Below are 72,089 nucleotides of genomic sequence, written 5' to 3' on the forward strand. Positions count from 1 at the left end.
TTTTTCCATAGACGGAGAAATCGTCCATGAATACCTCCATGATTTCTTCAATCATGTCTGAGAAAATGGACATCATGCACTGTTGGAAAGATGCGGGTGCATTACACAACCCAAAAGACATCCTTCTATAAGCATATGTTTCATACGGGCATGTGAACGTGGTCTTACTTTGGTCGTCGGGATGGATTGGAATTTGGTGATAACTCGAATACCCATCCAAGAAACAAAAGAAAGAGTGCTTCGCTAACCGTTCCAACATTTCATCAATGAAAGGGAGCGGAAAGTGATCTATGCTGAATTAAGTTTTTGGTAATCTATGCACATCCTCCATCCCGTGACGGTACGCTGAGGGATTAGCTCATTTTTTGCGTTTTCAACAACCGTCATTGTTGGCGATGCTTAACTCATCTTTTATACCACCAACATTCCAACAAAATATAACAAATAAGACTACCAAACTCTAGAATAGGGATTACAACTAATAAGTTCCACGAGTTTTGGTAGATTACATGTTTTGCAGGACAATATCCGAAAATATACTAAAAGGCGCTTCCCATGACACATATTCAAGCAAAGCATGTATAAGGCTCAGTGACCAAGGAATATGGGCCCCAACCATGACACAAAGTGCCCTTAGATGAGCCCAAGAAATAGAGGTCCAAACCGAGTTCGGGTCCAGTTTGGGCTGCAGGAGTAGTGTTTAGTAATTTGGACGCCCAGGACACATCCGAACTCCGTTTTCAGTGATCCACCCACCGTTGGAAAGCTAACGACGAGGCCTACGAGCCTGCAAAATTTCAGGCCCAACGGAGGAGATTGGGGGCCGGCCAGACCCAGGGTCCGGGCGGCCCTGTGTTGAGGCGGTTTTGGCTCAATTTTGGCAGGTAGCCTCCCACCGCCTTTGCAATGACGGTGCTCACGGTATTTCGGCGAATATTCTAATCAAACCACCTCTAGGAGGTCGGTTTGGCCTTCCATGTGGAGATGAGGCACTTTGCAAATGACCCCCTCCTCTCTCCTATATAAAGAGGCCATCTCACACCATGGAAGACACACGCTACATTCTAGACAAGAGTGCTTCAATTCCACATCATATACTTTATAGTAGTGTGCCTCTAGGTGTTCTCCACCTAGTTATAATATTTAGAAAAGAGGAAGAGAGGAGAGGGAAGAGCAGAGTAGGAGTCGGGCTTGTCGACTTCCTCTGGCTACAACGGTTTTTGGACGACCTTGATCTTTTCTAGTTCACTTCTCGTTCCCCGTGGAAATCGATACCTGGAATACTCCCGAGTGAAAGCTACAACGGTACTTTCCGTGCGCTTGCGGAATTATCTGCTTACGCTAAGAAATACCAACAAGCTTTCTGGCGCCGTTGCCGGGGAACGGTAGCTGGTCTAGAATCGAACCAAGTCATCCGTGTATCCTTTTACCTTTTTCTTTTTACCACCATCTTATGCACCATACCACCACAACCACCACAACCACATGGACTCAACGCCTATCTTTAAATACTCGGTTCCAAAGGGAGATTCGTTGGAACCTCCACCATCCTCCCATCCCATCCTTTCAAGTGGCTATGAAATTCTCCCCGCTTTCATAGCCATGGTTCGGGAGCTACCCTTCTATGGGCGGGACGACGAAAATCCATATAGCCACCTTCGGGAATTTGAGCTCTTGTGTTCTTGCCTAGTTTTTTCTGGCATGACACAAGAGACCATCAAATGGAAATTGTTTCCGTTCTCCCTTTTGGGTAGAGCGAAACAATGGTATGCTCATACCGTAGGAGGTGTTCACGGAAATTGGGTTGAACTTCGAGACAAATTTTGTCTTACTTTCTTCCCTAATTCCCGAGTCGCCGCCCTTCGAATAGAAATTCTTAAATTCCAACAAAAAGAGAAGGAAACTCTAGGAGCAGCCTGGGCTAGGTTCTTAAGTCTTATCAATACTGGTCCAGACCTTTGCTTGCCTGACCATGTTCTTCTCTGCCACTTTCGTTTGGGTCTTAGCAAGGAAGATGCTCTCCAACTTGACCTATCTTCAGGAGGCTCGTTTGTGCATAAATCTGTTAGTGAGGGGAAAGCTATTCAAAAGTGTTGGCTAGGTGACTCACCCTTTTAGGACTGATGTTAATTGGGACCAGGCTCGACTTTGAGAAGTTCACATGGAGACCAGTGGAGTCTGTAAAAGATCTTAGGAGCCCTTTGAGGTTGAAAAGAACTCTATTGTCGCCAGGTAGGATCAGGAGAGTGTCATCAGCATATTGTATAATTGGGAAGTCATCTTGGAAATTGTCACATAGTGGGTGATGCAGGACTCCAGCTCGCCAGGCTTTGTTTACAATTGACTGTAAGAGATCAGCAGAGTCGGGAGGATGCACGCGAGGGATCTCCTAGGACCATCAAGGATCCAGAAAGATTTTGGTTGCAAATCGGTTCGGAATCAGGACTGTCGATTCCGAGTGGTACCAGTGATCCCGGTGGTATCGACAAAAATCCAGTGGCATTGACTTGCGCAAATCAGTTCAGAATCGCACGAGATTCGGTGGCACCAACAAAATCCCAGTGGTACCAACTTCCACAGCAAATCTTCCAGAGGGCATAACTCCTTCACCCGAACTCCGAATCAGACGTTCCATATATGTTTCTTGATCATCTCAACGAGAGGAACACAATGGTTCAGCCCGTTTCTTATTTTGACAACTTTATAAAATGGACAATTTTGAGTGTCAACATATGCCCCCTGTTTTCAAGTGAATGATGCATGAACCTGAAAACATTCAACAAGATAAACCAAATAGCAACGATACCTATCTCATCGGCCGTTCAGCAACTAAGGGCGATGTTTAAACATCGGCCATTTTTGTTCTAAGGGCAATACATGTATCGGCCATTGTTTGGAGAGCACTCAGGCCTCTTGCCAAACACTTGGGAAATATTTTTTAAGATATCTCCTATTGAATGCCTTTGTGAGACGTTCACCTTTCAATGTCTCTAGCACATATGAATTTTCGAATATAACTTTGATCACTCTATAAGGACCCTCCCAATTAGGTGACCACTTGCCAAACTGGTTGCTCTTCGATCCAATTGGTAATATGGTTTTCCACACTAAATCTCCAACTTAAAACTGGCTTTCTTATTGTAAGCTCTTGCAACACGGGCTTTGTCCTTCTCAGTCTCCTTCAAAGCTTTTAATCTTTTGACAGTCACCTCATCGATGTTATCCATCATCATATCATGATACACAACAACTTAAATCATTTTGCTTAGCAAACCTGTATGCATCTAAATTTACTTCGACGGGCAACATAGCTTCTTGACCATTAACTAACTCAAAAGGAGTAACTTTAGTAGCACCATGCCTCGATATGCGATGAGCCCACAAAGCTTCAGACAAGACTTTATGCCACCTTCTTGGATTATCCTCAATTTTCTTTTTGATGAGCTTGATCAAAACCTTGCTAGTAGACTCAGCTTGGCCATTAGCTTGAGCATAATATGGAGATGAATTGAGCATCTTAATTTTATATGATTCGACAGAATCATTTACTTCTTTGGACATAAAAGACATCCCTTGATCCATAGTTAACATTTGAGGAATGTCGAATCTATGAATTATATGCTCAGTAATAAACTCAATTACCTCATTGTGTGTCATATTCTTCAAAGGAACTGCTTCCGACCATTTGGTGAAGTAGCCGGTACCAACTAAAACAAGTGATGTCCCTTTGAAGACGGGGGATGAATTTGGCCAATGAAGTCGAGCCCCCAACCACGAAAAGGCCACGACTCCATAATAGGATGAAGCATAGCAGCAGGTACCAGCTATATATTCCCAAACCATTGACACTTTTTGCATCCTTTGTAGTAGTGAAAACAATCGGTCATCATAGTAGGCCAATAAAAACTAGCTCTTCTTAGCAACCACTTCATTTTTTGAGTCGATTGATGCGTACCACAAATACCTTCATGGACTTCTCCCATAGCCATTCTTGCTTGGTCAGGCCCCAAACACTTCAGCAACAAGTCTTCGTCGGTTCTTCGATAGAGCTCACCGTTATGCAACACGTACTTGAAAGCACTCCAAATGCTTTTATCAACTTTAGTATTAGGATCTTGCAAAAATTTCAGTAGAGGAGATCTCCAATCTTCCAAATCGGCCCTCTCTCTCTCTCATCTCTGGCGATCACAACACATTCTTTGAAATTTGCTTTGTTCTTCAGATGAGGACAATGGTTATTCCACAAGCTAATAGGACTATTTGAGAGACCACTGGTCCATATGACATGAAATCTTGATGTGGATGTCAATATGGTGCATTGGAGAAGCCCTTAGAGGAGAGTGCTTCGCTTAAGAGGCAGTGGCAAATGTGAGTTACAAGTAGGGTTGAAAACGGATGGAAATATTCCCGTTCCGACCTGTTCCGTTTTCTATTTTTGTCCGTCCGTTTCCGTATTTGTGGGATCCCGTTTCCGTATTTACGGAAGTAAAAATGAGGTTTCTCCGTCCGTTTCCGAGGAATCCTGTTTTTACATGGAATTGACCCGTATTTATTCCGTTTTTCATCCCATTTTTAATCTACATAAGATATGTCTAAAAATTGATATGTTCAAAAACATACCAATCACTAAGTATGCATGTTAACATGTTAACACATGGCATACTAGTGAATATTAGACTAATAACTTCGTACGTGTATATTATTTTGTGACTTTGTTAATGTATACTCGAGAATATTTGATCGCATTATTCTTTCCGGCTCAACATTCGTATTGGTTCGTTTCCGTACTTCCGCGTAACCCGATTCTGTTTCTGTACCCGTATTTTCCTAACCCGATCCCGTTTCCACCAAAAAATATAGAAACGAAAGTAGAAATGAGGTTTTTCCGTCCGTTTCCGTCCGTTTTCATCGCTAGTTACAAGTGCGGAGCTATAGAAGCACTTGAGTTTAGGGAGCAAATTTATGAAACTAAGGAAGATCTACATAGGTTGGCCCCTGGTATATTTCTCACAAAAAAACTCCCCCATTGCTACATAATCTTTTCCTTTTCGTTATCTTCACTTCTTAACTTTTGTTAGTTTGCATCTATCTTTATACTATATATATAAATAAATCCATACAATTTAGTTAAACACAGTTTGCCCCGAGTTGTCTAAGGCGCCAGATTTAGGCTCTGGTCCGAAAGGGCGTGGGTTCAAATCCCACAGCTGTCATTGATTTCTTATATTTTATCCTTTTTGGCACATTCCTATACTTATTTTTCCTTCTTTTTTATTTCCACATTTCCATCCGCCTTCTCAATGCTACTTTCATGTCATCCGGTACGAAAGGGCGTGGGTTGAAATCCCACAGCTGTCATTGATTTCTTGTATTTTATCCTTTTTTGGTACATTCCTATACTTATTTTTCCTTCTTTCTTATTTCGACATTTCCATCCGCCTTCTCAATGCTACTTTCATGTCATCCTATCATTTTTATTCTTTGTTTTTGTACATTTTCAGCATTACTTTTCCTTTTTTTGGCACATTTTTTATCCTTATTTTTCCTTCTTTTATTTGCACATTTCAATCCGCCTTTTCAACGCTACTTTCGTGTCATCATCATATCATATCCTTACAATTAAATTTATGTTACTAGATTCATCATTGAATGTTTTGTTTGAATGGCAATTTTTTTTCATTTGCAATAGCTATAGGAGTTCCTTACTGAACATAATGGAAAATCTCTGTAGTGAAGGTTGTGGATAGTTAGCAAGAACTTTGACTTATACAGACCTGATTGTGACATCAAATTTAATGGACCTGATTCCGACAGATCAAATTTAGTTGCCCTGATTCATACAAATCAAATCTAATTGTATTTAGTTATCTCTCAGGTAAACTCATACTAAATTGCAAAAAATTTATCTTTATGTATATCCTACCTTGGCCTGTGTTTCTGGTTATTAGTTCTTGCTTCTTGGACAGTTGTAGCATGTGTATGCCTGCCAGTCCAACCACAAGTTTGTTTCAATCAATTGAAAGGACTAGAAATCTATTCTAGAATCATGATGGCATTGCAAGAGCAACAAGGTGGCTGAAAATGAACTTGTCCGTCTTATATTTTGATATAAAATAAAAAGTTGTTATGTACTTTGCTGCGAGTTTTCTTTTTTTTTATGAGAGTTTGAATCTTTTCACTTTGGTGATGGATGAGGTCACAAGGGACATACAAGGAGATATCTCATGGTGTATGCTTTTTGTCGATGATGTGGTACTTATTGAGGAGAGTACGAGTGGTGTCTCGCAAAAGTTGGAATTGTGGAGACAAACCCTGGAAGCAAAATGTTTTAGGCTTAGTAGGTCTAAAACAAAGTATATGAAGTGTGATTTTAGTGCCATGGGGTATGAGGATGGCGATGTTAACCTTGATGGTCAAGTGGTACCTAAGAAAGACACTTTTTGTTACTTATGATCAATGCTTCAAAAGGAGGGAGACATCGATGAGGATGTCAGTCATAGAATTGAAGCTGGATGTTTGAAGTGGCGGCAAGCTACGGGTGTCTTATGTTGTGACACCTCAGGTGTTAGCACATTTAAATACAATCAATGTACCTTAGTTAAAGTTAAAAGAAAAATTTGAGAAATTAATTCAAAGAGAAAGGATCAAATAAAAGACAAATCATACAAAAGAAATTAAAGGAAAAAGAAAAAGGAGTGAAAAGCTACTCAAAATTTAATTCAAAAATGTGCACAAAATTTTTTGTTGGCTCATGAGAGGTGTTTCAATTGACATGTGCTCAATTGAACTTCAGCCAAATTCAAGTCAAAAACTGAATAAAACTAAAGTCCTTTTGTGCAAATATGCAAATGTACCAATAGTTCAAAATGTGGGGTCCAAATGAAAATTTGCGTAACACGAAAGTTGTAGATCTTGAAAAGTTATGCAAAAGTGGTATTCAACACTTTTCCATTTGAGCCCTCCAAATAGGAGAAAATTTTTGTTTACCGAAAGGTCCCTGGAATTTCAGAAATCCCAAATAGGCCCTCACCTTCACCTCTCTCTCTCCCGGTGCTCTGTTTTCCCGCCGCCCGCCGTACGCCGCCGGTGGACTTCGTCCACCGCGCGCCCGCGGCCAAATGGACCCAGGGGAGTCTCTCAGCGCCACCTGGCCGCCCCTTGGCACCTCCTCGCGCGCACACGCGTCTCAGACCCCTTCCCGAGCCGCCACGACACCCCCGGCCGGCGCAGCGCCGCTGCAGCTCCGCCCGCTCGCCGTCGAGTCGCCCAGGACCAAATCGACCTCCCCCAGTCACTACATTCCTCACCCAGGAGCTCTTTGGCCTATAAAGACCCCCAGAACTCCACAGTCGCGCCCCTTCTTCCCCTTCTTCCTCCTCCCGCCGCTCCGCCATGGCCGCCGAGATCCAGCTCTTGCGGACCGGCTAGCCCAGCCCCACATTGCCCCCTCCGACCCCCGCAACAGCTTCGCCACCTCCTAGTTAAGCTCCATGCGTGCGGAATCGACCCCAAACCTCCTCCCGACGTCGTTCCCCTTTTGCGCCGCCGCCGGCGAGCTCAGGCCCACCGCGGACCGGCCAGCTCCGAGGGAGATCGAGCACAACAGCTACCCCAGAAGCATCCACGAGCTCACGCCGTGCTCGTGCGCTCCCTGTTCCCCTACCCCGAGCCCTCCTTCACCTCCAGCGCCAGCGAACCGAACAACCACCCCGCCATTGACGCCGACGAGCTCGAACCCGTGCACCAGACGCTCGAACGTCGACCAGGGTAGGTGTTCCTCGATCCTTTCTCTCCCACGCGCCTCCCCGTGGCAGCCCCGGTAAGCCCTGCACCGCAGAACACCACCGGCAAGATGCCACGGCGGAGAAGGCCGGCGAAGGACCCGGTTGTAAATACTTTTCTTCGTTCAAGGGTGTTTCTGCAAGTTTTCAGTGTATACCAGTGAACTCCTAAAATGCGAAACAAATCACAGAAAAATAAGAAAAATGCAAACTCAACTGATATGAATTCCTTGTAACAAGATCTACAAATTCTGTAACATTCACATTTGCAGAAACTCAACCGAATTTAATCTAGGGAAAAGAATAAGAAAACCACCTTATGCATGTTCATGAAGTTCTGCCCATCAAATGACCTTGATTTTTGGATATGTTATCACTAATGGAATTTTAAGATCACATTAAAAAGATGGCACCCAACCAAAGCAGTATCATATTGGAACAATCAAGATTCTCTAATCTGTTGTTAGCTTTCTCGATTTAATTCTGGAAAATATGCACATGAACTTGCTCTGAAATTTTTACTGCGTGCATGTAAAACTAAAACACTGTTAATACCTAAATTTCAGATTTATTAGAGTTCATTTGCTATATACCATGATTTATGCTTGTGTAATCAACTTAATTCCTCTTATATAGTTCTTATGCTCAGAAAAACCTATATTTATTTCTGGAGTCTCTTTTTAGCTCTGTGTTCCTGTCTAAAAATTTTGAGCTGCAGATACTGAGTTTTGCTTTGTCGAATAATCATGCTTAACATCTTAGGGCTAGGTTTACTATTTTTGTTCTGAGTAATCTACAATGTTTATGATCGTTATTTTTGGGCATGATCTTGTTTAGAGTATGCTCTACCCGTAATAAAAAGTTCATATGCAATACTGGTTAAATGCACCTTGAGAAATTTATGCAAACTCATGCTAAGTTAACTGAATAACTAATTTACCATAGTGAGTTAAATCTTGAAAAATTTTCTGGAGTATGTCTAACTCATGACTAGTCTCTGGTAAAAATTTGAGAGCCATATCTCTAGTAAAACTCTCTGTAGATTTACTCTTAGTTAAAAGCTTGCTGTTTTTGTTCTTTTTATCACCTCAGTTATATAAGTGAATAAAATCTGGAAAAATTTCAGTGCTGAGTCTATGCTTTGAAGTTGCTCCCATAAAATTTGTAGCACCAGAACCCATGTTGAACGTTCTGTACAAAAAGATAAAGTAACTAGAGTAATTCATTTGCATGAATAGTTATAGTTTTTGCTCTATGGTAGATGCTGAATTTATGCCATGAAGGTTCAAGTTTGGATCTGAGTTACTTTAGTGTTTCATCACTAGCTCTTTAGTAGTTGTGTTGATAAGAAATAAGGGAAGCATGCTATGTGTTGAAATTGAAAAATGAAAACTAAAACCCCCACTCATTCATGAATAAACATAGTTATGTTTACTACTCTATAAACGATTGCCCATGCAATGAAATGTGAAATCGTCACTAAATTAACTTTCGTTGGACTACAACTTTATCGTGAAGGAAAGAAATTGTTATCCATGAATAACTCATAATCTTGCATTGCATATAGAAACGGTTAATCTCGCGGACGGTGACTACGAGTTGGTGCCCGCGGACTCTCGTGTGGATCAGGAGGTCTCCTTGAACTGTACTAACTTGTCTCAAGACCTGGGCCAAGCCCCAGAAGCTTTTCTGCCTGACAGTGCCCAAGAAGGCAAGCCCCGGAGCATAATCCCACTATCTTCCGAATTATCTTTCAGCTATCTATCTATTAATGTATTGTAATGTTTTGTTTTCTGCATTTAAGTTTTCTAGGCGTTGATCGAAAACCGTAGATGCATGATCTCTAGGAACCTATGTTTGATACCGGGTCTTTATCGACTAGCTGCCATGCTAAATAGGTACGGTAGAAGTCGAGTGGTTTCCTGCCTCTCGCGAGCAAATAGGATTTGTACTGACTTTAATTCCTGGTGAAATGTAAGGACAACGGGCGGGGTTGTGTAGTTGTGATACCCCGCTGGTGTAGTCAAAAATGGCTAAGGTCGCGGTGTGTGGCTCATTTCGTTAAGCGTTTGAAAGTACTAGCCACATACCGAGAAATATGGTAATCGGGAAGCTGAAGTACCTGATTGGACCGGCGAGTGGAACGATCTCGCACCCTCCTGGTAGAAGTAGGGTTTATTTTTATGTCGCGACGTACGGGTACAGAGTGGTCGGACTCTGTAGTCGGGGAGGGTGTGCCGGATCCACGGACTGGAAAGAAAGGGGAAATGTTGTGTGGGTGACTTGGTTCCCATACGTGTGGTCTAGGTTCCCCTGGCCAGGTTGAAATCCCATTTAGAATCGTCCGCCTCTCACGACATGAGATTGCTTAATGCTTTCGGTCACACAGAGTAACAAGTGGAACATGATGATGATAATACTGCTGGTTGATTAAATGATTGCTCTACCATGTTTGTGTAGAGTTGGATGCAAACTTAGAATGGCTAATCCAACTAGAAGATGGCTAGATAAAATCTGAAAATAAGGACCAACTCTTAGTGGCATTTTTGGCAAAACAAACCCCACCAACCAAAAAGCCTTGCATGTCTAGTTATCGGACTATGTTATATCCGGTGACGGGTCAGTCTTGCTGAGTATTAGTATACTCAGCCTTGCTTGTGGCACTGTTTTTCAGGACTAACTTTGAGGATCTGTTTGCAAGTCTTACTTGGCCGTGTACTCTGCCTCCGGGTTGGTCTGTCGAGTGGGATGGTCCTTCAGCTAGTGCTAATCACCCTCCCGCTGAGTGATGCATTCGTACGGGCTTTATCGATGCGTCACGTCATCTCGCTAGTTATCTTTTACTGCTTCCGCTGAACCATGAAACTTGAATAATTGAGTAGATGGAACTCTGTAGTACCTTACTATTCTGAACATGTTTTGTAATAAATTTACTTTCCGCTGCAATCACTCTGAGATGTATGAAATGTTCTGTGTTGTAATCTCTGGGCTCACCTTCGTGTGAGTGTTGTCTGCTGATCCTAGAATAGCGTGGCTTTTATCGAGGCTTCACTCGAGGAACTACCGGTGAGTGCCAATTTGGGTCAGAGTTGCTTAGCAACAAAGATCAGTGCACCCGGGCCCAGTTAGTTTGGGTGGTTCCGCCACAGCTGGCATCAGAGCTCGCAGACAGCCTACCAGAGATGGCAACCTCGGTTTTCAAAACAACAATTTAAAACTTGACTTCAAAACTACTAAAGTTTTTGAAAGAGTTTAGGATCTCCAAGGACAAGTCTAGGATGTAAAGCCCTAGGGAATCTTATGGGTATTATCAGGTGGCTTATTTTGTATGGCTAACTTCCAGCACGTTATTTTTCAGTATTTAAATTCTGTAATTTAAATTCTGCAACTACATCATCGCCACGAAGGTATGCTTACTCAGTCAGCTGAGGGAGTCTGACCTTCCCGTCGGTGATGCGAGCCGAACGCTGGAGCTCAAGCAGTGGCCTACTTGAGCTGCTGCCCATATACCAACTTCGGTTGAATATATGGGGAGTAATGGTTCGAAATTGGAATTCAATTCCCCGTCAAAGACGGTACTCAGTCAATACATTGTTTCGATAATGTATGCTTAACGTTGTCCATACGGCGGTAATTGTATGGATGCCGGTTCTATAGTGACCGGTTATATATGGGAACGCTTTCGTGAGTGCTGGCACGGAAGGTTCAATTTATATTTGTCAAATTTTCTGCAGGTACGCTAACTCGAAACCGAATTCTAGGCTATCTAGTTATATCGAGTAACTATATAGTGAGAGACGTAATATGTATGCCACCAAAGTCGTTGCGTAAGACCAAGATTACTTGGCAATTCTTTTCCTTGGTGAGGACGAATAGGTTCTGCATTCATTATCAAAAAGGTTAACAAATAAATCTCTGAAGAAATCGCAAGCAAATCAGCTAAAACCCTATCCTAAGGAGTCTCCTGAAAGTCTGCAACTTGGTTTCCACGAATTTTAACCTTCTGTTAAGTTACTCAAATCAACTCGGGGTAGTAAGACGAAATGATGTTTCCTAAGTTATCAAGCTTCTGTAAAAATTTGAAATTTTTTGAAGCCATCTAGCTTGGTAATTGTGATTTTAGATCAACATTATGTAAAACTGATAACTCGGAACAGTATAGACAACTGAAATTTTTCGACCCTTAAAAGTTGTTCAAACGAAAAATCGTTCAACATGAAAGTTGTAGACAACTAAGTAATGATCTTACCATAAACATTTTAATAATTTTTGACAACTGGTTTGAGAGTTGTGGTCAAAATACACCCTCTCTGGACACTCAGTTTTCCTGGTTGACATCACTCTGAATACCTGAGCATATCACCCCCATGGAATCCGAATTGAGCTTAGTGATGACTAGATGAATCGTTCCTTAATATCAGAGGGATCTTGTGTAATTTTTTGAGAATTTTTGAAGCAAGTTATCTACAGTTTTGACCATTTCTTTCACTGTCCAGAGTTAGTAGTTCTTGTCACCATCAGCTGATCCATCGGTCTTTTATTGGGACAGATGGAAGAGCTGCTGGTCGTTGACGCGTAGGGACACGTGCACTCCGCTTGCCTGCACTGGGATGGGTTTCCCCGCCGTCTCTGGGAGCTGTTGAGTGCAGCCGGTTACCTCCAGCCACTGGTTTACGATGGCCACGAGTTTGTGGAGGACGGAGTTCGTCGCTGCAGTGTGACGATGGTGATCCCACAGCACCCGCTCAACGGGTGGGAGCCGATCGTGACTCAAATGGTCGGTCACTACCTGCTGGACACTTGGGAGCTTACCGCCATGAGGGCGATGACCACCTTTTGCTCTTTGCGCCCTCTGGAGGTGGTTCTGACCGCGTTCGGGTTGTTCCCTGCACCTGACTCGGCAGACCCGCTTTGGCTCGACCGGATGGCACACGTGGACGTGGTCGCTACCCTTGACCCGGTCGGGGCACTTCGGACGACAGCGAGGTGCTTGGACGGTCTCTACAGACTTCACACTTACCAGAGTTACGCTGTCGCTCAGTTGGTGGACCACGCTCAGGCCCTGCACCTGGCGGTCCAGCTGAGAGATGGGCAGCTTCAGGAGGCTAGTACCGAGCTCGAGAGTAGGGCTACTCTTATCGCCCAGCTCCACGGCCAGGTTCACGAGCTTCAGGACACTGTGTCGGATCGTGACGCTACGATCAACTTCCTGGAGGACTAGTTTCACGACCTGCAGCTTGAGATGGACGAGGCCCAGGGGCAGCTCCACGCGATACAGCACGCGCAGGATGCCCTTCACGCACCTCCCGACGAGATGCAGGTGGACGAGGAGGACGAGCCCCAGGAGATCGAGGGCGTTTCAGAGATGGACTCCGAGGACCAGGCGCCGCAGCCCGCATCGGTTGAGGTTCACACTCCCGCGGCGAGTGAGGCATCGGTCAACATGTAGACCGAGGCGCGGTTGTCTAGCTTTTGTAGACTCCTCTTAGAGTGGCCTACTTTTGGATCATGGCTACTAGGCTAACTTAGAGTTGAGTAACCCCCTTAGTACTGATGTTAGGAGTAACCAAGTAGAAATGAGAGGATGATGGATGTAATGAATCCCTAATGCTACTAATGTGAATTATCAGTGATCTGTGAAAAGCTGAAGGCAGCAGCAAGTTCGAATTTTTATCCTCTGTTCCTTTCGGATTTAGCTCCTGAGTTGAATACCAAAGTTGTTCCAAATTTCATCGTGGAAATACTCGCAAAATTTCAGCCCGAACGGATTAGTAACACGTGAGATAATCGCCAATTACAGAAGCTCTGTTTTCTGTGAAACAGAAAAAAAAACAGAGGAGGAGTAAATGAATTTTTCGACTAACCTACTCTGGAAATCTGACCTTGTGATGACTACCAAAGTTGTAGATCATGAAATTATCTATCTCCTGTAAAAATTTCAAGTTTATATCATGTACGGAACTCCAGTTATGAGCGTTTTTGTATCACTGGTTTTCTGCACGATGTGATTTAAGCAGTTCTGAATATTTACATGTCATCTTGAGTTGAAATTCCCATTCGAGATGATGATAATGATGAATCTAATGCAAAAGTACTCACATTTCAGATGGTGGGATCGACTCGAGGCACCCCTAGTGGTTTTGGAGCCGGGGGGAATGGCGATCCACCTCCACCTCCTCCACCAGTGGGTATTGCTGAGGTTCTTGCCGCCCAGACGGAGATTTTGCGGCAGTTGGTTCAAGCTCAGCAACAACCGCGGGGTGGGCATCATGCTCATCACGCACAGGAAGCGAGGTACCAAGATTTCTTCAGTACTCAGCCTCCGCTGTTCAATAAAGCGGATGAGCCTCTGGACGCGGACGCTTGGATTCGCACGATCGAGTCCAACTTTTCTCTATTGACTACTCCTTGTTCCGAAGCGAACAAGACTCGCTATGCCGCGCAACAGCTTCGCGGAGCAGCTCGTATGTGGTGGGATCATTACCACGGGATGCTACCGGCTGATCATGTGGTGAATTGGGATGAGTTCAAATTGGCTTTTCGAGATCATCATATTCCAGCTGGACTTCTTGACCGTAAGCTCAACGAGTTCTTGGCTTTAACACAGGGCACTCGTACTGTGGTGCAGTATGCCCAAGTATTTCATCAATTGTGTCAATATGCTAGACATCACGCGAACACCGACGCTAAGAAGCGTGAACGCTTCCGTCGAGGCCTTTGCACCAAGTTACAAGAAAGGCTAAATCTTGTCCGTGCGGACACTTTCAATGAATTGGTGAATATGGCTATATCCCAGGAGGATCTTATTTCTGCTCACCGCGCTGAAAAGAAGCGCAAGGCACCTGCTGGACCCTCGAGTGCCTCTGCACCGAGGTATCGTATTGTGCAGAATAACCCACCCGCACCCTCTCAGAAGGCCCCTCAGCCAGGGCGTTGGATTATTCGGCCTCCTCAACAGCAGCAACAGACTTGATTCGGGTTTCCTCAGCAAGCTCGAATTGCACCTCAGCAGCAGCAGAACGGCCCTAGGCCGAATGCTCAGCCAGCCGCTCGCCCCGATAATAATAACCGCTGTTTCAGATGCGGGAGTCCGGATCACTTTGCCAAGATTTGCCAAGATGCGGGAGTCCGGATCACTTTCCCACTATCTTCCGAATTATCTTTCAGCTATCTATCTATTAATGTATTGTAATGTTTTGTTTTCTGCATTTAAGTTTTCTAGGCGTTGATCGAAAACCGTAGATGCATGATCTCTAGGAACCTATGTTTGATACCGGGTCTTTATCGACTAGCTGCCATGCTAAATAGGTACGGTAGAAGTCGAGTGGTTTCCTGCCTCTCGCGAGCAAATAGGATTTGTACTGACTTTAATTCCTGGTGAAATGTAAGGACAACGGGCGGGGTTGTGTAGTTGTGATACCCCGCTGGTGTAGTCAAAAATGGCTAAGGTCGCGGTGTGTGGCTCATTTCGTTAAGCGTTTGAAAGTACTAGCCACATACCGAGAAATATGGTAATCGGGAAGCTGAAGTACCTGATTGGACCGGCGAGTGGAACGATCTCGCACCCTCCTGGTAGAAGTAGGGTTTATTTTTATGTCGTGACGTACGGGTACAGAGTGGTCGGACTCTGTAGTCGGGGAGGGTGTGCCGGATCCACGGACTGGAAAGAAAGGGGAAATGTTGTGTGGGTGACTTGGTTCCCATACGTGTGGTCTAGGTTCCCCTGGCCAGGTTGAAATCCGATTCAGAATCGTCCGCCTCTCACGGCATGAGATTGCTTAATGCTTTCGGTCACACAGAGTAACAAGTGGAACATGATGATGATAATACTGCTGGTTGATTAAATGATTCCTCTACCATGTTTGTGTAGAGTTGGATGCAAACTTAGAATGGTTAATCCAACTAGAAGATGGCTAGATAAAATCTGAAAATAAGGATCAACTCTAGTGGCATTTTTGGCAAAACAAACCCCACCAACCAAAAAGCCTTGCATGTCTAGTTATCGGACTATGTTATATCCGGTGACGGGTCAGTCTTGCTGAGTATTAGTATACTCAGCCTTGCTTGTGGTACTGTTTTTCAGGTAATAACTTTGAGGATCTGTTTGCAAGTCTTACTTGGCCGTGTACTCTGCCTCCGGGTTGGTCTGTCGAGTGGGATGGTCCTTCAGCTAGTGCTAATCACCCTCCCGCTGAGTGATGCATTCGTACGGGCTTTATCGATGCGTCACATCATCTCGCTAGTTATCTTTTACTGCTTCCGCTGAACCATGAAACTTGAATAATTGAGTAGATGGAACTCTGTAGTACCTTACTATTCTGAACATGTTTTGTAATAAATTTACTTTCCGCTGCAATCACTCTGAGATGTATGAAATGTTCTGTGTTGTAATCTCTGGGCTCACCTTCGTGTGAGTGTTGTCTGCTGATCCTGGAATAGCGTGGCTTTTATCGAGGCTTCACTCGAGGAACTACCGGTGAGTGCCAATTTGGGTCAGAGTTGCTTAGCAACAAAGATCAGTGTACCCGGGCCCAGTTAGTTTGGGTGGTTCCGCCACATATGTGACCCCCGGGTGCCACACAAACTAAAAGACAAATTCTATAGGTCAACAATCCGGCCGACAATGTTGAATGGAGCAGAATGTTGGCCCACTAAAAACAACTTGTCGAACACATAATTGTGGCAGAGATGCGTATGTTGCGTTGGATATGTGGCCACACAAGAAGAGATCAAGTCCGGAATGATGACGTACGAGAGAGAGAGAGAGAGAGTAGGAGTGGCGCCAATTGAGGAGAAGCTTATGCAACATCGTTTGAGATGGTTTGGATATATCTAACCAAGACCTGAAGAGGCACCCGTGCGTATCGGAATAATTAGGCGTCCCGAGAATGTGAAGAGAGGCAGAGCTCGACCAACCTTGATGTGGGCAGAGGCTGTGAAGAGGGGCCTAAAGGAGTGAAATATTGATAAAGAGCTCGCTGTGTGAAGAGGGACCTAAAGGAGTGAAATATTGATAAAGAGCTCGCTGTGGATAGGAAGGGGTGGAAGTGTGCAATTCACGTGCCAAAACCTTGAATCGTAGTTTCGCTTTTCCTATTTAATCATTGACCTTTTCTTGTGCCCTCTTTAGTTCTTGCTGGTTCTTGTGGGTTTTATCTCTTTTTATGTGTTTCCCCGTTTTGTCGTTTTGCGGTTCTCCTTTGCCTTTGTTCTTTTCTTTTCTTTGGTGGTTCTCCTTTGCCTTTTTTCCCTTTTCTTTTCTTTGGTGGTTGAGCTTGGTTTTCATATGCATTTTATCTCTAACCTACCCCAACGTGCTTAGAATAAAACGGCTTTGTTGTTGTTGCTGTTGTATGAGAGTTTGAATCTTGAACTATTAAAAGTTCCTTCAAGAAATGTCATAGCAAGGATTTATCTGAAGCATTGTAGTTAAGTTGGTGAATTTATTTGCAGAACAGCTCTGAGCCTCTGATGTAACTTGTGTTGCCGCAAAGACGTAAGTGGTGCAAACAAAGCATGATTTCATTTGTACCATGGAATTATATCAAATTTGCTTTTTTTTGTGCAGGCTAGCTGGCTAGCTCGGGGGAAAATAAATTCTTGGTCCCAACAAAAAATATTTTGCAAAAGAATTTGGCACAATCTCGTGCATTTTTCATTCAGAAAAGTTGAATATATACCTAGAGGCTCAGCATAAAGCGCAACACATTTTTGATAACTGATTCAGCATAAACAACCCAGCCCACAGCACGGTACAAGTGTGTCCAAATATAAAAAGCAACGCACAATACAGAAAAGTTGTACACACTATTACTTATCAGGTCCGACCCACTATTACTTATCAGGTCCAACTAAGTTAGCATAACTTAGGGTGACGACAGCATTACCGAAACAGACATAGTTATAACAATCGGGTATTATGCAAATCAGTCAGGGGTTCATTACTGACCAAGAAAGCTTCACACGCAACTTGGTTGCACCAACAGAAAATGTGTGTTCATCTCTGGCGTTGATCCTTGGAGTGAATACTATGCGCTCAAATTTACCATCAAAGGTCAGTGCATCAATCACCAGCAAATCCTTGACAGACACAGAAAGAACGGGTCGCATAAGCTCGAGAACTCCACAATCGTCAACAGTCATCGCATCAGCCTCTTTGCTCTCATAAAGCACAAGCCTGTACTTCATGTTGGCAGTGTAGGCAGCGATTTTGCCATGAAAGCCTCCCTGAAGAACTACAACTGCAATAGTTCCCTCCAGTGCACGATCTACGACTGTATAAGTCACATCCACAGTACTGAGCCTGGTAGCAAGAGATTTGGTCTGAAATGTGTATCCCGTCACCGATGGACCAGTTGATGCGCTCCTGATGCATATGACTCCTTTACTAAGTTCTCTGTCCTTTACTAGATCATCCTTCATCTTGAGATCAGTCTCCACATAGATATCTCCACACAATGCGAGGCCACGTTTCGGCCCAGTCAAGATCAATGATTCATCCTACGCCAAGGTTTATTTACAAGATATATACATAGTGACACATTGTCTAAAAATAAATAGTGCTGAAAAAAACTTATATCTAATTATTATTACACTGTTGGGTATGCATATAGCTAGCTAGCTGATGAAAATGTCACTGTCGTGGAATCCAAAGCAAGATGTGTGGATCAATCCTCTAGATGCAACAGTGCTATAGATAACATGTAAATACAGGATCACAATTTGAGAAAGCAGCGTTAAAACACAAACATGTAACAAGAAGCATATGCTTCTTTCTGAAAGTATGGATTTTTACTAGAAAGCTAGCATTATGGTGCCTACAGTCCTGGTTACACTGTCCAGCATGCAAAATAGGAATGGGTTACAGGTCAGGCCAGTAGTATATCATTCTTTTTCTCTTTTCTCCATATGAGTGAAAAACAAGGCACTAATGCAAACTAGAAAAGGGAGATGCTGAATGTTGGTTGTACCTCGGATTTGACGAGTTGGCAATTGTCACTGTCGCGGCAGAAGTGATAAAGAAACCTCATATTGATGCTGTCCCTGACAGTGATAGTGCCGTAGACACCGATTGGGAAGCCAACATCCGAAGAGGCTATCTTGACAGACAGGAAGTTTACAGCCGTACACAGCCAGGGATAGTCGCTCTCGCTTCTGTAGGGGGAATCGATAAACCTCATCGGACCAATGGGTGCTGTCATGCATGGCGGAAAACAAAGGAAATGAGATATATACTAGACCATCATCAGTTGCATCTATATCATCCTGCTTGATTGGAATTGAAGATTGGTACAAACTAATGTGGAGGGAGGGAGGTCAATCCGCACAGCCAGAGCCAGAAGGCATACAGAAGCGAGTGGAAACCATACCCGGGGGGGGGGTGTGAAAATTTAGCTCCGATTAACCCAAAACCCAAACACATATATAAGACAAAAAAAACACTTTCTTAGCATGTGGACAGTGGAAACAAATCAAATCAAATCAGCACATTTACATATATATATTATAATAAAAACTAGTTGCAGAATTAATCAATTTGTCATAGATGGACTACAGGTGGAGGATTGAACTGCAACGGGTGGGTGGCGGAACATGCAAAAGGATGGAATTGAAACAAAGGGAAGGGCGGCGGGCAAGCGACTTACACTCTTCATCGAGGTCGAATTTGGTGAGGTCGACGAGGGTGAACCGGTTGTAGTAGCGGCCGTCCTGCTTGGGATCGAAGTCCACGATGCGATTGCGAGCAAAGGCTTCCTTGCTCCGACCCCTTATTGGCTCGCCCTCTTGCGTAAGGCTGCGCGCATAGTCCAGCTCGTCACTTCTCAGCCTCTCCGCCGTCGCCGCTCGCTCGGCCTCGGTCATGCCTGAGAAATCCGGCCTCGGGGACATCTCAAGGTGGAGCCTGTTAGCCCTCTTCTGCAAGTCACTGCGCTCTTCCTTGAGCTTGGCCACCTCCGCCTCCGACAAATCCTTGGCCATCGTCAACCTCCTGGAGATCGACCCTACCTCCTTATGCATCGACTTCTCGAGGCGCTCGACCTCTTGCAACTCTCGGTACCACGCCACCACCGCCTCCACCGCCATAGCCGCCGCCGCAGAGCTAGAACAATCCGATCTAGGGTTTGCAAGTGCGGCCCCCGTGCGTGCGACGGCCTAGACGACGGGAGCGCACCTGATGCGCCGGGTACGAGCTGTAGCCACCAGGAGGGCCACGCCTCTGTGCTGCGACAACAGGAGGGAGGCGGATGGTGCGGATCGGACCGGCGGCGAGGACGGAGGCGGAGCGCATCTGAGTACGGGGATGACGGGAGGACCGGGATGCACAAGGCAAAGGAGACGGACGTTCTTGTTTATGGGCGGTGTGGGCTGGAATAGGCCGCCCAAACTGGCCTGCTATACGATTTTGGCAAGGCTGTCGTTGGATCCGGATCGCTTGGCGGGAAATTAAAATGAGCCGCCCGCGGCCATTCCGCCGGGTATCTGAACGGACAGACACCCATCCTGTTCGACCGCTCGTTCTTGGGATACGGAACCGTCATTGAATTTTCTTTCCTTCTCTATTATATATACCTAAATTATTAAAAGAAGAATACATCAGTATACGGGCCCACGTGATGGGCAAAAAAAATCTTGATCTCGATGTTTCTTCTCCGACCGGCCATCTTGCATCTTCCTGGCCTCGAGGTAGAGATCCAAGGACAGTGGAGCCGCCGCCACGCCGGCGAGGTGCAGGAACTGGGGAGGTCTCGGAGGCGGCGTGACCGGGGTGCCGGTGCGAGCGCAGTGGTGGCGCCGGCGGCCAGCGGATAAGGAGGCGGCCGCATACGACTTCGACGCGGACCGCAGACCAGCGCTAATCTCGTCGGGGTCTCCGACCAGTTCTAGTGTCGCCGGGGGCCGCCGCGATGAAGCCTCTCGACCGCGGCGGGGAAGCGGTTGGTGGAATCTTCCTCGGCGTTGACTTCACGAAGCCGGCCGGCCGGCGGGGAAGCGGTTGGTGGAATCTTAGGGTGGAACATTTCAGTGAGGTCCGTCAGGGCTAGGAGGACCAGCAGCGGCTCCTGGTGTGCCCCGCCGCCATCTTCGTCTCGGTCGTACGCGCCTGTGCGCGGTGGCGCGGCGGTCCGGGGCCAGTGCTAGTGACCACCGTGGGCGATGCGGCGACGAGGGAGCTCACCATCATCAACCCGCTCACGGGTTCGTCATGCGCGCTCCCGCCGCCGCCATCAAGCGCGGCGAGCGCACTGCAGACTGCCGCCATGTACGACGCCTCCTCCGGCCCTGGCGCCCACCCGCTCCCATCGGCGATGGCCCCCTCCGGACGCCGCCGCCCTCCTCCCCGGGAGCGGCCAGGCACCATAGGGCGACGCAGGACGAGGAAGCTGAGGACTGGGAGCAGCGCGCCGCCGCCCACGCGGACTGAAGTCCTCGATGCCGAAGGGCCCGCCCAAGACGTCATAGAAGATGAGTGCGATGAGGGGGAGCACCGTTACCCGCGGCTGCGATCGCACCGGCGGATCCACAGAGGAGCCGGCCCTCCTCGCCACGGCTCGGGCACCTGTGGTGTGGCCGGCAACCGCCGCTCCCAGCCTGCAGGTGGCCCCGCGCGGCGGCTCCTTGCTCGTGGGCTCGTGGCCGGCAAGGCAGCGCGTGGCCTGGCGGGCGAGCCCATGCTCCCGCGGTCCCGCCCGGGGCTGGCCGCGGGCCGCCACTCCCCGCCTCCGTGACCGCGGGATGCCCGCCGCTCGGAGCTGCCCTCGAGAGCAGACCATCTCGTCGTCATGGTAGCAGTGCTTGACTGCTTGTTGTGAATTTTGACTTCATGTCCGTTTGGAAGCCCCTAGATTTCAAGAATACATGGGAGGTTCAAACATAGAAATGTGAAGTCACATTAAATTTTACAGGTGCATGTCAGTGTAATTCTAAAAGCAACTGCTAAGTAAATAAAGCACTAATTAGAATAGGATAGAGCTGCTTAGAAGCACAACTGGCTAGTGTCTTGTATCTTTGTTGTCGAAATATGAAAGCCATCATGTTTTGGAACCATTTTTGTCACTATGAAAGGTACATTGTATGTTTTCTCTGCTTCCAAGTCAATCAAACAATTAGATTTTTACTGTATTGAAAAATATTTGAATCAGTTTCAGTGTGATTCCGTCCCATGCACAAAATATGTGCATTTTAGTTTTAGATATTGATTTTTTTTATTGTGAGCAAGAACAAGTTAATTTCTAGATGTACAGGCACAGTTTCAGAATCAGTACCTGAACAAATTCTGAGATGTTTTATTTACATAAAATAGGTGCAGCCATTTATTCAACTTCTAGTTAATTTCTTTTGTGGTTTGTAAAGAATGCGCATCTACAGATTTGAGGAAATAGTCTATTTGCATAAGAATAAATAGAGCCTTGTACCTTTGGTTAATTAATTTATATTAGTTTTTCATGAAGAATGTGCATCAACTCACATTATTGTGATTTCCCGTGTGCACAAAAGGTATAGGCAATCTAGTATATTACTCTAATGCTTGATTTATTCATGGTTTACAAAAAGTTCTATTTTTGTGTGCACACAATCTTATGCATCTCACATGTTCAATAATTTTGACATTTTCTATCTGCACTAAAATATGTGTATATTATCTAAGTATCGAGATATTTAAACATTTTTTTAGCATCCTAAAATATATGTGCATCTTGAACAATAAACAACTTAAGATACTCTTGTGAGATTTCTTGTGCATCTCGGCCATTGAATAACTTGAAGATTTTTTATAGTGTATAGAAATATATGTATAGTGGTTTGATTTTAAATTTTTCTATACATAATAACCAGTGCATCGTGAATGATGAAAATATTTGAGTCTTGTAGGAATTCGAGCCTTCTATTGTGCATCCTAATTTATTGTACAATTGATTATTTTCTTGAAGGATCACAATTGATACGTGCAACATTATTGTGCATCTTGATTTTATCATCACCTCCAGCTGGCCTTTTTTTGCATCCTAATGTATTGAACATTTTCAGGAGTTTCTACTACTGTGTATCTATTTTCAGGAGTTTCTAGAATATTTTCAGGAGTTTCTCTCTAGATTGTTTGCAAGGTAAGGAGCTATAAATTTTGTGAATAAAGTATAGGCATTACCATTTTGTGTGCATTTGTCCTTGCACAAAAAAAAGTGTACAACGCATTTTTCTGGAGATAGGATCGAGCTTCGTCTGAAAGGAAAAATAAAATGCACATGGACATTGTGTGCATCTATCTCTGGGCTTCTTGCATGTCCTGGACCATTCGATGAATGAACAAAACATGCACCTTGGGGGAGCAATCAAATTGTTACATAAAGGCCTATTTACCTGCATGCGATCATTATTTACGAAGAAGCAATTAAACTGTTGCATGAAGGAATTTTTATTTGCATGCGCTCATTGTTTGATGCTTGGGATGTTAGCAATTCTGGGTGAAATGTTAAATTCTACAATGCATTGCATCTCCCCAGCTCGAGGTATTATAGAAGCACAAGCATCTATTACATTTACATGTATTGTTCCTCGCAGATGAGAAAGTTGACAATTTTGGAATGCTTACATGTAGAGCTGAATTAGGCTACTATTTAATATACTATGCTATGATGTTTAATGGACTCAAGCTCAGCCGAAAAATATTCAAGGTACAATTGTCTAGATGTACTTTGCATGGATTATTTGGAATCTATATTGGACTAACTATATTTTGTCTTATTGTACTTGGAGCATAGGTCAACAAAGAGTTGATGTATCGTCTCATCACAGCCCCTGAAAATGAAGCACTCCTACTGTCATGTATGGTACAAGTCATTGATGATTGATGCTGATCTGGCTACCATCTTCATATAACAGTCACATTTTGCCTACAAAGGAAGATCTAACTGTCATGCACATTTCATTATACGTAAATCTATGTGCAACTAACCTGCACCGTGATGCTTTCATATTTTGAACAACATATAAGCCGCACTTTGATGCAACTAACCATCCTGTGCTCGATGCTTGTGCCACCGCCATTAAAATAAAAAAGGCACCTGATATTTGCAGCTGCTAAAAAGGTATTATTCTTTATTCCCTCTCTCGAAGCCTCCGACTGGACCGAGCAGGAGACCCCTGGGACACGCGTCCACCTGTTGCATCGGGACATGTGTTCTAAAATAAGTGTCATGCACCTGAATACGCCGCACACTATTCCCAAATACATCTTCGATGCGCGGTACCCTCCTATGAATCGCTAATCTCAACGTCATCCTTCCCGTACAGATATCCGGCGGAACGGCGCCCAGCGGTACAAAATCCACTCTCATCGCTTGGCTGAGATTGGCTGACTGCACCGCGCCGTCGTTGTCGCCGACTGCAGAGGATTTCGTTCCCAAATCAATCAATCGGAACGAGATCCTCTGTTGCCGCCACATGGCAAGGAAAGCATCTGCCTTCCTTTGTTTCTCTGAAATTCCAATCCAATCCATTTGCGGCCCAATCTCGTTCTTGTTCTTCTGCTTCCCTTACCTTGTCATTGCCGCACTATGCTTGGACGTGTGCTTACATGGCATGGAGTCTAAGAGCACTAGCTGGAGAACTAATCCTAACACCAGCACGCCCTTTCATACGCAACGATGCCGCAGCCCGCAGCGAAGGGATGGCGACGGCGAGACGCTCGGCATGGGTGCAGCGACGATGCAGCTCGCAGCGAAGGGAAGCGACGGCGCGGCTCCGGGCGAGCGGATGGCGACGGCGTGGCTCCGGGCAAAGAATGGCAATGGCGCTCGAGCAGAAGATGGCGACGACGCTTGAGCAGTAGACGGCGGCAACGCTTAGCATGCCGTGTTGTTGGGCCGAACAAGGTGGGAACGAGGTAGAGTGCCTGGGCTTAGCTGCTCCGTTGGATGGCAGTGAACGGCTCCGATGCAGCGACTGCCGGGAGCAGTCATGGAGACCGACTGCAGAGGATCTCGTTCCCTCACGAGACTGTCTCTATCACCAACGGGTCATCTTCTACATCCTCTCTTATTTGGCGATGACGGGCTGTTGGCATTCTTTTTCTCTACAGCCTTCAGCCTGGCCCACCTCTTTAGATTACAATAGGATAGGAAGGAATGTCTCCAGCCCAGCCCATAACCCCATCCAGTCTTTAAAGGTTTCCTTTAGGAAAAAAGTCCACTTTTCCTCCGTCAACTAATGCAAAAGTCAGTTTTTCCTTCTCTAAATTACAAAACCGAACAAATCTCCTTTCTCAGCTTTTCAAATCATACGTTTTAGTACCTCCTTAGAGCGGTTTTGAAGGTGGTTTTGTATTTTTCTTTTTTATTTATTTCGTCTAATTTTTGAAAAATCATAGAAAATCACAGAAAAATCATAAAATGCAAAATTTAATTTTGTTAGACTACACATGAGTAGATCTATACACTTAATATATAATATATTATATTTTAGTACAAATTTTTATTATAGATTTAGATATACGCTAATTTATAATTAATTAGAATAACTCATAATTGTAGTTTCTTTGTTCCAATTGTGATGAAATTTCTATGGTGGCCTAATTATTGTATGCTTAAACTATAGTAAAAATTTTATGCTCATTGGATCATGTACAGCTTAGTTATAGATTTATTTAGGGCTTATGCTTGTTAAATCTAAATAAATCTGAATATCTAAGTTATACATGATCTAATGAGTATGAATTTTTTACTATAATTCAAGAATATAATATATGCCCACATAAAAATTTCACCACAATTAGACCATAGAAATTGCAGTTATGTGTTATTTTAATTAATTATAAAAAAAATTGATCTAAATCTACAACAAAAATTTTACTAAGTATACAATATTATATATCCACTGTGCAGCTCATGTGAGGTCCAACAAAAATAGATTTTCCATTTTATGATTTTTTAAAGATTTAGCCAAAATAAATAAAAAGAAGAGATAAAACCACCTTTAAAATCACTCCAGGGAGGTATAAAGCACAGTTTGAAAAGTTAAGAGAGGTGATTTGCCCAGTTTTACAGTTAAGGGAGGAAAAATAGATTTTCGCAAAAAAATGAAGAAGGAAAAGTATACTTTTTTCCTTTTTTAATATGGCTTTCTTTATTTCTTTTTTTTTTCTGGTATTGCACATATATTTGTTTACTGGTATACAAATTGTCGATTGATCCAGCACTTATGGGTTAGGCCTCGTTCGGATAGCTGCTTTAGCTTTAGTTTCTTGCGCAGCTTTTCTCAAGCTGAACTGTTTAGAAAAATTGCTTGTCATTCACCAATGGTTCACTCATGATTGAGAGAGGGAAATGAGAGAGACATGTGAAAAGCTATATTTTCATGTGACAATTTTCATATGAACACTTTTCATATACAGACAAACATAATTTCACAAATATAATTCCCAAAGTTTTAGACCACAGCTACAACAGTGTGGTATGGTAAAATAAAAAAATGTTTGAACATGAGTTATCATATTGTTGAGCTCATAGCAAATATATAATCAAAATTTTCATAGGGTATAGTCTTTGCTTGCCGCGCCACCCTGCTTCCTCCACTTTACATCGCTCGTCCCAGCCTCGACTCTCTCTCCACCGCGATGGCTCTGCAATATAACAAAATATAGCCCTTACATCTCCTGAACAGAGAATGCATGCTTTGACAGTTTAAGATGATTAATGAATCATAAGATTATCTCTACTCCTGCTTCTACTACAATTCACTGTTATTGTTGCTCTCCCTCCCATATAATTGTGCACGACACTCTTGTACTCCTAGCATAGATTGGCAGTGAAATATGGTTGTGCATGATTTTGTAACTTTGAAAAAATAAACTAAAAAGGTGTTAATTGAGAAGACCTATATCAGTACTCAGTAGAACCATTTGACACCTATCTTGTGACAACAAAACACAAAGCAAAACTGGCTATTTATACTGAACACATGTCTAGGTAAAGGCAATACATCAATTGGATACACACCATTATAATTTTCATATTTTTGAAGCACACATTACTATTCATCTAACTATGCTAGCGCCATTACAATTTCACTGAAGTTTGAGATACGCCATTATGTACTCTTGAAGACGACTTGGACCCACTGACACACCTATATATGAAGGGTACCATATATTCGTATGGACATGATTGATGGTACAATATATCCTAGCATAGACTAGCCTTAGCAGGATCAGTGTTAGCAACATAATTTGGGGGGAGGAGAACTTGGGAGAGGGGAAGCTAGGCATGAAAATGAAACTGAATTCGAAATGTAATAATGTTTACAATTTTGTTCTCCCCTTTCTCTCTTGGCTCCACATAGCTTAAATACACACTAACACCTCCACTTAGGACCAGAGACACTTGTATTGAGCTTGGCCTGCCACTTGGCCCAGGGACGGTTCTGCCTTATCTCCCTTGTCGACCTGGGCCAGTTCCTTATCTTGTGGCACTTCTGGGAGTTTTTTAAATTTTTATATTATTTTTTTCCCGATTTATCAAATATATATGCCGATTTTTTTTTTTGCAAAAATGTCATCCTGCCGCCAGTTCATCCGGCGGAAGGCAGGTACCGCCGGATGAACCGGCGGTATGGTTACTGTAATTCAAACTTTTTTCATTTAGAATCATTCTAGTGTTTAAATAATCGACACAACATTTAGATCTAAAAAATCAGATCTAAACAGTAACCGCCGGTCGCTACAGTGCCGCTGGAAGTCGCTACAGTAACCATACCGCCGGTTCATCCGGCGGTACCTGCCTTCCGCCGGATGAACTGGCGGCAGGATGATATTTTTGCAAAAAAAAAATTTCGGCATATATTTTTGATAAATCGGAAAAAAAATAATATAAAAATTTAAAAAATTCCACTTCTGGGATGCTAACAACCTCCCCTCCTCGCGTAGCGGCGTGTCCCTACGTCGACGCTCTTGGGAACTGCTGCTTCAAGGGCTCCAGTGGCTCCCAAGTTGACATTGACGACGGCATATGAGACCAACACACCAGTCCAACGACGCTGAAAAATGGCCAACGGAACCTGAAATTCAACAAGAGCAGAAGGCATAGCAGAGACAAACAATGCTTGAGCACGGCAACCTCTTCAGTTGAGAAATGTAAAATATTGGATGCACAACGGACTCCAGAGGCAAAATCCAGGCGATAAGCAACAACACCGACTCGCTCTGTGATATGAAATGGCCCAAATAACCTGAAGGACAATTTCCGATGAGCACGCCTGGCCAAAGAATTCTGCATATAAGGCTGTAGTTTCAAGAAAACATAATCTCCCACTTTAAAACTCTGCATATAAGGGGGGCTGTTCGGCTGGTCTCTTCTCCGCTTATTTCGGCCTGTTTCAGCTTATTCCCTCTCACACAACACTATTAAATCAGTTGAAATGAACCGGACTAGCCGAACACCTTCTAAGAGATGTCCATACCAAGGTGGCGACTGGCGAGGAGGATAGAAGTACAGAACCTCAAACGGTGACCGACCCAAAGGTCGAAGGCGGGCTAGAGTTGTACCTAAACCTTGTACCAAAATCATTGAGACCAGTACATATTAAACACAGACGTTCACACACACTCATCACTGTCCGTACTCACTTAGGACAGAGACTCCTTGGGCTGCCTCTTGGGCCGGGACGGTGCTCCCTTGTCGACCTCTGCGTGATTTTTTCTTTTTTATATTTAAAAATAAAAAAATCAAAAATATATGCTGGTTTGGGAATATTTCAAAAATGGGAGCCTGTCGCCCCCTGGCCGGGCGACAGGACCCATCTATAAATTTTTTTACAGATAGATCTCTAGAGGAGAGAAGCGCGAAAGAAGGGACCTGTCGCCCCTCCACTGGGCGACAGGGGCCTGTCGCCCCCCACCAGGCGACGGGCCGCTGCTGTCTGCAACCTCCTGCTTGCCTTGGGCAACGGGCATCTCGTCAGATTGTAAATTGTGATTCCCATGACGAACTCATAATCAGCATTGAATTTCCTTGCTTTTCGTCTCCCACAAGCATTGAGCACGCGTCCCATCGTCCTCCCGCTCACGTGGCCCAAGGCAAGCAGGGCAACCGGCATCTCGTCAGATTGTGAGGTCTTGTTTAGCTCACAGATAAGAAATTTTTTGAAACGGAATCTTGTTATTTTGGAGTACTAAATGAAGTCTATTTATAAAAAAAAAAATTCATGGATGGATTGGAAATCGCGAGATAAATCTAATGAGCATAATTAATCTATAATTAATTTATAATTAGCAGATGGTTACTGTAGCATAAATGTTGCAAATTATGGATTAAGTAGGCTCATTAAATTCGTCTCGCGATTTACAACTCATCCGTGCAAAAAGTTTTACAAATAGATTTTATTTAGTACTTTATATATATGTCCAAACATTCGATGTGATGTTTTATGAAAATTTTTTGGGAACTAAACAGACCCTGAATTGTGATTCCCATGACGAACTCACAATCAACATTGAATTTCCTTGCTTGTCGTCTCCCACAAGCATTGAGCACGCGTCCCATCGTCCTCCCGCTCACATGGCAGTAGGCAAGCAGGAGGTTGCAGACAGCAGCGGCCCATCGCCTGGTGGGGGGGGGGGGGTGGGGGGCGACAGGCCCCCCTGTCGCCCAGTGGGGGGGGGCGACAGGCCTCTCCTGTCGCGCTCCTCTCCCCCAGGGATCTATCTGTAAAAAAGAAATTTTACAGATAGATCCTGTCGCACGGCCACGGGGCGACAAACCTCTGTCGCCCCTCCACCGGGCCACAGGCCCCTATTTTTGAAATATTTCCAAACCGGCATATATTTTTGAATTTTTTTATTTTAAATATAAAAAAGAAAAAAACGCCCCGGTTACTCGTCTAGTGGCACTCTTGGGATACTAACAATCAGATCCTCACCTCTAAAAAAAATAAAAATAAAAAATCAGCTCCTCACTGTTTCGTTCTAGCGCCGGCATCGTCCGAGGTGGCGGCGACAGCGGATCAGTCCTTCCCGTTAGCTCGGGCGACCGCCAGGGTGTGTGTGGTGGTGGTTTGGGGGGGGGGGGGGGTTCTTCCTAGTAAACTGGTTAAGAGGTGGCTCAAACACTCCAGCATGCGCTGTGCGCCTCCACCTCCCCTCCATACTATACGGAGTACTCCCCAAGTTTCGTCAACTGGGACTCCCCACCGTGGGCAACGTCGGTGAGTGACCATCTTGCTCGCACATCGTCAGAATCTCGGGTTGTTCTTGTGGTTCGTGATGCAGACGTCATCAGATTTGTTGCTATTTTTGTTCCATTTGATGCAGAATGTTCAGCATCGCTGGTGCCGTCCACTGGTGACTGATCCTGCAACGAGACTAAGCCGCTCAAGGTCGTAGTCGCGATCTTGAGTGGAAAGGCACCAACCACCGAGAGGGTACAGTGTCATTTGCTGCATACATCCCTGATGAGTACTACTACTTGTCCTGACTACTAAGCTATTCAGTTAGCAATGCTGCTATAATTTTTCTTGCTTTTTGGGTCAATAAAGTACAAATACTTGCGGTCAAAAAAGTACAAATACTACTAACTACATTAGAGTGTCAGATCAGATTGTTATGGTACCTGAAGAATAGTATACAATGGGATTGTTTGCAGCAGTTGCTGTTGACGCAAGTGCTTGGGCCTTTGTGATGCTTAATTCAGGGCTTTTAAGTTTTTGTTTTCAGTGTATGCATTAACTGATTATTGGGCAACGGTATTAGACTAACCGAGTTTGCAAATTCGAGCAGGTACACAAAGTCCCTTCATAGTATATGCTCTCTGAAGTGCAACTTTTTTGTTCTCTTGTTTAGTAACAGCAAAATTTAGCACTGTTAAATTGGATCCCTTTATGCGCCACCAACAAGATTTCTTAGATGGAATGATGATGGCTGCTTTGACATGGCTTATGGAATCTAAACATAGACAGGTGTAATTTGTTTGTTTCGAGAATTGAGTAGAGTCTGGTCCTGAAGGTTTAGTCTGAACTTTTTTCTCCTTATCTGCAGCTAGCACCAATAAAAATTGGACCATATGTTTTGTACATTTATTATGGTACTTATATTGAACATTGGGTGCTTTATCACAAAGTTGCTTTCATCTGAACTGTAGTCATCTACCTGCAGCTCCAAGATGTGTCATTCCAGATAGGCTAGAACAAACAAGCTTGTCCGTCTATCTCCGGGAGTTGCTGATCACTGAGTCATAATTGCTGTCTTTCCCTGCCTAAGATGCTCCTCCATCCTCAACCCAATTCCATTCTCCATGATTGAGAGAGGGAAAAGGGCTCCCAAGTCTCTGGTGATTGTGAGTGTGAAGGCAAGTGAGCTCTGATGGCTTGTGTTGCGATGCCCGAAGAAAGAAGGAAAAGAAGAAATAAAAACAAAAGAAGGGGTGGTGTACGGCGTAGTCTTCCTCCTACTCCACGCAGGACCTGCTGGCAATGTGGAAGGCGATGGCGACAGCCGCCATGCTTCGTCCCTGTTCGGCCGACTAGGGCAGCGTATGATCCTGGTCAACCTGGGCGAGATACCCCATCCCATTGCAGGAGATGGAGTGGTCAAATAGTTGACGGTGACACAGGCCCTATGAGGATTAGGTAGCAAAGTGCCGCCCTATTCCACGTTGTGGACCGTCGTGGGCACTCAGGCATGGCCCACCACTGTTCCGGGTCACTCCAGTGCGTGTGGGTTGCATCCGGAGTGGTTGGGAATGGTGTGGGCCCTGGTCGGATTCGTCCGCCCACGCCCGAGGGCTTTATTTGCATAAATGCAATCGGGCGAGGTGGAGGCCTTTCTGCGGGGTTGGATGACGCAGGGCTTGCCCCCTTAGGGTCGGTCGAGACGGAACCCCTGCTCTTGGGATTGGGTGAGGCGGACCCCCTTCGAGAGGTCGGATAAGGCCGTATCGTCATCCTAAATCGCGGGGGCTCTTGGGGACCGTGATATTTATCCCCAACACATTGGTGGTTCCTAGCACATCTAATATGATTGATTTGGCTTTCATAGCTTATCTGTAATGAAAGTATAATAAACCTCTTCAATTCCCAATTTTGTGTGCAATATGACAATTATTGGAGGAAATAATGGATGTATTCCTCCAACCCTAGAAGGGTGGGTATATATAATACCTATACATGGGCCTCTAGATGGACCTCTATACACATGAGCTCAATATACTCCAACACCCCCCCCCCCCCGCAGTCTGAACTACCGGCGCAGCGGTGTTCAAGACTGGACAACAAGAAAGCTAACATCCCCCCGCAGTCTGAACTACCGACGCAGCGGTGTTCAAGACTGGACAAGAAGAGATTATAAATAGAGTACAAAGGGCAAATACCCCCCGCAGCCACAACTAGCCACCGGCTACGTTGAGGCTGGATCGAAACTCCGAGAAGGTCAAGGAGGGCAGCCCCTTGGTGAAGATGTCAGCAAACTGGGAGGTAGTCGGGACATGGAGTACCCGAACATCGCCGATGGAGACTCTGTCGCGCACGAAGTGTAGGTCGATCTCCATGTGCTTCGTCCGCTGATGCAGGACGGGGTTGGTGGAGAGATACACGGCGCTGACGTTGTCGCAGTAGACGAGCGTGCTCTTGGCGAGCGGGCTGTGGAGCTCCGCCAAGAGCTGTCGTAGCCAGGACGCCTCCGCTACGCCATTAGCGACAGCCCGGTACTCCGCCTCGGCACTGGAACGGGAGACAACCGGCTGCCGCTTGGACGACCAGGAGACCAGGTTGCCGCCCAGGAAGACGGCGTAGCCGGAAGTGGAGCGACGAGTGTCCGGGCAGCTAGCCTAGTCAACGTCGGTGTAGACTACCAGCTCAGCAGAGGACGAGCGGTGCAGCACCAGCCGAGGTCCACAGTGCCACGGACGTAGCGGAGGAGACGCTTCAGCGCAGCAAGGTGTGACTCCCGGGGATCATGCATATGGAGACAGATCTGCTGAACAGCGTAGGTGAGGTCCGGCCTGGTGAAGGTGAGGTACTGCAAAGCACCAGCCAAACTCCAGTAGGCAGTAGGATCAGCCACCGGATCACCCAGATCAGCAGACAGCTTCGCCTGAGTGTCGACAGGAGTGGAGCAGGGCTTGCAATCAGTCATCCTAGCCCGCTCTAGGATATCGAGTGCGTACTGCCGCTGGTGCAGGAGAAGACCAGACGGGCGAGGCGCAACAGTGATGCCCAAGAAGTGGTGGAGCAGACCGAGATCCTTCATAGCAAACTCCTGCTGCAGAGAGGAGATGACACTCTGAAGCAACCACTGACTAGAGGCTGTGAGCACAATGTCATCAACGTAGAGCAGCAGATAGGAAGTGTCATCCCCACGGCGGTAGACGAAGAGAGACGTGTCAGACTTGGCCTCAGTGAACCCCAATGTCAGTAAGAACGTGGCGAACCGAGAGTACCAAGCCCGAGGAGCCTGCTTCAGTCCATAGAGAGACTTGTTGAGCCGGCAGACCATATCTGGACGACTCGAATCCACAAATCCCGCTGGCTGAGAGCAGTAGACAATCTCTGACAGAGTACCATGAAGAAACGCATTCTTCACGTCCAGCTGGTGCACAAGCCAAGAGCGCGAGAGCCCAAGCGAGAGGACCGTGCACACCATAGCGGGCTTCACGACTGGGCTGAAGGTCTCATCATAGTCCACACCAGGCCGCTGAGTGAACCCTCGGAGAACCCAGCGAGCCTTGTAGCACTCCAGTGTGCCATCAGCCCGACGCTTATGCGTCCAGATCCACTTGCCAGTCACCACATTGCAACCAGACGGATGCGACACGAGGTCCCACGTCTGGTTGGCAAGAAGAGCCACGTACTCCTCTTTCATCGCACGATGCCAGTTAGGATCTGCCAAGGCATCACGGATAGAGGAGGGTACCGGAGAGACCCGCGTCTCTCCCTCGGTGGTGGAGAGAGTCGCAGCCTGAGACGCCATCCGCCGAGTCACCATGGGATTGATATGCCGAGGATCCCGATGGACGACTGGCGGGTGGTACACCTCCGGCTCAGCTCGAGAGGGAGTCAGAGGAGGCGGCGGCGGTGACGGCTCCAGCATCGGCGTCGCAGGAGCCTCCGGAGGAGGAGGCGGCGCCGGTATCGGTGCCGAACGATGCCGGTATCGGCGCCGAACGACGCCGGTACACCTGCACTGGCTCAGCGTACTGCTGCGGTGCCGGGGTCGGCGCCGAGCGACACCTGTACACCTGCACCGGCTGAGCGTACCGCGCAGGTGCAGGTGAAGGCACCGGGGCCATGTGTGGCGCAGCGGGAGACACCGGGTCCGCGCGCGGCACGACCGGAGCTCCGGGGACCGCGCGTGGCGCGACCGCGGGCACCGGGGCTGCGATCGGCGCAGCAGGGATCACCGGAAACGGTGCCGGTGTGTCGGGAAAATCTGTAGGAAAAGGACAGACAGGTAACGGTGTCTGAACCACCGGGTCAGCCGGAAACAAAGACTCCAGCTCGGAGTCAGGAGAAGGTGTAGAGGAGGTAGAGTTGGCGAAATCCGACTCGTCAAAGACGACGTGTCGGGAGATCAGAATGCGGCGAGAGGTGAGGTCAAAGCATCGGTACCCCTTGTGGTCAGGGGAGTACCCGAGGAACACACAACGAGTCGAGCGGGGCGCCAGCTTGTGAGAAGCGGTGGAGGAGGTGTTAGGGTAACATGCACACCCGAAGACCCGAAGGTGGTCGTAGCAAGGAGGGGTACCGAAGAGAGCATGGTGTGGAGTGGGAGTAGGAGAAGCAGTGGACGGAAGACGGTTGAGCAGGTAGGTGGCGGTGTGGAGGCTCTCAGCCCAGAAGCACGGGGGCAGATAAGCCTAGATCAGAAGGGTGCGCACGACGTCATTCGTTGTGTGAATCAGCCGCTCAGCCTTGTCATTCTGAGGAGAGGTATACGGACAAGACATACGCAGCTGAACACCCCGAGACAGGAAGAAGGAACGGGAGGTGGAGTTGTCAAACTCCCGCCCATTGTCACACTGGACGGCCTTAACGGTGAGGCCGAACTGAGTGGACACCCAGGCAAAGAAGTGGATGAGGGTGGGGAAGGTCTCAGACTTGGCGCGCAAAGGAAACATCCAAGAGTAGTGCGAGAAGTCGTCGACCACCACCAGATAGTACTTATAACTAGAAAGGCTAAGTACAGGAGAGGTCCACATGTCACAGTGAACAAGGTCAAATGCATGCGTCGCATGCGAAGAAGAAGAGGAAAAAGGGAGCCGAACATGACGACCGAGCTGGCACGCATGGCAGAGGGGCTCAGCAGGAGTCCTAGTACCAGGAACATCGGTACTACGATTGAGCTGAGCCAGAACGTCGCGGCCAGGGTGACCAAGATGGCGGTGCCAGGTGGTGGAAGACGGCGTCGTGGCAAAAGCGGTAGACCAAGACGGCCAGGGCGAAGAAGTAGACGAGAGTGGTGCAGCAGAAGAAGGAAGGCGAAAGGGTGTAAAGGGGTCCCGTGCTGTCACACCGGAGTAGCGGACGCCGGGAGGCCGAATCCTTTATGGTGGTGACAGGAAGGCAAGACCCGTCACCCACCATGATGGAAGAAGGACAAGAGGGGTGTGGGGGTCGGACAGAAGAGAGGATATCGGCATGTGGGGTGGTGTGGAAGGAGGCACCCGAGTCGGCGATCCACTCGGTGCAGACCGGCGGTGTCGGCCCCATTGCGCTAAAGGACTGTGCTAGTGCGGCCTGGTCCCACCCCCCAGGCCAGGTCGGCTGCTGGCTGGGTGGAGCGGGCGATGTCCAGAACGGCTAGGGCTGAGGACGAGGGCCCCCTCCTTGCGCAGCGGGCGCGACGGCCTGGGCCTACGTGGCGTGCGCGGCGGGCGCGACAGCCTGCGCAGCGGCAAGGGAGGCAGCGGCCCGCGCGGGGTCCCTGGGCGCGACGGCCCGCACGGCGTGTGCGGCGGGCGCGGTGGCCTGCGCGGTGGCAAGGGAGGCGGCGGCCCGCGCAGCGTGGGTGGCGTGCGCGACGGCGGCCATAAAGGCAGCGGCGGCGGCCAGGTCTGCGGGCGCGACGGCCTGAGCCTGCGCGGCGGGCGCGATGGCGGCTTGCACGACCTGCGCGGCGGGCGTGCCTGGAACAGAGGAGGGGCGGCCCCCACACCCTGGAACAGAGGAGCGGTGGCAGATCGGGCCGAGCAGGGCCACACGCACGCGGTCGGAGCAGATGGGGCCACGGGGGCGGTCAGGGGGCCACGCGCCTAGCGCGCCCTGCTGTTGGAGGTCGGCGCAGTAGGGCGGCGCAGTAGAAGCGGCCGATCGCGAGGCGGCACTGCTCCAGGCGGCGGCAATCGCGGCGGCGGCAGCAGTGCTCCCCGCGTCGGGAGCAGGGGCGGCGCGCGGCGCGCCGGTTCCTCCCGGGCACCCTACGCCCTGGGCGGCAGACGCAGGAGCAGAGGTGGCAGCAGCAGCGTTCCTCGCGTCGGGAGCAGGGGCGGCGCGCGGCACGCCGAATCCTCCCGCGTACCCTGCGCCCTGGGCGGCGGACGCAGGAGCAGAGGCGGCAGCAGCAGCGCTCCCCGCGCCGGGAGCAGGCGCGCCGGATCCGCCTGCTCCCGCGGGTGCGGCCCCTGCTGCACCACCAGCAGCGACGGCAGCAGGAGCAGGGAGGACCGCTAGGGCCCCTAGGGTCGCGGCGCGCCCGCGGCAGGTCCCGCCGCAGCGGCCAGTGCGGTGGTGGCCGGGCCGCGCTAGGCCGGCAGGGGCCAGGCGGCGGCGACAGTAGAGGAGGGAGGGCGGCCGGCAGCGGATCTAGCAGCAGAGGAGGCGGATTCGGCGGCTGCAGCAAAGGAGGAGGGGAGGAGAGGGAAGGAGGAGAGAGGAGGGGGCGCCGGCAGCCGGCCATGGATGCCGGCGGCGGCGGCGGCTGGGAGAGGGGAGAGAGAGAGGTTAACCCTAGGCTTCTGATACCATATTGGAGGGAATAATGGATGTATTCCTCCAACCCTAGAAGGGTGGGTATATATAATACCTATACATGGGCCTCTAGATGGGCCTCTATGCACATGGGCTCAATATACTCCAACAACAATAATATAAGACCAACCTGTTTTCACTATTCTGCTTATATTTTATCAATATATAGCTTGGTTTGTTTCCAGTTAAAGTTGAATACCATTTTATCTTGCTTTCTTTTCACTTGTATAACTCACTACATGCAAATTAGTGATATGCCATCAGGGAAATTTAGGACCAAGCATGTGCATGTCATTAATCCGCCCTTGAATATATCATTGAGAGTCTGATTGTCTCAAACATCATGACTTTTCTTAAAGAACTACCATTAGTCATTTCTTGCTTATCCTTTCAAATGTACTATAATGATATTCTTTTCAAAATTTCAGATAGTATCTAATTCCCTATCACTATCAGAACAAGTCACTCGCACAATGGCCTTGATAAAGGTTCAGCTCCACTTTATAGCATTGTTGTTAAGTTTTATGAGGATATCTCTAAGCAGCTTGTGAATCAAGGTCATGTGCTTGATTTATTTGCTTGTGTGCTTGACCAGATTTGTTGCCTTATTTTCGTTTTAAAGTTTGGACCAAACATTAGCATGTTGATTGAGGCCCTTGTTCTGTTTTTATTTTTGATGAAAATTTAATTTCATTTTGTTGGTTTTGGTTGTTGTTTAGTTAGAATTGAAGAAATGTTGATATGCAATAATGCATGGACCTAAATTGCACGCATTTTTGTCTCACCAAGCCACTATATGAATATAATGACCAATCAACAGAAACTTACGTGAAATATGAATACTGGCATATGAACTCAATGCTTCACCCAATTTGGTAAAGTAACTGACATTTTTTCTGGTGTTGTAATCAATTGAACATTCAGCCACCAAGTAACTAGTTGCTAAATTTGTCCCAATAAAAGTTTGCCCTTTGTAATAGTAGTTTATGCAATAGTCAAATGATTTTCATTTGAAATATGGTAATGAACAAACTACCAATAGTTAGTAAATCTCAGTTCTGTGTCAGTTCAATGTGTGTAAGCTGCTTTTTACTTAACAATTCTTTATATTCTCTTTCTCAGGTTGGTGTTGCTGAGATGAAGGTTGTTGTGGAGAGAACTGGTGGAATAGTTGTGCTTGCAGAAAGTTTTGGTCATTATGTTTTTAAAGATTCACTTCAACACATCTTTCAGTCAAGTGACAATGATCTTGATTTTTCATTCAAGTTAATACTCTCTATGTTAATTAATAACATGTATTAACACATCAGTAATTTGAGTGATCTGATTGAAGTATAATCCAATATATTCGCAGTGGTATATTTGAGATTAACTGCTCAAAGGACATCAAAATCCTAGGAATTATTGCTGTCATGCAAGGTTTTAAAAAACGCTAGACGCTAGGTGAACGCTAGCCTATGATTTAGAGTTTTTTGTGATTAAATATAGATTAAACGTCTTTTGTGATTAAACGACACTGTGATTAAACGCAACGCTAGGCCAAAGTTTAGAGTTTAATCAAGATTAAACGTAGTTTTAAAACATTTTTTAAAACAGGGCTGTCATGTACTTCCCTGGAGAAAAGGTATAGCTTAGGTCAGTTACGGATTGTCAATTGTTTTGGAATAGCATTATCATCTGATCTTTTTTGCCGAGAAGTTCTCTATCCTCAGATTCAGTTGTAGGTCAGGGAAACACTGACGCATGGAAGATGTGTGGTCTAGACAGGAAAGCATCACTCTGTTTAGTATTTGATATTGCAAAGAAGGATGGGGCCATATTTGGTTGGTCAATCAGGAAGTAATCAGTTCTACTTCCAATTCTTAACCTACTTGGGAATCTGTTTGCCCCCCTTCATCATTTTTAGGTAAAAAAGCCAATACATGTAAAGAATTTTTAGGCAAAAATATATCTGGTATGTGACTGACTTTAGGTGTTGCATGCAATTACCAGCGTCATGAGGGTTAGCTGCGATAATTAGCTACTACACTTTCTAGAAGATGACTTACTGATTCTAGTGATGTGCAGGCAAGTTATTTTAGTCTAGCTGTCTTTACTTTGATGGTCACAATCATTTTCTGCTTAGTTTATTTACAGGTATCACCTATTTTCTCATTATGTACATTTTAGGAACAGACATTTGATTACATGTGCTTTAGGAGGTAATATATGTTTTTCTATCAAGAGACAGCCACGACAGTCATGGCACGCTTAGTGTCATTTAAGATGGTAGCTGAGGTACTTGACGACACTTAATAAATTAGGTACCATTAGCACATACATGATATATAAACTTATTGTGGGTGTCGTAGGCTGTTGGTCGCTGTTACAACATGTTATGTAGTAGTCTTCTAACTTCCTACCTCCCCTAGGATTGTTAGCTAGGTCCAGGGGTTTGATCTCTGTAAACTTCTCTTTCTCTTAATGAAACACGCGCTCAGGCACGTTTGCGAAAAATGTTGCCAGCTTGCTGTAGTTATTATTATTTCTGTTTTGGAGCCTTAGTATACTTATGTAGTATAGTTTTTAATGTTTCCTTCAGGCTTGATTGTCAAGGTCGTCAAATCCTCGACTAGCAGGACCGCGACTACGCAGTTCGTAGTCACGCTCCGTGGTAGTTCTAGGGTAGCAGCCCAAGGCGCTTCAGAATATTTGGAGACGAGAGATTGGAATAGATTAATAATGTATTGCTTGATCCTTTTCTGAGTTCACGTACATGAATATATATGCCTTAAAGGCTTAACCGACTAGGACACGAACTAGCTAACCTGGACTCCAAACTAGACTCTTAATAAACCAAACCGGACTGGACTCTATCTATAATCCTTTCTGGACTCTAGCCACTAACTGGATCGGACTCAGATGGCGACGTTGCTGTCTCAGCAGCGCGTTCGGCTGCACGGCGGATGTCCCTGGAACGCCGTTTCCTTGTATAGGAACGGCCCCACATGACATCTCTCCCCCCCTCGACGAGCAGGTCGTCCTCGAGCTGGAATGCCGGGAACTTGTCACGGAAAGAGTCCAGATCCTCCCATGTAGCCGATGCAGCAGGTTCACCTTTCCACTAGATAAGCACTTGTCGAACACCGCGTGCAATGCGCGTACGTACAGCCTGTCCAGGTTCTGGTTCCACCACACCATGATGGAGGTTGGGCAGGGGCGGCGGAGCAGCTGGTGGACTGCCGACCCACTTCTTCAGCAGCCCCACATGGAAAACATCGTGAAGCTTGGCGCGAGGAGGCAGCGCGAGGCGGACAGCCACCTCGTTGACGAGCTCAATGACGCGGTAAGGCCCGAAGTACCTCGGTTGGAGCTTGCCTTTGGGCGTCTGTGACAATGAAGCGACTGGTCGATGGCGAAGGCGGAGTAGAACCCAATCACCCACTGCATACGAAACGGCCCTGTGATGCTTGTCGTAGTGGAGTTTCTGGATAGTCTGGGCTTGCAGCAGCCTGTACCGGACGTCCTCCAAGAACTCTTGTCGCTCTGCCATATTTTTAGCGACAGCGGCAACACGTGTGTCCCCTGGCTCGTACGATCTGATTGAAGGAGGATCACGCCCATAAACCACCCTGAATGGTGTGTCACGCAGTGAAGACTGGTACGCTGTGTTGTAGATGTACTCGGCCCAGGGAAGCCATCGCAGCCACTGACGAGGACGGTCTCCGGTGAAGCAGCGCAAATACATGGCGATGACACGGTTGGCTGCCTCCGTCTGGCCATCTGATTGAGGATGAAAGGTCGACATCATATGCAGTTTGGTGCCCATGAGCCTCATCAGCTCCTTCCAAAATGTTGAAGTGAAGACGGAATCCTGGTCGGAGACTATGGACTGTGGCATCCCATGGAGACGCACGATGTCAGAGAAGAACGCCTGTGCCACTGACTCCGCCGAGTACGGGTGGGCGAGGGGTATGAAATGGCAGTATTTGCTAAAACGATCCACCACAGTCAAGATGACCGACTTCCCTCAAACCCGAGGAAGCGCCTCCACAAAGTCGATGCCGATATCCGCCCAAACAGCAGTAGGGACCGGCAATGGCAGCAGTAAACCAGCAGGGTGGAGGTGCTCTGACTTGTAGCGCTGGCATGTAGCGCAAGCCCGAACGAAGTCCTGGACAATCCGGCGCATGTCGGGAAAGTGGAAGTCGCGACGCAGCCGGTGCATGGTACGCTGCACACCTTCGTGGCCATCCTCATGTACTGCGGCCAAGAGCTCCTGGAGTAGGGGCGAGGCTGGAGGAATGTACAGCCGTCCAGCATAAGTCACCAGATCGTCATTGAGAGCCCACGGCGTTGTGCGAGATCCTGCAAAAAGCTCATCATGCATGGCAACTAATGCAGGGTCAGTAGCTTGGGCTTGGCGGAGCCGCGTGATGAAGTCAAAACGTGGCGCCGAGATGGCCAGAATGCCACCCACATCCTCATCTTCCTCGGTATCCCTCCGGGAGAGAGCGTCAGCCACCATGTTCTGGGCGCCCGGCTTGTACTCCACTGCGAAATCAAAGCCAAGAAGCTTTCCAACCCAATGATGCTGAGGTATGGTGGCGAGACGTTGATCAAGGAGGAACTTCAAACTATAGTGATCTGTCTGTACAGTGAAGCGTCGCCCCCAAAGGTATGGGCGCCAATGTCTGATTGCGTGGACGAGCCCAATCAGCTCTCTCTCATAAGCTGCTAGGGAGCGGTGTCGAGGCGCGACAGGCCGGCTGAAATATGCGATGGGATGCTTGTCTTGAATCAGCACAGCCCCAAAGCCGTGCGTCGACGCATCGCACTCAATGACGAAAGGCCGCTCAAAGTCTGGGAGCACCAAGACCGGTGCCGAGGTGACTGCTACTTTGAGGGCCTGGAAGGCTGCAGCAGCTTCATCATTCCAAGAAAACCCCTCCTTCTTCAGTAAAGCCGTCAATGGAGCAGCGATGGCGCCGTAGTTATGGACGAACTTGCGGTAGTAGCCTGCATGACCCAAGAACCCACGTACAGCCCTAGCTGACCGAGGTTGGGGCCATTCAGAAACTGCCTGCACCTTGGCAGGATCCATGGCTACGCCAGTGTTAGAGATGATGTGGCCTAAGTCGATGCTGTTGGAGGACGTCGAAGACCGCCCGAAGGTGGCGCAGGTGATCAGCCCACGATGCACTGTAAATCAAAATGTCATAAAAAAACACGAGTACGAAGCGGCGCAAGAATGGCCGCAGCACATCATTCATCAGTGCTTGGAATGTCGTCGGGGCGTTGCACAGGCCAAACGGCATCACCAGGAACTCATAGAAGCCGTCGTGCGTCCGGAACGTTGTCTTATGAATATCAGCTGGCCGCATCCGGACCTGATGGTAGCCCGAGCAGAGATCCAGCTTGGTGAAGTACTTAGTGCCATGCAGCTCATCCAACAGCTCGTCGACGACCGGAATGGGAAACGCATCCTTGACGGTGATGGCGTTCAGGGCGCAGTAGTCGATGCAGAAATGCCACGACCCATCCGACTTCTTAATGAGGATAACCGGAGATGAGAACGCCGAAGAGCTGCTGCGGATAAGGCCCTGGTCCATCATAGATGCACACTGCCTCTCCAGTTCGTCTTTGTGCGCCACCGGATACCTGTACAGTTGCACTGCCACTGGATGTGAACCTGGCTGTAGAACGATGTGGTGATCGCGAGCTCGCTGCGGGGGCAGCCCATGGGGTTCTGTGAACACTTCGGCAAAAGCGGGCAGGAGCTCCTCCAAGAGAGAAACTGATGCTGTGGTGGTGCTGATGGTAGGCGTAGCAGCGCCTGGAGCCCCGAGCCAGCAAATGGCCCGCCCTTGCCGCTGGAACGTCACCTTCGTGGCTGCAAAATCCCAGAGGACTGGGCCCAATGTTGCCAGCCATTGAGTACCCAGCACGACGTCATAACCAGCTAGAGGCATGACGAACAAATCAACTGCAAAGACGTCGTCGGCGGTGGATATAGCTGCCTGATGGATGACGCCCAGGCAGGCCACCCTCTCGCCGTTAGCCACCATGGCCGTCATACGAGGACGGCGCTGGAGTGGAAGCCCCGTGCGCTCAGTAGCTGCTTCTGAGATGAAGCTGTGCGTGGAGCCAGAGTCAAGGAGCGCGACCAGGGAGACGCCGCCCAGTTGGATAGTGACCTGCATAGTGTTAGGAACGCGTACGCCCGCCACAGCATGGAGGGAGAACAGAGGTGACTCTGCCCCTGCAGCCAGCAGCTCAGAATCAACGGCAGCCTCCTCCTTATCTTCTAAAGCGGCTTCCAACAAAAACAACCGCTTGCAGACACGGTTGTGGCCACGTACAAACTTCTCATCGCAATTGTAGCAAAGGCCGAGGTGACGATGCTCCTCTTGTTCGGCCGTGGTGAGGCGCTTGATCAGCTTACCCGCAATCTGGATAGTGTCGGTTGGCTTTGCAGCGGGCGCCGGAAGGGCCAGGCGCGGTGGCGGCGCTGGCAGCAGACCGCGGGAAGGCGCTCTAGGCGGCGCCGCTGTGTACTGCTCCCGGAGCTCCAGCTTGCGTACCAAGCTCATTGCAGCAGCGAGCGTCTGAGGATTATGAACCTCAACGTCGAAGCTGAGCGGGGGACCGAGACCGCCGGTGAACATCTGCACCCTCTGGATCTCATCGAGATGGCCGGCTCGTGGAAGAAGCGCGTGGAAGCGGTCCTAGTACTCGAGGACAGTGCCTGTGCGGCTGTGCGCCGACAGTCTGCTAGCTCGAAAAGGGGGTTGGAACGCAGCGGCGGACCGTAGCGGAGATGCAGCAGTTCCTTGAAGCGGCGCCAAGACGGGGTACCTTCGTCGGTCTGGACCTGGATGTACCATAACTGGGCTCCGTCCTCCAAATTGTAGGAGGCCATCCACACCTTCTCCTCCTCCATGATGCGCTGTTGGTTGAAAAAAAAACTCACACCTGTTGATGAAGATCAGCGGATCGGACTTGCCATCATAGCGGGGAAATCCATCTTCTGGAACCGTGGAGGCCGGTCCTGGTGATGCTCGCCGGTGCTGGACTTGATGCCGGAAGAATTGGACTTCTCCGCAGTAAGGGTTGCGATAGCCTGAGCGTTGGCCGCGACCGTTTCTTGCAGCGTCTCGAGGGAGGCGGTCAGGGCTTCGATCGAGGCTTTTAGATCAGCGGCGTCACCCATGCTGGCTGGACAGGAAGCGATGGATGATGATGATGCAGAGTGCGGCGGCGGCGGCGAAGAGGCACGAACAGGCAAGGAACGCCGGGATCGTGATACCAAGTTGTCAAGGTCGTCAAATCCTCGACTAGCAGGACCGCGACTACGCAGTTCGTAGTCACGCTCCGTGGTAGTTCTAGGGTAGCAGCCCTAGGCGCTTCAGAATATTTGGAGACGAGAGATTGGAATAGATTAATAATGTATTGCTTGATCCTTTTCTGAGTTCACGTACATGAATATATATGCCATAAGGTCTTAACCGACTAGGACACGAACTAGCTAACCTGGACTCCAAACTGGACTCTTAATAAACCAAACCGGACTGGACTCTATCTATAATCCTTTCTGGACTCTAGCCACTAACTGGATCGGACTCAGATGGCGACGTTGCTGTCTCAGCAGCGCGTTCGGCTGCACGGCGGATGTCCCTGGAACGCCGTTTCCTTGTATAGGAAGGGTCCCACATGACATTGATTGAGCACTGAGTAGTTTATATTCGGAGACTATCACAAATAAACACCTACATCTTTCAGCTTATCCCCTTGTCTGTTAATATTTCCCCAGTTTATGTTTAATTTGAGATTATCTTAGTTTGTTCAGCCAAAGCTTATTCCCTCGTTTATTGAGCAGTTCTGATCAATAGATCATGTGGAATCACACTTCTCAGTGCACGGATTGTTTTACTTCCCATGAAGGTTTTTAACAACAGTCAAGATGAAACTGCATATTTCACAATGATGTTAAACAGAGAGAATGTATCAAATGCAGTTGTGATGATCCAGCCATCACTCTTGCAATCAGGTCCAGAGCCAGTTCTATTGGATGTAACTGCAATTGCAGCTAATTCCCCTTTGTTGGATTCTTATTTTACTCTTGTCATATTCCATGGGATTACAATTGCATAGGGGTGAAAGGCTGGTTACCAAGATCAAGAAGGCCATGAGGTAATACATTGTCAACCAAAACCTATCATATACTCCGTATTAGATTTGGTCTGTTGAGCTCCATGTAGCTTTCATTCCACGTATTTGTACTTATGGCTACAAATAACCGTATCCAAGCTTGATTTAAACTCTTTGAATGAGGTTTAAACTGGATGGTGGCAGGCGCCAAGGGTCTTAGAGGTCTGGTAGCTGCTGCTAGTCGTGGTGGTTAGCGGCACCTCTAGTATGAGGTGGATCGGGTACATTCATTGCGAAAAATTCTGACGCGACTTCGTGGCATGAACTTTTGCACTAGTTCGGCCCGTTTTGCACTGAGTTTCGTAAGGCAACCAAACAGTCCCAAATGCACCCAAATAGTGCGAAACGCAACAAAACGTCAGTTTAGGGTCCGATGGGGTGTTTCAGGTGCGTTTGTTGCGAAAAATTCTGACACAACTTCGTGGCACGAACTTTTGTACAAGTTCGGCCCATTTCGCACCGAGTTTCGTAAGGTAACCAAATGGTCCCGAATGCATCCAAAATAGTATGAAACGCACCAAAACGTCAATTTAGGGTCCAATGGGGTGGATCGGGTGCATTCGTTGCGAAAAATTCCAAAGCGACGTCGTGGCACGAACTTTTGCACAAGTTCGGCCCGTTTTGAACCGAGTTTCGTAAGGCAACCAAACGGTCCCGAATGCACCAAAATAGTACGAAACGCACCAAAACGTCAGTTTTGGGTCCAATGGGGTGTTTCAGGTGCGTTTGTTGCGAAAAAAATCCGACGCAACTTCGTGGCACGAACTTCTGCACATGTTCGGCCCGTTTTGCACCGAATTTCGTAAGGCAACCAAACGGTCCCGAATGCACCCAAATAGTACGAAACGCAACAAAACGTCATTTTAGGCTCCGATGGGGTGTTTCAGGTGTGTTTGTTGCGAAACATTCCGTCACGACTTCGTGGCACGAACTTTTGTACAAGTTCGGCCCGTTTTGCTCCGAGTTTCGTAAGGCAACGAAACGGTCCCGAATGCACCCAAATAGTACGAAAGACAACAAAACATCAGTTTAGGGGCCGATGATGTATTTCATGTGCGTTTGTTGCGAAAAATTCCGACGTGACTTCGTGGCATGAACTTTTGCACAAGTTCGGCCTGTTTTGCACCGAGTTTCGTAAGGCAACCAAACGGTCCCGAATGCACCCAAATAGTACGAAATGCACCAAAACATCAGTTTAGGGTTCAATGGGGTGGATCGGGTGCGTTCGTTGTGAAAAATTCTGACGTGACTTCGTGGCACGAACTTTTGCACTAGTTCGGCCCGTTTTGCACCGAGTTTCGTAAAGGCAACCAAACGGTCCCGAATGCACCCAAATAGAACGAAACGCAACAAAACGTCAGTTTAGGGTCTGATGGGGTGTTTCAGGTGTGTTTGTTGCGAAAATTTTTGACACGACTTCGTGGGACGAACTTTTACACTAGTTCGGCCCATTTTGCACCGAGTTTCGTGAGGCAACCAAACGTTACCGAATGCACCCGAATAGTACGAAACGCACAAAAACATCAGTTTAGGGTCTAATGGGGTGGATCGTGTGCATTCGTTGCGAAAAATTCCGACGCGACTTCGTGGCACGAACTTTTGCACTATTTCAGCACGTTTTGCACCGAGTTCGTAAGGCAACCAAACGGTCCCGAATGCACTCAAATAGTACGAAACGTAACAAAATGTCATTTTAGGGTCCGATGGGGTGTTTCAGGTGTGTTTGTTGCGAAAAATTCCGATGGGACATCGTGGCACGAACTTTTGCACAAGTTCGGCCCGTTTTGCACCGAGTTTCGTAAGGCAACCAAACGGTCCCGAATGTACCCAAATAGTACGAAACGCACCAAAACGTCAGTTTAGGGTCCAATGGGGTGGATCGGGTCATTCATTGCGAAAAATTCTAACGCGACTTCGTGGCACGAACTTTTGCACTAGTTCGGCCCGTTTTGCAGTGAGTTTCGTAAGGCAACCAAACAGTCCCAAATGCACCCAAATAGTACGAAACACAACAAAATGTCAGTTTAGGGTCCGATGGGGTGTTTCAGGTGTGTTTGTTGCGAAAAATTCTGACACAACTTCGTGGCACGAACTTTTGCACAAGTTCGGCCCATTTTGCACCGAGTTTCGTAAGGTAACCAAATGGTCCCGAATGCACCCAAAATAGTATGAAACACACCAAAACGTCAATTTAGGGTCCAATGGGGTGGATCGGGTGCATTCGTTGCGAAAAATTCCAAAGCGACATCGTGGCACGAACTTTTGCACAAGTTCGGCCCGTTTTGAACCGAGTTTCGTAAGGCAACCAAACGGTCCCGAATGCACCCAAATAGTACGAAACGCACCAAAACGTCAGTTTTGGGTCCAATGGGGTGTTTCAGGTGCGTTTGTTGCGAAAAAATCCGACGCAACTTCGTGGCACGAACTTCTGCACATGTTCGGCCCGTTTTGCACCGAATTTCGTAAGGCAACCAAACGGTCCCGAATGCACCCAAATAGTACGAAACGCAACAAAACGTCATTTTAGGCTCCGATGGGGTGTTTCAGGTGTGTTTGTTGCGAAACATTCCGTCACGACTTCGTGGCACGAACTTTTGTACAAGTTCGGCCCATTTTGCTCCGAGTTTCGTAAGGCAACGAAACGGTCCCGAATGCACCCAAATAGTACGAAACACAGCAAAACATCAGTTTAGGGGCCGATGATGTATTTCATGTGCGTTTGTTGCGAAAAATTCCGACGTGACTTCGTGGCATGAACTTTTGCACAAGTTCGGCCCGTTTTGCACCGAGTTTCGTAAGGCAACCAAACGGTCCCGAATGCACCCAAATAGTACGAAATGCACCAAAACATCAGTTTAGGGTCCAATGGGGTGGATCGGGTGCGTTCGTTGTGAAAAATTCTGACGTGACTTCGTGGCACGAACTTTTGCACTAGTTCGGCCCGTTTTGCACCGAGTTTCGTAAAGGCAACCAAACGGTCCCGAATGAACCCAAATAGTACGAAACGCAACAAAACGTTAGTTTAGGGTCTGATGGGGTGTTTCAGGTGTGTTTGTTGCGAAAATTTTGACACGACTTCGTGGGACGAACTTTTACACTAGTTCGGCCCGTTTTGCACCGAGTTTCGTGAGGCAACCAAACGTTACCGAATGCACCCGAATAGTACGAAACGCACAAAAACATCAGTTTAGGGTCTAATGGGGTGGATCGTGTGCATTCGTTGCGAAAAATTCCGACGCGACTTCGTGGCACGAACTTTTGCACTATTTCAGCACGTTTTGCACCGAGTTCGTAAGGCAACCAAATGGTCCCGAATGCACTCAAATAGTACGAAACGTAACAAAATGTCATTTTAGGGTCCGATGGGGTGTTTCAGGTGTGTTTGTTGCGAAAAATTCCGATGGGACATCGTGGCACGAACTTTTGCACAAGTTCGGCCCGTTTTGCACCGAGTTTCGTAAGGCAACCAAACGGTCCCGAATGTACCCAAATAGTACGAAACGCACCAAAACGTCAGTTTAGGCTCCAATGGGGTGGATCGGGTCATTCATTGCGAAAAATTCTAACGCGACTTCGTGGCACGAACTTTTGCACTAGTTCGGCCCGTTTTGCAGTGAGTTTCGTAAGGCAACCAAACAGTCCCAAATGCACCCAAATAGTACGAAACACAACAAAATGTCAGTTTAGGGTCCGATGGGGTGTTTCAGGTGTGTTTGTTGCGAAAAATTCTGACACAACTTCGTGGCACGAACTTTTGCACAAGTTCGGCCCATTTTGCACCGAGTTTCGTAAGGTAACCAAATGGTCCCGAATGCACCCAAAATAGTATGAAACACACCAAAACGTCAATTTAGGGTCCAATGGGGTGGATCGGGTGCATTCGTTGCGAAAAATTCCAAAGCGACGTCGTGGCACGAACTTTTGCACAAGTTCGGCCCGTTTTGAACCGAGTTTCGTAAGGCAACCAAACGGTCCCGAATGCACCCAAATAGTACGAAACGCACCAAAACGTCAGTTTTGGGTCCAATGGGGTGTTTCAGGTGCGTTTGTTGCGAAAAAATCCGACGCAACTTCGTGGCACGAACTTCTGCACATGTTCGGCCCGTTTTGCACCGAATTTCGTAAGGCAACCAAACGGTCCCGAATGCACCCAAATAGTACGAAACGCAACAAAACGTCATTTTAGGCTCCGATGGGGTGTTTCAGGTGTGTTTGTTGCGAAACATTCCGTCACGACTTCGTGGCACGAACTTTTGTACAAGTTCGGCCCATTTTGCTCCGAGTTTCGTAAGGCAACGAAACGGTCCCGAATGCACCCAAATAGTACGAAACACAACAAAACATCAGTTTAGGGGCCGATGATGTATTTCATGTGCGTTTGTTGCGAAAAATTCCGACGTGACTTCGTGGCATGAACTTTTGCACAAGTTCGGCCCGTTTTGCACCGAGTTTCGTAAGGCAACCAAACGGTCCCGAATGCACCCAAATAGTACGAAATGCACCAAAACATCAGTTTAGGGTCCAAGGGGGTGGATCGGGTGCATTCATTGCGAAAAATTACGAAGCGACTTCGTGGCACGAACTTTTGCATAAGTTCGGCCCGTTTTGCACCGAGTTTCGTAAGGCAACCAAACGGTCCCAAATGCACCCAAATAGTGCGAAACGCAACAAAACGTCAGTTTAGGGTCCGATGGGGTGTTTCAGGTGCATTTGTTGCGAAAAATTCCGACACGACTTCGTGGCACGAACTTTTGCACAAGTTCGGCATGTTTTGCACCGAGTTTCGAAAGGTAACCAAACGGCCCCGAATGCACCCAAAATAGTATGAAATGCACCAAAACGTCAATTTAGAGTCCAATGGGGTGGATCGGGTGCATTTGTTGCGAAAAATTCCGTCACGACTTCGTGGCACGAACTTTTGCACTAGTTCGGCCCGTTTTGCACCGAGTTTCGAAAAGGCAACCAAACGGTCCCGAATGCTCCCAAATAGTACCAAACGCCCCAAAACGTCAGTTTAGGGTTCAAGGGGTGGATCGGGTGCATTCATTGCGAAAAATTCTGACGCGACTTCGTGGCACGAACTTTTGCATAAGTTCGGCCTGTTTTGCACTGAGTTTCGTATGGCAACCAAACCCAAATGCACCCAAATAGTACGAAACGCAACAAAACATCAGTTTAGGGTCCGATGGGGTGTTTCAGGTGTGTTTGTTGCGAAAAATTCCGACACGACTTCGTGGCACGAACTTTTGCACTAGTTCGGCACGTTTTGCACCGAGTTTCGAAAGGCAACCAAACGGTCCCGAATGCACCAAAATATTACGAAACGCAACAAAACGTCTGTTTAGGGTCCGATGGGTGTGTTTCAGGTGTGTTTGTAGCGAAACATTCCGTCACGACTTCGTGGCACGAACTTTTGTACAAGTTCGGCCCGTTTTGCACCGAGTTTCGTAAGGCAACGAAACGGTCCCAAATGCACCCAAATAGTACGAAACACAGCAAAACATCAGTTTAGGGTCCTATGGGGTGTTTCAGGTGCGTTTGTTGCGAAAAATTCCGACGCGACTTCGTGGCACAAACTTTTGCACAAGTTCGGTCCGTTTTGCACCGAGTTTCGTATGGCAACCAAACGGTCCCGAATGCACACAAATAGTGCGAAACGCACCAAAACATCAGTTTAGGGTCCAATGGGGTGGATCGGGTGCGTTCGTTGTGAAAAATTCTGATGCGACTTCGTGGCACGAACTTTTGCACTAGTTCGGCCCGTTTTGCACCGAGTTTCGTAAAGCAACCAAACGGTCCCGAATGCACCCAAATAGTACGAAACGCAACAAAACGTCAGTTTAGGGTCTGATGGGGTGTTTCAGGTGCGTTTGTTGCGAAAAATTTCGACGCGACTTTGTGGGACGAACTTCTACACTAGTTCGGCTCGTTTTGCACCGAGTTTCGTGAGGTAACCAAACGGTCCCGAATGCACCCGAATAGTACGAAACGCACAAAAACGTCAGTTTAGGGTCTAATGGGGTGGATCGTGTGCATTCGTTGCGAAAAATTCCGACGCGACTTCGTGGCACGAACTTTTGCACTATTTCAGCACGTTTTGCACCGAGTTTCATATGGCAACAAAACGGTCCCGAATGCACTCAAATAGTACGGAACGCAAAAAAATGTCATTTTAGGGTCCGATGGGGTGTTTCAGGTGTGTTGTTGTGAAAAATTCCGACGCGACTTCGTGGCACGAACTTTTGCACAAGTTCCGGCCCGTTTTGCAACGAGTTTCGTAAGGCAACCAAACGGTACCGAATGCGCCCAAATAGTACGAAACGCACCGAAACGTCAGTTTAGAGTCCAATGGGGTGGATCGGGTGCATTTGTTGCGAAAAATTCCGTCACGACTTCGTGGCACGAACTTTTGCACTAGTTCGGCCCGTTTTGCACCGAGTTTCGAAAAGGCAACCAAACGGTCCCGAATGCTCCCAAATAGTACCAAACGCCCCAAAACGTCAGTTTAGGGTCCAAGGGGTGGATCGGGTGCATTCATTGCGAAAAATTCTGACGCGACTTCGTGGCACGAACTTTTGCATAAGTTCGGCCTGTTTTGCACTGAGTTTCGTATGGCAACCAAACGGTCCCAAATTCACCCAAATAGTACGAAACGCAACAAAACATCAGTTTAGGGTCCGATGGGGTGTTTCAGGTGTGTTTGTTGCGAAAAATTCCGACACGACTTCATGGCACGAACTTTTAAACAAGTTCGGCCCGTTTTGCCCCGAGTTTCGTAAGGTAACCAAATGGTTCCGAATGTAAACAAAATAGTATGAAAAGCACCAAAACGTCAATTTAGAGTCCAATAGGGTGGATCGGGTGCATTCGTTGCGAAAAAATTCCGTCGCGACTTCGTGGCACGAACATTTGCACTAGTTCGGCCCGTTTTGCACCGAGTTTCGTAAGGCAACCAAGTGGACCCGAGTGCACCCAAATAGTATGAAACACACAAAAATGTCAGTTTAGGGTCCAATGGGGTGGATCGAGTGCGTTTGTTACAAAAAATTCCGACGCGACTTCGTGGCACGAACTTTTGCACTAGTTCGGCACGTTTTGCACCGAGTTTCGAAAGGCAACCAAACGGTCCCGAATGCACCCAAATAGTACGAAACACAACAAAACGTCAGTTTAGGGTCCGATGGGTGTGTTTCAGGTGTGTTTGTAGCGAAACATTCCGTCACGACTTCGTGGCACGAACTTTTGTACAAGTTCGGCCCGTTTTGCACCGAGTTTCGTAAGGCAACGAAACGGTCCCGAATGCACCCAAATAGTACGAAACACAGCAAAACATCAGTTTAGGGTCCTATGGGGTGTTTCAGGTGCGTTTGTTGCGAAAAATTCCGACGCGACTTCGTGGCACGAACTTTTGCACAAGTTCGGCCCGTTTTGCGCCGAGTTTCATATGGCAACCAAACGGTCCCGAATGCACACAAATAGTACGAAACGCACCAAAACATCAGTTTAGGGTCCAATGGGGTGGATCGGGTGCGTTCGTTGCGAAAAATTCTGATGCGACTTCGTGGCACGAACTTTTGCACTAGTTCGGCCCGTTTTGCACCGAGTTTCGTAAAGCAACCAAACGGTCCCGAATGCTCCCAAATAGTACGAAACGCAACAAAACGTCAGTTTAGGGTCAGATGGGGTGTTTCAGGTGCATTTGTTGCGAAAAATTTCGACGCGACTTTGTGGGACGAACTTCTACACTAGTTCGGCTCGTTTTGCACCGAGTTTCGTGAGGTAACCAAACGGTCCCGAATGCACCCGAATAGTACGAAACGCACAAAAACGTCAGTTTAGGGTCTAATGGGGTGGATCGTGTGCATTCGTTGCGAAAAATTCCGACGCGACTTCGTGGCACGAACTTTTGCACTATTTCAGCACGTTTTGCACCGAGTTTCATATGGCAACAAAACGGTCCCGAATGCACTCAAATAGTACGGAACGCAAAAAAATGTCATTTTAGGGTCCGATGGGGTGTTTCAGGTGTGTTGTTGTGAAAAATTCCGACGCGACTTCGTGGCACGAACTTTTGCACAAGTTCCGGCCCGTTTTGCAACGAGTTTCGTAAGGCAACCAAACGGTACCGAATGCGCCCAAATAGTACGAAACGCACCGAAATGTCAGTTTAGAGTCCAATGGGGTGGATCGGGTGCATTTGTTGCGAAAAATTCCGTCACGACTTCGTGGCACGAACTTTTGCACTAGTTCGGCCCGTTTTGCACCGAGTTTCGAAAAGGCAACCAAACGGTCCCGAATGCTCCCAAATAGTACCAAACGCCCCAAAACGTCAGTTTAGGGTCCAAGGGGTGGATCGGGTGCATTCATTGCGAAAAATTCTGACGCGACTTCGTGTCACGAACTTTTGCATAAGTTCGGCCTGTTTTGCACTGAGTTTCGTATGGCAACCAAACGGTCCCAAATGCACCCAAATAGTACGAAACGCAACAAAACATCAGTTTAGGGTCCGATGGGGTGTTTCAGGTGTGTTTGTTGCGAAAAATTCCGACACGACTTCATGGCACGAACTTTTAAACAAGTTCGGCCCGTTTTGCCCCGAGTTTCGTAAGGTAGCCAAATGGTTCCGAATGTAAACAAAATAGTATGAAAAGCACCAAAACGTCAATTTAGAGTCCAATAGGGTGGATCGGGTGCATTCGTTGCGAAAAAATTCCGTCGCGACTTCGTGGCACGAACATTTGCACTAGTTCGGCCCGTTTTGCACCGAGTTTCGTAAGGCAACCAAGTGGACCCGAATGCACCCAAATAGTATGAAACACACAAAAATGTCAGTTTAGGGTCCAATGGGGTGGATCGAGTGCGTTTGTTACGAAAAATTCCGACGCGACTTCGTGGCACGAACTTTTGCACTAGTTCGGCACGTTTTGCACCGAGTTTCGAAAGGCAACCAAACGGTCCCGAATGCACCCAAATAGTACGAAACGCAACAAAACGTCAGTTTAGGGTCCGATGGGTGTGTTTCAGGTGTGTTTGTAGCGAAACATTCCATCACGACTTCGTGGCACGAACTTTTGTACAAGTTCGGCCCGTTTTGCACCGAGTTTCGTAAGGCTACGAAACGGTCCCGAATGCACCCAAATAGTACGAAACACAGCAAAACATCAGTTTAGGGTCCTATGGGGTGTTTCAGGTGCGTTTGTTGCGAAAAATTCCGACGCGACTTCGTGGCACGAACTTTTGCACAAGTTCGGCCCGTTTTGCGCCGAGTTTCATATGGCAACCAAACGGTCCCGAATGCACACAAATAGTATGAAACGCACCAAAACATCAGTTTAGGGTCCAATGGGGTGGATCGGGTGCGTTCGTTGCGAAAAATTCTGATGCGACTTCGTGGCACGAACTTTTGCACTAGTTCGGCCCGTTTTGCACCGAGTTTCGTAAAGCAACCAAACGGTCCCGAATGCTCCCAAATAGTACGAAACGCAACAAAACGTCAGTTTAGGGTCAGATGGGGTGTTTCAGGTGCGTTTGTTACGAAAAATTTCGACGCGACTTTGTGGGACGAACTTCTACACTAGTTCGGCTCGTTTTGCACCGAGTTTCGTGAGGTAACCAAACGGTCCCGAATGCACCCGAATAGTACGAAACGCACAAAAACGTCAGTTTAGGGTCTAATGGGGTGGATCGTGTGCATTCGTTGCGAAAAATTCCGACGCGACTTCGTGGCACGAACTTTTGCACTATTTCAGCACGTTTTGCACCGAGTTTCATATGGCAACAAAACGGTCCCGAATGCACTCAAATAGTACGGAACGCAAAAAAATGTCATTTTAGGGTCCGATGGGGTGTTTCAGGTGTGTTGTTGTGAAAAATTCCGATGCGACTTCGTGGCACGAACTTTTGCACAAGTTCCGGCCTGTTTTGCAACGAGTTTCGTAAGGCAACCAAACGGTACCGAATGCGCCCAAATAGTACGAAACGCACCGAAACGTCAGTTTAGAGTCCAATGGGGTGGATCGGGTGCATTTGTTGCGAAAAATTCCATCACGACTTCGTGGCACGAACTTTTGCACTAGTTCGGCCCGTTTTGCACCGAGTTTCGAAAAGGCAACCAAACGGTCCCGAATGCTCCCAAATAGTACCAAACGCCCCAAAACGTCAGTTTAGGGTCCAAGGGGTGGATCGGGTGCATTCATTGCGAAAAATTCTGACGCGACTTCGTGTCACGAACTTTTGCATAAGTTCGGCCTGTTTTGCACTGAGTTTCGTATGGCAACCAAACGGTCCCAAATGCACCCAAATAGTACGAAACGCAACAAAACATCAGTTTAGGGTCCGATGGGGTGTTTCAGGTGTGTTTGTTGCGAAAAATTCCGACACGAGTTCATGGCACGAACTTTTAAACAAGTTCGGCCCGTTTTGCCCCGAGTTTCGTAAGGTAACCAAATGGTTCCGAATGTAAACAAAATAGTATGAAAAGCAACAAACGTCAATTTAGAGTCCAATAGGGTGGATCGGGTGCATTCGTTGCGAAAAAATTCCGTCGCGACTTCGTGGCACGAACATTTGCACTAGTTCGGCCCGTTTTGCACTGAGTTTCGTAAGGCAACCAAGTGGACCCGAATGCACCCAAATAGTATGAAACACACAAAAATGTCAGTTTAGGGTCCAATGGGGTGGATCGAGTGCGTTTGTTACGAAAAATTCCGACGCGACTTCGTGGCACGAACTTTTGCACTAGTTCGGCACGTTTTGCACCGAGTTTCGAAAGGCAACCAAACGGTCCCGAATGCACCCAAATAGTACGAAACGCAACAAAACGTCAGTTTAGGGTCCGATGGGTGTGTTTCAGGTGTGTTTGTAGCGAAACATTCCGTCACGACTTCGTGGCACGAACTTTTGTACAAGTTCGGCCCGTTTTGCACCGAGTTTCGTAAGGCAACGAAACGGTCCCGAATGCACCCAAATAGTACGAAACACAGCAAAACATCAGTTTAGGGTCCTATGGGGTGTTTCAGGTGCGTTTGTTGCGAAAAATTCCGACGCGACTTCGTGGCACGAACTTTTGCACAAGTTCGGCCCGTTTTGCGCCGAGTTTCATATGGCAACCAAACGGTCCCGAATGCACACAAATAGTACGAAACGCACCAAAACATCAGTTTAGGGTCCAATGGGGTGGATCGGGTGCGTTCGTTGCGAAAAATTCTGATGCGACTTCGTGGCACGAACTTTTGCACTAGTTCGGTCCGTTTTGCACCGAGTTTCGTAAAGCAACCAAACGGTCCCGAATGCTCCCAAATAGTAAGAAACGCAACAAAACGTCAGTTTAGGGTCTGATGGGGTGTTTCAGGTGCGTTTGTTGCGAAAAATTTCGACGCGACTTTGTGGGACGAACTTCTACACTAGTTCGGCTCGTTTTGCACCGAGTTTCGTGAGGTAACCAAACGGTCCCGAATGCACCCGAATAGTACGAAACGCACAAAAACGTCAGTTTAGGGTCTAATGGGGTGGATCGTGTGCATTCGTTGCGAAAAATTCCGACGCGACTTCGTGGCACGAACTTTTGCACTATTTCAGCACGTTTTGCACCGAGTTTCATATGGCAACAAAACGGTCCCGAATGCACTCAAATAGTACGGAACGCAAAAAAATGTCATTTTAGGGTCCGATGGGGTGTTTCAGGTGTGTTGTTGTGAAAAATTCCGACGCGACTTCGTGGCACGAACTTTTGCACAAGTTCCGGCCCGTTTTGCAACGAGTTTCGTAAGGCAACCAAACGGTACCGAATGTGCCCAAATAGTACGAAACGCACCGAAATGTCAGTTTAGAGTCCAATGGGGTGGATCGGGTGCATTTGTTGCGAAAAATTCCGTCACGACTTCGTGGCACGAACTTTTGCACTAGTTCGGCCCGTTTTGCACCGAGTTTCGAAAAGGCAACCAAACGGTCCCGAATGCTCCCAAATAGTACCAAACGCCCCAAAACGTCAGTTTAGGGTCCAAGGGGTGGATCGGGTGCATTCATTGCGAAAAATTCTGACGCGACTTCGTGTCACGAACTTTTGCATAAGTTCGGCCTGTTTTGCACTGAGTTTCGTATGGCAACCAAACGGTCCCAAATGCACCCAAATAGTACGAAACGCAACAAAACATCAGTTTAGGGTCCGATGGGGTGTTTCAGGTGTGTTTGTTGCGAAAAATTCCGACACGACTTCATGGCACGAACTTTTAAACAAGTTCGGCCCGTTTTGCCCCGAGTTTGGTAAGGTAGCCAAATGGTTCCGAATGTAAACAAAATAGTATGAAAAGCACCAAAACGTCAATTTAGAGTCCAATAGGGTGGATCGGGTGCATTCGTTGCGAAAAAATTCCGTCGCGACTTCGTGGCACGAACATTTGCACTAGTTCGGCCCGTTTTGCACCGAGTTTCGTAAGGCAACCAAGTGGACCCGAATGCACCCAAATAGTATGAAACACACAAAAATGTCAGTTTAGGGTCCAATGGGGTGGATCGAATGCGTTTGTTACGAAAAATTCCGACGCGACTTCGTGGCACGAACTTTTGCACTAGTTCGGCACGTTTTGCACCGAGTTTCGAAAGGCAACCAAACGGTCCCGAATGCACCCAAATAGTACGAAACGCAACAAAACGTCAGTTTAGGGTCCGATGGGTGTGTTTCAGGTGTGTTTGTAGCGAAACATTCCATCACGACTTCGTGGCACGAACTTTTGTACAAGTTCGGCCCGTTTTGCACCGAGTTTCGTAAGGCTACGAAACGGTCCCGAATGCACCCAAATAGTACGAAACACAGCAAAACATCAGTTTAGGGTCCTATGGGGTGTTTCAGGTGCGTTTGTTGCGAAAAATTCCGACGCGACTTCGTGGCACGAACTTTTGCACAAGTTCGGCCCGTTTTGCGCCGAGTTTCATATGGCAACCAAACGGTCCCGAATGCACACAAATAGTATGAAACGCACCAAAACATCAGTTTAGGGTCCAATGGGGTGGATCGGGTGCGTTCGTTGCGAAAAATTCTGATGCGACTTCGTGGCACGAACTTTTGCACTAGTTCGGCCCGTTTTGCACCGAGTTTCGTAAAGCAACCAAACGGTCCCGAATGCTCCCAAATAGTACGAAACGCAACAAAACGTCAGTTTAGGGTCAGATGGGGTGTTTCAGGTGCGTTTGTTGCGAAAAATTTCGACGCGACTTTGTGGGACGAACTTCTACACTAGTTCGGCTCGTTTTGCACCGAGTTTCGTGAGGTAACCAAACGGTCCCGAATGCACCCGAATAGTACGAAACGCACAAAAACGTCAGTTTAGGGTCTAATGGGGTGGATCGTGTGCATTCGTTGCGAAAAATTCCGACGCGACTTCGTGGCACGAACTTTTGCACTATTTCAGCACGTTTTGCACCGAGTTTCATATGGCAACAAAACGGTCCCGAATGCACTCAAATAGTACGGAACGCAAAAAAATGTCATTTTAGGGTCCGATGGGGTGTTTCAGGTGTGTTGTTGTGAAAAATTCCGATGCGACTTCGTGGCACGAACTTTTGCACAAGTTCCGGCCTGTTTTGCAACGAGTTTCGTAAGGCAACCAAACGGTACCGAATGCGCCCAAATAGTACGAAACGCACCGAAACGTCAGTTTAGAGTCCAATGGGGTGGATCGGGTGCATTTGTTGCGAAAAATTCCATCACGACTTCGTGGCACGAACTTTTGCACTAGTTCGGCCCGTTTTGCACCGAGTTTCGAAAAGGCAACCAAACGGTCCCGAATGCTCCCAAATAGTACCAAACGCCCCAAAACGTCAGTTTAGGGTCCAAGGGGTGGATCGGGTGCATTCATTGCGAAAAATTCTGACGCGACTTCGTGTCACGAACTTTTGCATAAGTTCGGCCTGTTTTGCACTGAGTTTCGTATGGCAACCAAACGGTCCCAAATGCACCCAAATAGTACGAAACGCAACAAAACATCAGTTTAGGGTCCGATGGGGTGTTTCAGGTGTGTTTGTTGCGAAAAATTCCGACACGAGTTCATGGCACGAACTTTTAAACAAGTTCGGCCCGTTTTGCCCCGAGTTTCGTAAGGTAACCAAATGGTTCCGAATGTAAACAAAATAGTATGAAAAGCAACAAACGTCAATTTAGAGTCCAATAGGGTGGATCGGGTGCATTCGTTGCGAAAAAATTCCGTCGCGACTTCGTGGCACGAACATTTGCACTAGTTCGGCCCGTTTTGCACCGAGTTTCGTAAGGCAACCAAGTGGACCCGAATGCACCCAAATAGTATGAAACACACAAAAATGTCAGTTTAGGGTCCAATGGGGTGGATCGAGTGCGTTTGTTACGAAAAATTCCGACGCGACTTCGTGGCACGAACTTTTGCACTAGTTCGGCACGTTTTGCACCGAGTTTCGAAAGGCAACCAAACGGTCCCGAATGCACCCAAATAGTATGAAACGCAACAAAACGTCAGTTTAGGGTCCGATGGGTGTGTTTCAGGTGTGTTTGTAGGGAAACATTCCGTCACGACTTCGTGGCACGAACTTTTGTACAAGTTCGGCCCGTTTTGCACCGAGTTTCGTAAGGCAACGAAACGGTCCCGAATGCACCCAAATAGTACGAAACACAGCAAAACATCAGTTTAGGGTCCTATGGGGTGTTTCAGGTGCGTTTGTTGCGAAAAATTCCGACGCGACTTCGTGGCACGAACTTTTGCACAAGTTCGGCCCGTTTTGCGCCGAGTTTCATATGGCAACCAAACGGTCCCGAATGCACACAAATAGTACGAAACGCACCAAAACATCAGTTTAGGGTCCAATGGGGTGGATCGGGTGCGTTCGTTGCGAAAAATTCTGATGCGACTTCGTGGCACGAACTTTTGCACTAGTTCGGTCCGTTTTGCACCAAGTTTCGTAAAGCAACCAAACGGTCCCGAATGCTCCCAAATAGTACGAAACGCAACAAAACGTCAGTTTAGGGTCTGATGGGGTGTTTCAGGTGCGTTTGTTGCGAAAAATTTCGACGCGACTTTGTGGGACGAACTTCTACACTAGTTCGGCTCGTTTTGCACCGAGTTTCGTGAGGTAACCAAACGGTCCCGAATGCACCCGAATAGTACGAAACGCACAAAAACGTCAGTTTAGGGTCTAATGGGGTGGATCGTGTGCATTCGTTGCGAAAAATTCCGACGCGACTTCGTGGCACGAACTTTTGCACTATTTCAGCACGTTTTGCACCGAGTTTCATATGGCAACAAAACGGTCCCGAATGCACTCAAATAGTACGGAACGCAAAAAAATGTCATTTTAGGGTCCGATGGGGTGTTTCAGGTGTGTTGTTGTGAAAAATTCCGACGCGACTTCGTGGCACGAACTTTTGCACAAGTTCCGGCCCGTTTTGCAACGAGTTTCGTAAGGCAACCAAACGGTACCGAATGCGCCCAAATAGTACGAAACGCACCAAAACGTCAGTTTAGGGTCCAAGGGGGTGGATCGGGTGCATTCATTCCGAAAAATTCTGACGCGACTTCGTGGCACGAACTTTTGCACTAGTTCGGCCCGTTTTGCACTGAGTTTCGTATGGCAACCAAACAGTCCCAAATGCACCCAAATAGTACGAAACGCAACAAAACGTCAGTTTAGGGTCCGATGGGGTGTTTCATGTGTGTTTGTTGCGAAAAATTCTGACACGACTTCGTGGCACGAACTTTTGCACAAGTTCGGCCCATTTTGCACCGAGTTTCGTAAGGTAACCAAATGGTCCCGAATGCACCCAAAATAGTATGAAATGAACAAAAACGTCAATTTGGGGTCCAATGGGGTGGATCGGGTGCATTTGTTGCGAAAAATTCCGTCGCGACTTCGCGGCACGAACTTTTAAACAAGTTCGGCCCGTTTTGCCCCGAGTTTCGTAAGGTAACCAAATGGTTCCGAATGTAAACAAAATAGTATGAAATGCACCAAAACGTCAATTTAGAATCCAATAGGGTGGATCGGGTGCATTCGTTGCGAAAAAATTCCGTCGCGACTTCGTGGCACGAACTTTTGCACTAGTTCGGCCCGTTTTGCACCGAGTTTCGTAAGGCAACCAAATGGACCCGAATGCACCCAAATAGTATGAAACGGCCAAAAACGTCAGTTTAGCGTCCAATGGGGTGGATCGAGTGCGTTTGTTACGAAAAATTCCGACGTGACTTCGTGGCACGAACTTTTGCACTAGTTCGGCACGTTTTGCACCGAGTTTCGAAAGGCAACCAAACGGTCCCGAATGCACCCAAATATTACGAAACGCAACAAAACGTCTGTTTAGGGTCCGATGGGTGTGTTTCAGGTGTGTTTGTAGGGAAACATTCCGTCACGACTTCGTGGCACGAACTTTTGTACAAGTTCGGCCCGTTTTGCACCGAGTTTCGTAAGGCAACGAAACGGTCCCGAATGCACCCAAATAGTACGAAACACAGCAAAACATCAGTTTAGGGTCCTATGGGGTGTTTCAGGTGCGTTTGTTGCGAAAAATTCTGACGCGACTTCGTGGCACGAACTTTTGCACAAGTTCGGCCCGTTTTGCGCCGAGTTTCGTATGGCAACCAAACGGTCCCGAATGCACACAAATAGTACGAAACGCACCAAAACATCAGTTTAGGGTCCAATGGGGTGGATCGGGTGCGTTCGTTGCGAAAAATTCTGATGCGACTTCGTGGCACGAACTTTTGCACTAGTTCGGTCCGTTTTGCACCGAGTTTCGTAAAGCAACCAAACGGTCCCGAATGCTCCCAAATAGTACGAAACGCAACAAAACGTCAGTTTAGGGTCTGATGGGGTGTTTCAGGTGCGTTTGTTGCGAAAAATTTCGACGCGACTTTGTGGGACGAACTTCTACACTAGTTCGGCTCGTTTTGCACCGAGTTTCGTGAGGTAACCAAACGGTCCCGAATGCACCCGAATAGTACGAAACGCACAAAAACGTCAGTTTAGGGTCTAATGGGGTGGATCGTGTGCATTCGTTGCGAAAAATTCCGACGCGACTTCGTGGCACGAACTTTTGCACTATTTCAGCACGTTTTGCACCGAGTTTCATATGGCAACAAAACGGTCCCGAATGCACTCAAATAGTACGGAACGCAAAAAAATGTCATTTTAGGGTCCGATGGGGTGTTTCAGGTGTGTTGTTGTGAAAAATTCCGACGCGACTTCGTGGCACGAACTTTTGCACAAGTTCCGGCCCGTTTTGCAACGAGTTTCGTAAGGCAACCAAACGGTACCGAATGCGCCCAAATAGTACGAAACGCACCGAAACGTCAGTTTAGGGTCCAAGGGGGTGGATCGGGTGCATTCATTCCGAAAAATTCTGACGCGACTTCGTGGCACGAACTTTTGCACTAGTTCGGCCCGTTTTGCACTGAGTTTCGTATGGCAACCAAACAGTCCCAAATGCACCCAAATAGTACGAAACGCAACAAAACGTCAGTTTAGGGTCCGATGGGGTGTTTCATGTGTGTTTGTTGCCAAAAATTCTGACACGACTTCGTGGCACGAACTTTTGCACAAGTTTGGCCCATTTTGCACCGAGTTTCGTAAGGTAACCAAATGGTCCCGAATGCACCCAAAATAGTATGAAATGAACAAAAACGTCAATTTGGGGTCCAATGGGGTGGATCGGGTGCATTTGTTGCGAAAAATTCCGTCGCGACTTCGCGGCACGAACTTTTAAACAAGTTCGGCCCGTTTTGCCCCGAGTTTCGTAAGGTAACCAAATGGTTCCGAATGTAAACAAAATAGTATGAAATGCACCAAAACGTCAATTTAGAATCCAATAGGGTGGATCGGGTGCATTCGTTGCGAAAAAATTCCGTCGCGACTTCGTGGCACGAACTTTTGCACTAGTTCGGCCCGTTTTGCACTGAGTTTCGTAAGGCAACCAAATGGACCCGAATGCACCCAAATAGTATGAAACGGCCAAAAACGTCAGTTTAGCGTCCAATGGGGTGGATCGAGTGCGTTTGTTACGAAAAATTCCGACGTGACTTCGTGGCACGAACTTTTGCACTAGTTCGGCACGTTTTGCACCGAGTTTCGAAAGGCAACCAAACGGTCCCGAATGCACCCAAATATTACGAAACGCAACAAAACGTCTGTTTAGGGTCCGATGGGTGTGTTTCAGGTGTGTTTGTAGCGAAACATTCCGTCACGACTTCGTGGCACGAACTTTTGTACAAGTTCGGCCCGTTTTGCACCGAGTTTCGTAAGGCAACGAAACGGTCCCAAATGCACCCAAATAGTACGAAACACAGCAAAACATCAGTTTAGGGTCCTATGGGGTGTTTCAGGTGCGTTTGTTGCGAAAAATTCCGACGCGACTTCGTGGCACAAACTTTTGCACAAGTTCGGCCCGTTTTGCACCGAGTTTCGTATGGCAACCAAACTGTCCCGAATGCACACAAATAGTGCGAAACGCACCAAAACATCAGTTTAGGGTCCAATGGGGTGGATCGGGTGCGTTCGTTGCGAAAAATTCTGATGCGACTTCGTGGCACGAACTTTTGCACTAGTTCGGCCCGTTTTGCACCGAGTTTCGTAAAGCAACCAAACGGTCCCGAATGCTCCCAAATAGTACGAAACGCAACAAAACGTCAGTTTAGGGTCTGATGGGGTGTTTCAGGTGCGTTTGTTGCGAAAAATTTCGACGCGACTTTGTGGGACGAACTTCTACACTAGTTCGGCTCATTTTGCACCGAGTTTCGTGAGGTAACCAAACGGTCCCGAATGCACCCGAATAGTACGAAACGCACAAAAACGTCAGTTTAGGGTCTAATGGGGTGGATCGTGTGCATTCGTTGCGAAAAATTCCGACGCGACTTCGTGGCACGAACTTTTGCACTATTTCAGCACGTTTTGCACCGAGTTTCATATGGCAACAAAACGGTCCCGAATGCACTCAAATAGTACGGAACGCAAAAAAATGTCATTTTAGGGTCCGATGGGGTGTTTCAGGTGTGTTGTTGTGAAAAATTCCGACGCGACTTCGTGGCACGAACTTTTGCACAAGTTCCGGCCCGTTTTGCAACGAGTTTCGTAAGGCAACCAAACGGTACCGAATGCACCCAAATAGTACGAAACGCACCGAAACGTCAGTTTAGGGTCCAAGGGGGTGGATCGGGTGCATTCATTCCGAAAAATTCTGACGCGACTTCGTGGCACGAACTTTTGCACTAGTTCGGCCCGTTTTGCACTGAGTTTCGTATGGCAACCAAACAGTCCCAAATGCACCCAAATAGTACGAAACGCAACAAAACGTCAGTTTAGGGTTCGATGGGGTGTTTCATGTGTGTTTGTTGCGAAAAATTCTGATACGACTTCGTGGCACGAACTTTTGCACAAGTTCGGCCCATTTTGCACCGAGTTTCGTAAGGTAACCAAATGGTCCCGAATGCACCCAAAATAGTATGAAATGAACAAAAACGTCAATTTGGGGTCCAATGGGGTGGATCGGGTGCATTTGTTGCGAAAAATTCCGTCGCGACTTCGCGGCACGAACTTTTAAACAAGTTCGGCCCGTTTTGCCCCGAGTTTCGTAAGGTAACCAAATGGTTCCGAATGTAAACAAAATAGTATGAAATGCACCAAAACGTCAATTTAGAATCCAATAGGGTGGATCGGGTGCATTCGTTGCGAAAAAATTCCGTCGCGACTTCGTGGCACGAACTTTTGCACTAGTTCGGCCCGTTTTGCACCGAGTTTCGTAAGGCAACCAAATGGACCCGAATGCACCCAAATAGTATGAAACGGCCAAAAACGTCAGTTTAGCGTCCAATGGGGTGGATCGAGTGCGTTTGTTACGAAAAATTCCGACGTGACTTCGTGGCACGAACTTTTGCACTAGTTCGGCACGTTTTGCACCGAGTTTCGAAAGGCAACCAAACGGTCCCGAATGCACCCAAATATTACGAAACGCAACAAAACGTCTGTTTAGGGTCCGATGGGTGTGTTTCAGGTGTGTTTGTAGCGAAACATTCCGTCACGACTTCGTGGCACGAACTTTTGTACAAGTTCGGCCCGTTTTGCACCGAGTTTCGTAAGGCAACGAAACGGTCCCAAATGCACCCAAATAGTACGAAACACAGCAAAACATCAGTTTAGGGTCCTATGCGGTGTTTCAGGTGCGTTTGTTGCGAAAAATTCCGACGCGACTTCGTGGCACAAACTTTTGCACAAGTTCGGCCCGTTTTGCACCGAGTTTCGTATGGCAACCAAACTGTCCCGAATGCACACAAATAGTGCGAAACGCACCAAAACATCAGTTTAGGGTCCAATGGGGTGGATCGGGTGCGTTCGTTGCGAAAAATTCTGATGCGACTTCGTGGCACGAACTTTTGCACTAGTTCGGCCCGTTTTGCACCGAGTTTCGTAAAGCAACCAAACGGTCCCGAATGCTCCCAAATAGTACGAAACGCAACAAAACGTCAGTTTAGGGTCTGATGGGGTGTTTCAGGTGCGTTTGTTGCGAAAAATTTCGACGCGACTTTGTGGGACGAACTTCTACACTAGTTCGGCTCATTTTGCACCGAGTTTCGTGAGGTAACCAAACGGTCCCGAATGCACCCGAATAGTACGAAACGCACAAAAACGTCAGTTTAGGGTCTAATGGGGTGGATCGTGTGCATTCGTTGCGAAAAATTCCGACGCGACTTCGTGGCACGAACTTTTGCACTATTTCAGCACGTTTTGCACCGAGTTTCATATGGCAACAAAACGGTCCCGAATGCACTCAAATAGTACGGAACGCAAAAAAATGTCATTTTAGGGTCCGATGGGGTGTTTCAGGTGTGTTGTTGTGAAAAATTCCGACGCGACTTCGTGGCACGAACTTTTGCACAAGTTCCGGCCCGTTTTGCAACGAGTTTCGTAAGGCAACCAAACGGTACCGAATGCACCCAAATAGTACGAAACGCACCGAAACGTCAGTTTAGGGTCCAAGGGGGTGGATCGGGTGCATTCATTCCGAAAAATTCTGACGCGACTTCGTGGCACGAACTTTTGCACTAGTTCGGCCCGTTTTGCACTGAGTTTCGTATGGCAACCAAACAGTCCCAAATGCACCCAAATAGTACGAAACGCAACAAAACGTCAGTTTAGGGTTCGATGGGGTGTTTCATGTGTGTTTGTTGCGAAAAATTCTGATACGACTTCGTGGCACGAACTTTTGCACAAGTTCGGCCCATTTTGCACCGAGTTTCGTAAGGTAACCAAATGGTCCCGAATGCACCCAAAATAGTATGAAATGAACAAAAACGTCAATTTGGGGTCCAATGGGGTGGATCGGGTGCATTTGTTGCGAAAAATTCCGTCGCGACTTCGCGGCACGAACTTTTAAACAAGTTCGGCCCGTTTTGCCCCGAGTTTCGTAAGGTAACCAAATGGTTCCGAATGTAAACAAAATAGTATGAAATGCACCAAAACGTCAATTTAGAATCCAATAGGGTGGATCGGGTGCATTCGTTGCGAAAAAATTCCGTCGCGACTTCGTGGCACGAACTTTTGCACTAGTTCGGCCCGTTTTGCACCGAGTTTCGTAAGGCAACCAAATGGACCCGAATGCACCCAAATAGTATGAAACGGCCAAAAACGTCAGTTTAGCGTCCAATGGGGTGGATCGAGTGCGTTTGTTACGAAAAATTCCGACGTGACTTCGTGGCACGAACTTTTGCACTAGTTCGGCACGTTTTGCACCGAGTTTCGAAAGGCAACCAAACGGTCCCGAATGCACCCAAATATTACGAAACGCAACAAAACGTCTGTTTAGGGTCCGATGGGTGTGTTTCAGGTGTGTTTGTAGCGAAACATTCCGTCACGACTTCGTGGCACGAACTTTTGTACAAGTTCGGCCCGTTTTGCACCGAGTTTCGTAAGGCAACGAAACGGTCCCAAATGCACCCAAATAGTACGAAACACAGCAAAACATCAGTTTAGGGTCCTATGGGGTGTTTCAGGTGCGTTTGTTGCGAAAAATTCCGACGCGACTTCGTGGCACAAACTTTTGCACAAGTTCGGCCCGTTTTGCACCGAGTTTCGTATGGCAACCAAACGGTCCCGAATGCACACAAATAGTGCGAAACGCACCAAAACATCAGTTTAGGGTCCAATGGGGTGGATCGGGTGCGTTCGTTGCGAAAAATTCTGATGCGACTTCGTGGCACGAACTTTTGCACTAGTTCGGCCCGTTTTGCACCGAGTTTCGTAAAGCAACCAAACGGTCCCGAATGCTCCCAAATAGTACGAAACGCAACAAAACGTCAGTTTAGGGTCTGATGGGGTGTTTCAGGTGCGTTTGTTGCGAAAAATTTCGACGCGACTTTGTGGGACGAACTTCTACACAAGTTCGGCTCGTTTTGCACCGAGTTTCGTGAGGTAACCAAACGGTCCCGAATGCACCCGAGTAGTACGAAACGCACAAAAACGTCAGTTTAGGGTCTAATGGGGTGGATCGTGTGCATTCGTTGCGAAAAATTCCGACGCGACTTCGTGGCACGAACTTTTGCACTATTTCAGCACGTTTTGCACCGAGTTTCATATGGCAACAAAACGGTCCCGAATGCACTCAAATAGTACGGAACACAAAATAATGTCGTTTTAGGGTCCGATGGGGTGTTTCAGGTGTGTTGTTGTGAAAAATTCCGACGCGACTTCGTGGCACGAACTTTTGCACCAGTTTCGGCCCGTTTTGCAACGAGTTTCGTAAGGCAACCAAACGGTACCGAATGCGCCCAAATAGTACGAAACGCACCGAAACGTCAGTTTAGGGTCCAAGGGGGTGGATCGGGTGCATTCATTCCGAAAAATTCTGACGCGACTTCGTGGCACGAACTTTTGCACTAGTTCGGCCCGTTTTGCACTGAGTTTCGTATGGCAACCAAACAGTCCCAAATGCACCCAAATAGTACGAAATGCAACAAAACGTCAGTTTAGGGTCCGATGGGGTGTTTCATGTGTGTTTGTTGCGAAAAATTCTGACACGACTTCGTGGCACAAACTTTTGCACAAGTTCGGCCCACTTTGCACCGAGTTTCGTAAGGTAACCAAATGGTCCCGAATGCACCCAAAATAGTATGAAATGAACAAAAACGTCAATTTGGGGTCCAATGGGGTGGATCGGTTGCATTTGTTGCGAAAAATTCCGTCGCGACTTCGCGGCACGAACTTTTAAACAAGTTCGGCCCGTTTTGCCCCGAGTTTCGTAAGGTAACCAAATGGTTCCGAATGTAAACAAAATAGTATGAAATGCACCAAAACGTCAATTTAGAATCCAATAGGGTGGATCGGGTGCATTCGTTGCGAAAAAATTCCGAAGCGACTTTGTGGCACGAACTTTTGCACTAGTTCGGCATGTTTTGCACCGAGTTTCGTAAGGCAACCAAACGGTCCCGAATGCACCCAAATAGTAAGAAACGCAACAAAACATCTTTTTAGGGTCCTATGGGGTGTTGCAGGCATGTTTGTTGCGAAACATTCCGTCACGACTTCGTGGCACGAACTTTTGGACTAGTTCGGCCCGTTTTGCACCGAGTTTCGTAAGGCAATCAAACGGTCCCGAATGCACCCAAATAGTACGAAACACAACAAAACATCAGTTTAGGGTCCGATGGGGTGTTTCAGATGCGTTTGTTGCGAAAACTTCCAATGCGATTTCGTGGCACGAACTTTTGCACAAGTTCGGCCTGTTTTGCACCGAGTTTCGTAAGGCAACCAAACGGTCCCAAATGCACCCAAATAGTACGAAACGCACCAAAACATCAGTTTAGGTTCCAATGGGGTGGATCGGGTGCGTTCGTTGCGAAAAATTCTGACGCGACTTCGTGGCACGAACTTTTGCACTAGTTCGGCCCGTTTTGTACCGAGTTTCGTAAAGCAACCAAACGGTCCCGAATGCACCCAAATAGTACGAAATGCAACAACATGTTAGTTTAGGGTCTGATGGGGTGTTTCAGGTGCGTTTGTTGCGAAAAATTTCGACGCGACTTCGTGGGACGAACTTTTACAATAGTTCGGCCCGTTTTGCACCGAGTTTCGTGAGGTAACCAAATATTACCGAATGCACCCGAATAGTATGAAACGCACAAAAACGTCAGTTTAGGGTCCAATGGGGTGGATCGTGTGCATTCGTTGTGAAAAATTCCGACGCGACTTCGTGGCACGAACTTTTGCACTATTTCAGCACGTTTTGCACCGAGTTTCGCATGGCAACCAAACGGTACCGAATGCACTGAAATAGTACGAAATACAAAAAATGTCATTTTAGGGTCCGATGGGGTGTTTCAGGTGTGTTCGTTGCGAAAAATTCCGACGCGACTTCGTGGCACGAACTTTTGCACAAGTTCGGCCCGTTTTGCACCGAGTTTCGTAAGGCAATCAAACGGTCCCGAATGCACCCAAATAGTACGAAACGTACCAAAACGTCAGTTTAGGGTCCAAGGGGGTGGATCGGGTGCATTCATTGCAAAAAATTCTGACGCGACTTCGTGGCACGAACTTTTGCATAAGTTCGGCCCGTTTTGCACTGAGTTTCGTATGGCAACCAAACGGTCCCAAATGCACCCAAATAGTACGAAACGCAACAAAACATCAGTTTAGGGTCCGATGGGGTGTTTCAGGTGTGTTTGTTGTGAAAAATTCCGACACGACTTCGTGGTACGAACTTTTAAACAAGTTCGGCCCGTTTTGCCCCGAGTTTCGTAAGGTAACCAAATGGTCTCGAATGCACCCAAAATAGTATGAAATGCACCAAAACATCAATTTAGAGTCCAATGTGGTGGATCGGGTGCATTCGTTGTGAAAAATTCCATCGCGACTTCGTGGCACGAACTTTTGCACTAGTTCGGCCCGTTTTGCCCCGAGTTTCGTAAGGCAACCAAATGGTCCCGAACGCACCCAAATAGTACGAAACGCAACAAAACGTCATTTTAGGGTCCGATGGGACGTTTCAGGTGTGTTTGTTGCGAAACATTTCGTCACAACTTTGTGGCACGAACTTTTGTACAAGTTCGGCCTGTTTTGCATCGAGTTTCGCAAGGCAACGAAACGGTCCCGAATGCACCCAAATAGTACGAAACACAACAAAACATCAGTTTAGGGTCCGATGGGGTGTTTCAGGTGCGTTTGTTGCAAAAAAAATCCGACGCGGCTTCGTGGCACGAACTTTTGCACAAGTTCGGCCCGTTTTGCACCGAGTTTCGTAAGGCAACCAAACGGTACCGAATGCACCCAAATAGTATGAAACGCACCAAAACGTCATTTTAGGGTCCTATGGGGTGTTTCAGGTGTGTTTGTGGCGAAACATTCCGTCACGACTTCGTGGCACGAACATTTGGTACAAGTTCCCCGTTTTGCACCGAGTTTCGTAAGGCAACGAAATGGTCCCGAATGCACCCAAATAGTATGAAACACAACAAAACATCATTTTAGGGTCCCATGGGGTGTTTCAGGTGCGTTTGTTGCGAAAAATTCCGACGCGACTTCGTGGCACGAACTTTTGCACAAGTTCGGCACGTTTTGCACCGAGTTTCGTATGGCAACCAAACGGTCATGAATGCACCCAAATAGTACGAAACGCACCAAAACATCAGTTTAGGGTCCAATGGGGTGGATCGTGTGCGTTCGTTGCGAAAAATTCTGACGCGACTTCGTAGCACGAACTTTTACACTAGTTCGGCCCGTTTTCCACCGAGATTCATAAAGCAACCAAACGGTCCCGAATGCACCAAAATAGTACGAAGTGCAACAACATGTTAGTTTAGGGTCTGACGGGTGTTTCAGGTCCGTTTGTTGCGAAAAATTTCGACGCGACTTCGTGGGACGAACTTTTACAATAGTTCGGCCCGTTTTGCACCGAGTTTCGTGAGGCAACCAAATATTACCGAATGCACCCGAATAGTATGAAACGCACAAAAACGTCAGTTTAGGGTCCAATGGGGTGGATCGTGTGCATTCGTTGCGAAAAATTCCGACGCGACTTCGTGGCACGAACTTTTGCACTATTTCAGCACGTTTTGCACCGAGTTTCGTATGGCAACTAAACGGTACCGAATGCACTGAAATAGTACGAAATACAAAAAAATGTCATTTTAGGGTCCGATGGGGTGTTTCAGGTGTGTTTGTTGCGAAAAATTCCGACGCGACTTCGTGGCACGAACTTTTGCACAAGTTCGGCCCATTTTGCACCGAGTTTCGTAAGGCAATCAAACGGTCCCGAATGCCCCCAAATAGTACGAAACGTACCAAAACGTCAGTTTAGGGTCCAAGGGGGTGGATCGGGTGCATTCATTGCAAAAAATTCTGACGCGACTTCGTGGCACGAACTTTTGCATAAGTTCGGCCCGTTTTGCACTGAGTTTCGTATGGCAACCAAACAGTCCCAAATGCACCCAAATAGTACGAAACGCAACAAAACATCAGTTTAGGGTCCGATGGGGTGTTTCAGGTGTGTTTGTTGCGAAAAATTCCGACACGACTTCGTGGTACGAACTTTTAAACAAGTTCGGCCCGTTTTGCCCCGAGTTTCGTAAGGTAACCAAATGGTCTCGAATGCACCCAAAATAGTATGAAATGCACCAAAACATCAATTTAGAGTCCAATGGGGTGGATCGGGTGCATTCGTTGTGAAAAATTCCATCGCGACTTCGTGGCACGAACTTTTGCACTAGTTCGGCCCGTTTTGCCCCGAGTTTCGTAAGGCAACCAAATGGTCCCGAACGCACCCAAATAGTACGAAACGCAACAAAACGTCATTTTAGGGTCCGATGGGACGTTTCAGGTGTGTTTGTTGCGAAACATTTCGTCACAACTTTGTGGCACGAACTTTTGTACAAGTTCGGCCTGTTTTGCATCGAGTTTCGCAAGGCAACGAAACGGTCCCGAATGCACCCAAATAGTACGAAACACAACAAAACATCAGTTTAGGGTCCGATGGGGTGTTTCAGGTGCGTTTGTTGCAAAAAAAATCCGACGCGGCTTCGTGGCACGAACTTTTGCACAAGTTCGGCCCGTTTTGCACCGAGTTTCGTAAGGCAACCAAACGGTACCGAATGCACCCAAATAGTATGAAACGCACCAAAACGTCATTTTAGGGTCCTATGGGGTGTTTCAGGTGTGTTTGTGGCGAAACATTCCGTC

General features: G+C 47.4%; 1 protein-coding gene and 2 long non-coding RNA genes across 3 annotated transcripts; 2 read left to right on the plus strand and 1 right to left on the minus strand.

Annotated features, from left to right (window-relative positions):
- Positions 1-17,469: 17,469 nt before the first annotated feature.
- LOC120678767 lies at positions 17,470-20,143 on the minus strand. The gene is made up of 3 exons (XM_039960107.1): positions 19,427-20,143; positions 18,752-18,975; positions 17,470-18,281 (listed from the first exon to the last, which is right to left on the minus strand). Exons 1-3 carry the CDS (start codon positions 19,863-19,865, stop codon positions 17,712-17,714), a joined length of 1,233 nt encoding a protein of 410 aa, XP_039816041.1. The 5' UTR covers positions 19,866-20,143; the 3' UTR covers positions 17,470-17,711.
- Positions 20,144-29,837: 9,694 nt separating this feature from the next.
- LOC120680176 lies at positions 29,838-38,140 on the plus strand. The gene is made up of 4 exons (XR_005677497.1): positions 29,838-29,975; positions 30,082-30,191; positions 37,851-37,993; positions 38,083-38,140. It is a non-coding gene; the product is annotated as an uncharacterized LOC120680176 (long non-coding RNA).
- A 185-nt stretch (positions 38,141-38,325) lies between these two features.
- On the plus strand, positions 38,326-45,031 carry LOC120680177. The gene is made up of 3 exons (XR_005677498.1): positions 38,326-38,352; positions 38,427-38,634; positions 44,652-45,031. It is a non-coding gene; the product is annotated as an uncharacterized LOC120680177 (long non-coding RNA).
- The last annotated feature ends 27,058 nt before the right edge of the window (positions 45,032-72,089 follow it).

The sequence above is a fragment of the Panicum virgatum genome, chromosome 6N (assembly GCF_016808335.1).
Source record: "Panicum virgatum strain AP13 chromosome 6N, P.virgatum_v5, whole genome shotgun sequence".
Classification (NCBI taxonomy): domain Eukaryota; kingdom Viridiplantae; phylum Streptophyta; class Magnoliopsida; order Poales; family Poaceae; genus Panicum; species Panicum virgatum.

Coding starts and splice junctions, on each gene's coding strand:
- LOC120678767 (XM_039960107.1), bottom strand. CDS start 19,865: ATGGCGGTGGAGGCGGTGGTGGCGTGGTACCGAGAGTTGCAAGAGGTC. Junction 18,976..19,426: donor ATTCGACCTCGATGAAGAGT/GTAAGTCGCTTG, acceptor CATGCATGACAG/CACCCATTGGTCCGATGAGG. Junction 18,282..18,751: donor GCCAACTCGTCAAATCCGAG/GTACAACCAACA, acceptor ACCTTGGCGTAG/GATGAATCATTGATCTTGAC.